This window comes from Miscanthus floridulus, chromosome 2, assembly GCF_019320115.1.
Source record: "Miscanthus floridulus cultivar M001 chromosome 2, ASM1932011v1, whole genome shotgun sequence".
Taxonomy (NCBI): domain Eukaryota; kingdom Viridiplantae; phylum Streptophyta; class Magnoliopsida; order Poales; family Poaceae; genus Miscanthus; species Miscanthus floridulus.
Window position 1 is genome coordinate 39,679,775 of NC_089581.1, and position 69,345 is coordinate 39,749,119.

The following is a 69,345-nucleotide window of genomic DNA, read 5'->3' on the forward strand; positions in this document are numbered from 1 at the left end:
ATACTCACCAAACCGAACAAAGGCCTTAGATAGGGTGTCCCAACAAGCCCGTAAATCATCGACTGATACGACACAAAGTGGAAATAAAAAATAAAGAAAAAAAACCGATGTGTAACACATACGACGTGGGACGAACAAATGGAGACTGAGAGTTTTATGAGAAACCATGCGAGACTAGCAGCAAACTCATAGCTAGCGACGAGATTTTTTTTGTTCATGTACTAATAGCAACTCGAAGAAAGCCCTCCAACAGCTACTTCAATTAGATCTTCAAATATTACCATCCTCTAGAGCGAAAATAGCTCTCTCTAGAGCACGCACAAGATATAGAGAAATTGTTGGAGGATGGAAAGATATAGAGAGCAATTTTATTCAAATGGCTCTCTAAATGAGGATTTAGAGAGTGAGTTTAAGAAAAAATCTTGGAGATGCTCTAAATTGCTACCATGTTCTAAATTATAAGACATTTTGTATTTTTCTAGATACATTTCTTTTACTATTTATCTAGATGTAGTATATATCTAAGTACATAGCAAAAGTTATGTATCAAGAAAAGCCAAAACCTCTTATAATTTGGAATGTAGAAAGTATTATTATCTAGCTATCTCTCGCAGCCTCTTGTTGGGAGACCCTTAGATGCATGGTGGTGTGCATGATCTACAGCGTTATGCATACGTACTCTAGCTTTACAACCACGCATTGTGTGTGTGGTCTCCATCCACGGACGACAACATATATATTGCATATATGTAAAGACACCAGCTACGATAAAAATTACATTTGAAGGTGATGATCACATGTCATGTTCTCTATCCGGTCAGCTGGATCTCCCACCCGTCTCCCTCGCGCCACCGCCACCTCCTGCTTCGCTTGCCGTACTTCTCACGAAAAAAGACGAAAAGTCGAGAAGAAAAAGCCCTATGCATTCAAGGAGAAAAGAAATCCCCAGAACTCGACGAGAATTGAATAAAAACCCAGTGATATGTCCAGAGAACGTCAGAGCTGAGCTTGATGATGCACGACGCTTGTCCCCACCTAACGCGCGCTCGCTCAGCTATCATCACACTGAATATGAATTTTGTTTTATTTATTACTATACTTATTATTAACACTTGAGGCCGGTGGTATATATACTTGTGAGGTGGCCATGTGGCATCTTGGATGAGCCTACGTACGGAAGCAAGGCTCGCTCAAGTGCTCCACCACCCATACATGCAATGAGAGTGTGAGAGAAAAAAAAGAGTGATCAGCATTCAACAAGAGATGCGTACGTTCTCCGCCCATGCATGGCGAACGTGGACAACACAGATTGTACGTTCGTCGGTGGTAGATGCGGGCCGGGCGCGGGAGCTCATCGTGCGCGGTTCTGTGGTTTAGAGAAGACGAAACTCTCCCGTGGGATGCATGGCAAGGACGGAGCGTCTCCACCTTGTGTCACATCCGCGAAGATGAATCATTAGGCCTTGTTTGATGCATGTGTATCCACCTCAATCCATGTGTGCTGGAGTGGAATGGAATGGAATTTAGTTTAATTCCACTTCAACACATATGGATTGAGACAAATACATCCACATCCAAACAAGGCCTTAAGGGGTGAGGCCGTCAGGGGGCACCCTTTACAGGTTCCAATAGGGTGAGGTTATAGATAGAGTCCTAAGTGTGCACGGGGCTACCTCCAGTGAGGGTTGAGGCTGTAAGGAGGCCTTTATAGGTGCCAATTGGGTGAGGTTACAGATAGAGTCCTAAGTGTGCACGGGGCTACCTCCATCGTTTCGTTTGATTGAATTGTACTGGTCACAAGAATTTTTTTCTTGCCATTCTGTGTTATGGGTGTGTATACGACTAAAACACTAACATGGGTCGGTGGACTGACTAAGATGGCCTCTGAGTGACAGGAAGACAGTATGGGAGGAAGAAAATTCACTCTCTTGAGATATGGCAAGTGTGCACGGGGCTATCCCATCGTTCCGCGTTTGATTAAACTATACCCGCCGCAATGCCGCAATTCCTTACCATTCTATTACCGGCGTATACGACTAAAACAATAAGATGGATGGATAGACTGATTAAGATGGCCTTCTAAGTGCGTGGCACAAGAAAATCTAGGAGGAAGAAAATCCCTTCTTTTGAGATGTGGCGATTGTGTACGGGGCTATCCTATCGTTCCTTTTGGTTGAATTGTACCATCCGCAAGATTTTCTTGACATTCTGTCAACAGCGTATACGACTAAAGCACTAACATGGGTGGACACACTGACTAAGATGGCCTATGAGTGGTAGAAAAAAATCTGGGACGAAGAAAATTCCTTATTTTGAGATGGGCAAGTGTGCACGGGGCTATCTGTCGTTTCGTTTGATTGAACTATACTAGCCGTATGTTTTTTTTCTTGCCGTTCTGTTAAGGGTGTATACGACACTGAAAGACTAAGATGGGTGGACGAACTAGACTATGATGGTCTCTGAGTGACAGAAAGAAAATATGGGATGAAGAAAATTCATTTTCTTGAGATGTGCCAAGTGTGCACGGGGTTGTCGTTCCATCGTTCCGTGTTTGATTGAACTAGATAGGCCGCAATGTCATAATTTCTTATCGTTCTGTTAATGGCGTATACGACTAAAACACTAAGATGGATGGACAGACTGACTAAGATGGCCTCTGAGTGACACAAGAAAATCTAGGAGGAAGATAAGTCCTTCTTTTGAGATGTGGCGATTGTGTACAGGGTTATCCTATCGTTCCTTTTGGTTGAATTGTACCACATATGTTACCCCCATTCTGTTAACAGTGTACACGACTAAAGCACTAAGATGGGTAGAGACACTAACTTAGATGGCCTGAGTGGCACAAGAAAATCCAAGAGGAAGAAAATTTCTTATTTTGAGATATGGGCAAGCGTGCACGAGACTACCCCATCGTTTGTTTGATTGAACTGTACAAGCTGCAAGATTTTCTTCCCATTATATTTGATGGCGTATAGGACTAATAAACACTAAGATCGGTGAACAGAATGATAAGATATAACCTTCAAAATAAAATCTACGAGGACGAAATTCCTTATTTTGAGATGGGCAAGCGTGCAGAAGACCTCTGATCGAGAAGCCATGGATGGAAATTTAAGAAGGAAAAAAAACATTTCGTTTAATATTAGGTAGAAATTATAGTGCAATGCACACTTCAAACACTCTCGTACGCGTGTAATTAATGGATGAGTACTGGCAGGATACTAACAAGTATCACCTCGCTACGAGGTTGCAGGATTTCTCAATTCATTCTATTAACATGAGAACGTAACTAAAGTAGAAAATACTAAACAGGCACACATGCACAAGCTTTCATAATCCTCCGTATCCGGAATGCATTTAGCCTGTTTGTCAAAAGCTACCTCGAATGCTAGCTATTTACCCTGTTCGTTTGGCTGATAAGTCATGGCTGAAAGTACTGTTGGTTGATTTGTTGTGACAGAAAAATATTGTTCGTTGACTAAAAAAATACGGCTTATAAGCCAAGCGAACGAGACGATTGTTCGGTGGATGCGGATACTGTAGGGCCAGGGCGCCTTCATCCGATCCTGTCAATTGCATGCACTGTGTCTCCATGCATGATCTACACGATCGATCGAGCTAGTACATGGCTCAGAGATCTGATGATAGGCTAGCTACTACGTACTCCTGTCCTCTTCTTCCTGTACAGTCTCCAACATTTGATGTTGTACACGGTGCTACACGCATGCATGCTTTCCCTAATCTCTATAGATGCCTGCCTATCTAGTAGCTTGATCTGGGCCTTGTTTAGATCACCTTCAAATTCCAAGCTTTTTCACTCTCTCTCCATCACATCAATTTTTAGCCGCTTGCATGGAGCATTAAATGTAGGTAAAAAAATAACTAATTGTACAGTTTAGTTGGAAATCACGAGATGAATCTTTTGAGCTTAGTTGGTCCACGATTGGACAATATTTACCAAATAAGACAAAAGTGCTACTATTCATCGGGTTGAAATTTTTTGCAATCTAAACATGGCCCTGAATTGAATGGGCCTCATACTTGTGGATATAACGGCCGCGCATCTAGATGCAGGGATCCAATCCTGATGCTCGCCAACCAGGACTCCGAGTACACCATCGCGGTTCTGGCAATATGGAGAAATCGAAGGGGGAAAGGAGGAACATGAGGATAATAATGCCATGGTTAGAATCGACTAACAAGACAACTCTTTCCCCACCTAATCGTGTTATAACTACGCACTTGACTTTTAACTTGCCGACAAAAAAATAACCTCTGCACTCAAGTATTTCTCTGACCGACATCTATTTATCTTATTCTACGGCCGCCGAACACTAGGTTATCTACCACCACCTCTACCTCACCCTCCCTAGCCACTTTGACTATTCGCCCTCGCCTACCCTCCTAAGCCGTTGTCGGACGTACTCCATTGCACGAAAGGTGGAGCCCTCATCACCTCACCTCATAGTCTGCCAGCGACCACCATTGCCTAGTTAATTAGCCAATTGCCACGGCCATTCCTTTAAGCTTGTGAGTCCCCTTCTTCTTCCCTAAACCCTACCAGAGCCATCGCCATGTATGAGATTTAATGCCATAACTCTGATTTGTATTTTACTTTTTATAGGTGCAGTTGGGAAATCTGCACAGATAGGATTGCATACTTGGTTACCCGATGCAATGGAGGGTCCTACTCCAGTATCTGCTTTGATTCATGCAGCTACTATATGGTCACGACTGGCGTTTTCATGATAGCAAGGTGCTCCCCAATTGCAATAGAGAGGAAATAGGAGGACAAACCCCATTGTTGGGCTACTCCACACAGCTCGTTATGCAATCTATCTTGCGCCAATACGAACCCTAACCTTAAAATGGGGCAACATTGATTTCTTCGTATCACGAGGAAGAGGGATACATGTAGAAACCGCGGCATGCAAGGAGGAAGAATAGTGGGCACGACGAACGAGGGTTTCTCTGTGTGACACAAGGTGGAAGAAGCAACCCGCAATGGGATGAATAGGACATTAAGATCGATGATTGGTGAGGCGATAAGGTTGGGGGCCTACATATAGTTGGGTTCAACCTATGCACATCGGATGGATGGATGTGTGATGACACGCACATGAGGGATCGGAGTTAACCCTCGCACACATAGAAAGTAGTGTTTTCCTATATATTTTTTTCACTTTGACTATTCGCCCTCTCCTACCCTCGTTAACCACTTTATGCAGCCCTTTATTTGCCACTATCAGTGGCCCCAGTGGTAAAAGCTAGTGGTCTAAACGTGGCTAAAAGTTCAAATAAACATGCCCTTAATTCGCTACTAGGGCAAGGCAATGGGAGTTTTCATTACTTGGTCCGCTTTCTCTCAAAAGGATAGATGATTCACGATGCACTGTATTGTTGCTAAGCATTTGCTGTTCTCGTTGCATGGTGCGGAACAACTAGTCCTACAAGATGGCATCGAAAAGCATGCATCGATGCATATATATTCCGATGTCTTAATGAATTGGGAAATCACATGAGACTGCATTCACAGCCACCGTGTCCGGTCGACCGGCCCCGGGAATTCGAACCAGATGCGTGCGCTTGGTTTGCCAGCGCCGCCTCCGTCGTCAAGCCTTAATTAGCTCTAGCGAGATAGTACAAGTGGCCTGCACGCGCGTGCGTGGGCCTCAAGCCCTCAACTTGATGCCCGGCCCCATCCGGAGCCAGGTGATGCCGAATTTTTTATTTTTTAGTTCTTTTTAAAAAAAATCATAAATATGTCTCTGGAGGAAAGATTTCAAAATCTGAACCCTTAGCTCGGCGTCATCGTTGCTGGCGCCGAGCTTACACTGCTCGGCGCCATAGATCCCGATGCTAAGCTTGGCGCCGTAGATCCTGGCGCCGTAGATCTTGGCGCCATGATCTACGGCGCCGAGGTGGTGTTTTAACCCCGGCCCCAACCTTCCTGCCCGAGCCTTCTTCCTCTTCTTTCTCCTCCCTCTCGGTTTTTTTGTCTCCCCACTTCGCCCTACCTCACGAATCGGCATATTGGACTTTAAAAACTTTGATTTGATCTATAGATCTTTGAGAGCAAGGTATCATCGCCCCCTCCTAGTTTTTTCGCATCGATTCGGTATATATTAGTCGGATTTTACAACCTAAGAATCGTCATTACTTAGGGTTTCATGCAATTTTTAATTTTTGTATTATACAACCGTAGGATGATGCCAAGGTAACCACAGCGCATGTTGTTATGTTATGGGTTCATTGTTGTGCATCAAATGGGAAACCCTAGGTTTAGGGTTTAATGTTAAATCCTTTCGGTTCTTAGAACGAAATTGGTTGTATTGTAGTTATGGTTCTCATTGACATTAATTTGTGATGTTTTGATTTTTATTTGTTAAATTACAACCGTTTTGTTAGATGCAAAAAAATGTATCGGGAGGAGTTTTGGCGAAAACGGGGTCGTCCTTGAGAATTATACCCCGACGCGTCTAGCAAAGATGCCCCCGTCCCTCCTAACCTCCCTGTCCCTAACTGTGACTGTGGTTTCCCGGCCGACGTGTTTCAATCGAGACATCCAGACACAGCGGCGTGTTGCTTCTACACATGCAGTCGTTTTAATGTAAGTAATTATTTTCACTATCTTTTTTTCTTCATTTGTGTAAGTAGGCTACTAATATTTTATTGGAATCTTGTTGTGTAGGACCATGAGTATAACGCCCCAGCCCAGGAAGACAGCTAAGATCCACTCTACACATTGAATGGACCACACCTGCTAGTTAACTCTCTTGCACTTTCGTCCTCGCTTCGCGCAAAAAGTTCAAACCGGAGTTAATTCTCTCCCGGAGCTCAGGCTTTTAAGTTGGTTCGTTTCTCCCTCAACTTCTAGTATGGGACTAAAGTCACGTAGCTACAGTGTTCCGCTGTTACGGTAACCGGCAACCAAAGCTACAGTACTCAGTCATTTGGCCCGGCCCATCAGACCGGCCCAATTAGCGGGGTCTCACATACACCCACCCTTGAGGACTCGATGTCCTCGTCGAGGGTCGAACCAACCTACCCAAATTGGACAAATGTCCAAGATCGACTCTCTTAGCCCACGTCCATATTCCCAGCTCCCCGGCCCAAGTGCCATGCTCTTGCAGAGCCATGCGCAACCTGTCCGAGCTCCCGAGCCATATGTTCGTGAAACCGTGAGAGTTGGCTTTGAATACCATTTATAATGCCCTAGCCCGGGAAGACAGCTAAGATCCATTCTACACGTTGAATGGACCACACCTGCTAATTAACTATCTTGCGCTTTCGTCCTCGCTTTGCGCAAAAAGTTCAAACCGGAGTTAATTCTCTCCCGGAGCTCAGGCTTTTAAGTTGGTTCATTTCTCCCTCAACTTCTAGTATGGGACTAAAGTCACGTAGCTACAGTGTTCCGCTGTTACGGTAACCGGCAACCAGAGCTACAGTACTCGGTCATTTGGCCCGGCCCATCAGACCAGCCCAATTAGCGGGGTCTCACATACACCCACCCTTGAGGACTCGACGTCCTCGTCGAGGGTCGAACCAACCTACCCAAATGGAACAAATGTTCAGGATCGACTCTCTTGGCCCACGTCCATATTCCCAGCTTCCCGGCCCAAGTGCCATGCTCTTGCAGAGCCATGCGCAACCTGTCCGAGCTCTCGAGCCATATATCCGTGAAACCGCAAGAGTTGGCTCTGAATACCATTTATAACGCCCCAGCTCGGGAAGACGGCTAAGATCCACTCTACACGTTGAATGGACCACACCTGCTAATTAACTCTCTTGTGCTTTTGTCCTCGCTTCGCGCAAAAAGTTCAAACCGGAGTTAATTCTCTCCCGAAGCTCAGGCTTTTAAGTTGGTTCGTCTCTCCCTCAACTTCTAGTATGGGACTAAAGTCACGTAGCTACAGTGTTCCGCTGTTACGGTAACCGGCAACCAGAGCTACAGTACTCGGTCATTTGGCCCGGCCCATCAGACCGGCCCAATTAGCGTGGTCTCACATACACCCACCTTTGAGGACTCGATGTCCTCGTCGAGGGTCGAACCAACCTACCCAAATGGAACAAATGTCCAGGATCGACTCTCTTGGCCCACGTCCATATTCCCAGCTCCCCGGCCCAAGTGCCATGCTCTTGCAGAGCCATGTGCAACCTGTCCGAGCTCCCGAGCCATATGTCCGTGAAACCGCGAGAGTTGGCTCTGAATACCATTTATAATGCCCCAGCCCAGGAAGACAGCTAAGATCCACTCTACACGTTGAATGGACCACACCTGCTAATTAACTCTCTTGCGCTTTCGTCCTCACTTCGCGCAAAAAGTTCAAACCGGAGTTAATTCTCTCTCGGAGCTCAGGCTTTTAAGTTGGTTCGTCTCTCCCTCAACTTCCAGTATGGGACTAAAGTCACGTAGCTATAGTGTTTCGCTGTTACGGTAACCGGCAACCAGAGCTACAGTACTCAGCCATTTGGCCCGGCCCATCAGACCGGCCCAATTAGCGGGGTCTCACATACACCCACCCTTGAGGACTCGACGTCCTCGTCGAGGGTCGAACCAACCTACCCAAATGGGACAAATGTCAAGCATCGACTCTCTTGGCCCACGTCCATATTCCCAGCTCCCTGGCCCAAGTGCCATGCTCTTGCAGAGCCATGCGCAACCTGTCCGAGCTCCCGAGCCATATGTCCGTGAAACCGCGAGAGTTGGCTTTGAATACCATTTATAATGCCCCAGCCCAGGAAGACAGCTAAGATCCACTCTACACGTTGAATGGACCACACCTACTAATTAACTCTCTTGCGCTTTTGTCCTCGCTTCGCGCAAAAAGTTCAAACCGGAGTTAATTCTCTCCCGGAGCTCAGGCTTTTAAGTTGGTTCGTTTCTCCCTCAACTTCCAGTATGGGACTAAAGTCACATAGCTACAGTGTTCCGCTGTTACGGTAACCGGCAACCAGAGCTACAGTACCTAGCCATTTGGCCCGGCCCAATTAGCGGGGTCTCACAATGAGAGGTGTTTTTTCTTTCAGTGGATCGACGGTGCAGACAAGTTTGACCCTAGGTACCTCCTTTTCGACGATTGGTGTAGAGGAAGACATCCACGTGAGCACTTCAAGCGGTGGGTTCCACCCCCGTAACCCCCGCTAATAACGGCTAAGGAGAAGCACCTAGCCGTAGTTAGACGACTCGAGGAACCTCCTCTGTGCGAATGTGGAGATTGAGATGTGATAAACCCTGAGAATACGTTGGAGTTTGTGTGTCCGAACAAACACGAAGTAAGTGGGAAGTGTATCTGTTTAAATGTTTACCTCTATAGGTGTGCGTGTACTAATGTATTCTCTTATAGCGTTATGGATTTGCGAAGTGTCGTTTCAAGGAGTGGCTCTACGGTCCGAAGAATCAATGGCCGGAGCCACTAAAGGTAAAGGAAAAGAAGAAAGAAAGGTTAATTTACAGTGCACTCTGTCCAAGATTGGTCTTGCCTCCACCTGTCTTCCTGCACGAGTAGATTGATCGTACGCCGTGTCTTCATCGTCCGAGGACTCGATGTTGGCGTAGTCATCTTCTATCCACTATACCCTTAGCCTGCAACGTGTCGCACGTTCGTACCAAGCTTGGTACCGCCTGAACTCACGGTTCGTGTGCGGCTCGTTGTTCTTGTCCACGTTGTCGTGCATCTCCTCCCATTGCTCAATGTAGTACTGGTGGTGCTTCTCCTAGTCAAAAATCTTTCTGTTCTTCTAACGATCCAACCTGCACATATATGTCATCGTTACTTGAATCCATATACATGTAACCATATTAATGGAAATGGACCATCACGAGACATTTGAAATAGCAAAACACTTACTTGTGTAAGTCAACGTCAGTCGAGAACGGAGCCATTGGCCAAAGCTGTCTCACTCCAAATTAGCGTGCAACTCTATGTGGCAGGTGGAACTCGACAGCATAAAAATAGATTAGAGGGCACCTCATCCTATAGAAGTCGTCGTCGAACCCACACATGTTGCTCAAATGAAAAGGAAGTGCCCCCTCTCCATCGTACGGCTCTCACGACACCTGCAACATATCCAAACAAGATGTTAGATGGTATACTAAACCATTTCAATCCAGCATGGGAAATAAAATTTACTTACACTAGACGCCGTGAGGGCCCGCGGACCGCGGACGGGTGGGGTAGGGCAGGGCTGCGGCACCGAGTGGCACGGCGGGCGTGGACGCCGGCGCGGGAGCGGGAGCGGGCACGGCCGGGGCAGCGCGGGCACGCGGGAGCGTCCGCGGCGGCGCGGGTGCGGGCGGGGCGGCATGGGCGCGCAGGCGGGGACGGTGCGAGCGGGGACGGTAGAGAGAAAGAGAGAAAGGAACCGTGGACCCATACGTAAGAGGGCTCGGCACTAGGATTGTTGGCGCCGAGCTAGCTGCCATGTCAGCGTCCATGTTGCCAACGTGGCCCTGAGAAAGAAGGGGTTGCAGGTATTTATACGTGGGTCATTTGTAGGGGTGGTTGGTGATTGAGCCGTCCCTACAAATCGCGCGTATTTATACGTGAGGCATTTGTAAGGCCGGCTAGTGAGTGAGCCGTTCATATAAATCGACTTATTTGTAGGGACGGCTCGTATCACCGGCCACCCTTACTGTGTCATTTATAGGGATGGCTGGTCTCGTATATCCCGAATACGTCCATTATAGGAGCGGCTCCATCATCAACCGCCTAAAAAAATTATCTCATTGCTACGAATATTTTTTTTTAAGTAGTGGGCGGTGTCGCGGTGGGGATGATGGGAAATCCGGCCGGGCTGTAGAGTAGGTAGGTGCCCGCCGTTCGTGCGCTTCCTCGGATCCTCCGGTGTCTGTTCACGTCGCGTCGCGTCGTCACCTTTCAGATATCAAAACGACGCCCCCGTCCACTCAGTGCATGGTACTCGCACTTGGATCGCGTCAGGGCGCGTTAACGAGCGACTAGGCGCGCACTGGGGATAATAAGCGAGTTTCTATTCCAGGAAGGCCATCGATATGATCGATTGGGTGGGCCGTTGGCACTCATCACTTCATCAGTGATCACCCTAGTATAGCTTCTTTTTTTTGGCAGTTGTATGAACAGCTGTCAGCTGGCCTTGGAGCATCCCCAACACATCCCATCAAACACTAGTACTCCGTAGTACTCCTACGTAGTAGTAGATTGTAGATATACTAGAGTAATTCACACGAACGACCAACACTCCAACAGGGTCCAAGTCCAACACAGGTGGAATTGCCTATGGTTTCTGGGAGAACTGAACACGAAAAAAAAAGGTACCCAGAAAGCAACAACAGCCAGGCCGAGAGACAGAGAGCATTCGGTTGGAGATGAGATGGCGGCCCAGTTCGCGTCGGATCTTGCGTTTCCTTTTGCCCTTTTCGGCAAATACTAAAATGAATAGGGTTGTTCCCCCGCTTTAAAATCTGATGCCTTTGGTTCATGTACTGATGTTGCTTACTTATTACCTCCACATATGTGTTCTCTCTCTCTCTCTCTCTCTCTCTCTCTCTCTCTCTCTATATATATATATATATATATATATATATATATATATATATATATATATATATATATATATATATATATATATATATATATATACATATACTATCATGTAGCTGGCTACAAAATAACTTATTCTGCAGCCACTTTGAGTTACGATAATTACTATGTTAATTTACGAGATTATAGTAACTCCTTACTAAGTGGTTTACTATAACGTTAATAGTAAATATCCTCATGTGTTATAGTAACCCAACTATCGTAAATATGTATTAACATTATTGTAAATTAGTATATAAAATTATCGTAAATGGAGGTGGCTACAAAATAATTTATTTTGTACCTGGCTACTGAATATATATATATATATATATATATATATATATATATATATATATATATATATATATATATATATATATATATATATATATATATATATATATATAGAGAGAGAGAGAGAGAGAGAGAGAGAGAGAGAGCTACTGCCCTATAGCTGACTACAAAATAACTTATTATGTAGCCACTTTGAGTTACGATAATTACTATATTAATTTACGAGATGATAGTAACTCCATACTAAGTGGTTTACTATAACGTTATGGTAAACATTTCCATGTGTTATAGTAACTCAACCATCGTAAATATGTATTGACATTATCGTAAATTAGTATATAAAATTATCGTAAATGGAGGTGGCTACGGAATAACTTATTTTTGTAGCTGGGTACTGAATATATATATATATATATATATATAATGCTTCTCCTGTGCATTGGTTGAGTTTTAACCAAATTTTCTGCTTCATTTGCACAAATGTACAGGGTCTACCAAATGACACATGCACACCGCATGGTACGTGGCAACTGGAGCAATGAACGAAAGCGCCTCGGAGATCGGTGGCAATTTTCTCTAGTGTGGAGTACCTAATTGTGACAGGGATATATTTCTTCTTGATTTGCACAAATGGAACCGGTGTGGCGATCTGCATATATAGCCCAGATTTAGAAGCGGAGAACTAAGTACAAGAATGACAAGTTGATTTGATCACAGAACAGGCAGTGGCTCTTCTCCATTTTTTAATTCTTATTATAGCTGCAAGTGTGCCGTTCTTTTCTGGTTAATGCGGTTGGCACGTAAGCGGTTTGCATGTTGGGGGAAAATAAATGTGTTCTATACCTTATCAGAAATTTCAGTTCAAATCCTATTCAGCAATCAGCTATGGCAGGCGTCTTCTGCTTAGTTCAACGCTCTGCTGCATTTCTCGACATCTCGGTGTCTATAATTTGAGATTTAATTATTCTCGATCATCCTGTCGAAAATAGAGAGCTCTGACTTTTGATCGTAGCAGTTTCTTCCTTGACATGTATAAATCCGGACGTGCATTCGTTCCTCGGCAATGCAACAGAGCTGATCATACTGTTACTGTCACTGTGACACTGTCAGGCCGTCATGGCGAGAACCTCGACGACGACGGCTCTGACCTCGGCCTCGGCGGCAGCCGGGCGTCGTCGCACTCGCACCGCCGCACGGACAGCACCGGCTACAGCGTGCGCTTCCCGCCGGAGAACAGCTTGCTCGATGACTTCTCCACGGCGGTGAAGGACATGTTGTTTGCCGGCGACGACCCGCTGCGGCAGTACAAGGAGCAGCCGAGCTAGTCCAGAAGGGCCTGTCTCGGCCTGCAGCACGTGTTCCCGGTGCTCGACTGGGGCAGGCGCTACACCCTCGACGACTTCAAGGGGGATCTCGTCGCCGGCCTCACCATAGCCAGCCTCTGCATACCTCAGGTGAATTCATGCATCCATTCCAAAATGAACATGGTGGTTTATTTAGCTAAATGAGTGTTAACGTTTTTGGACTAGGACATCGGATACTCGAAGCTTGCTAACCTGCCGCCAGAGATTGGCCTGTCGAGGTCCTCACCTGAACTGAAATGAAACATTTTTTCTCTCTTTTGTTTTGAATGACGGACAGCAGCAGCTTCGTGCCACCACTGATATACCCTCTGATGGGAAGCTCTAGAGACATAGCCATGGGTCCCGTGGCCGTCGTGTCACTCATGCTCGGCACTCTGATGCAGAACGAGATCGATCCCAAGAAGCACCCGCTGGAGTACAGGCGGCTAGCGTTCACCGCGACGTTCCTTGCAGGGATCACACAGGCCGCTCTCGGCTTCTTCAGGCTAGGATTCGTCATAGAGTTCTTGTCCCACGCCGCCATCGTTGGATTCATGTCCGGTGCTGCCATCACCATCGCTCTTCAGCAGCTCAAAGGCTTCCTTGGCATAAGGAACTTCACTGCCAGAACCGACATAGTCTCGGTCATGAAGTCAATCTTCAAGAGTGCTCACCATGGGGTAAGAGTTTGCATACTGTGCTGTACATTCGACATTTTGCTCTTATTGTTTCAACAGGTGATGGGAGGCTTTGAGACAACTTTTTTTTTTAAATATATGTTGTTGCTACTACAAACAAACAGTGGAACTGGCAGACGATATTGATCGGTGCATCGTTCTTGGGATTCCTTCTGGTCACCAAGTACACTGTAAGACAAACTGAGTTCCACTGCCACTCCCAAATGATCATGAGCCATTCATTTAGTTAGATCGGATGGTAAGAATCATCTTTATTAATGTCAGCGTAGAAAGTGACCAACACGTAAATATTTGTAGTTTTATTGTACGTTGTGATCGGAGGTGGCCTAGCACTCAATGACACAGGGTTTATACTGGTTCAGGCAACGTGCCCTACGTCCAGTTTGAGTCGGTCGGTGACTTTATTCTTGAGCCTAGGTGCTCGAAGTTTGCTGTGGGGTTATAAACGGAAGGGAGAAAGATGGGGGTACAAGAGGTCCAGTCGGACTCTGGTCTGGAGGGCCAAGAGTGACGGGAGCTCCGTTATGTGCTAAGTGTTCGAGCGTGCGCTCTGTGTAGCTTTAGAGTGTCTAAAGTTACAAAGGGTGAATCAATGTAAGTGAACTGATCCGATCTCTCTTTTTGGGAGAGAGCGCATCTCCTTTTATAGATGAAGAGGGTGGCCTTACAAGTGAGAGATGGAGAGTGTACGTATACTAAGTCTTGTTGCCCACACCGTCGTGTACAAGTTGATTGTAGGCGCCCATAACACTGTTAATGTCAGATGTACGTGGGAGGTTGCGTCGTTTTCTTCTGGTATGGCAGACGTCGGTGCCTGCCATACTGTTGATGCCCAGAGGCACATAGGGGGTTTTACTATGTTCGCATGGTGTGGTAAATGTCAGCGCCCACAACACTGTTGATGCCCAGAGACATGTGCGGGAGCCTTACCGTTTTTGTCTGGTATGGGAGTTGATGGCGCCCACAACACTGTAGGGCAAATGTCGGTGTCCACAACATTGCTTGGGTTCTGACATGCTAGGAAGGTTGCAAGGTACCCTTCTGACATGCCATGTTGGTACTGTCCCGCAAGTGTACAGGATACGGCCCTCGGTATTACGGTTGACTTGAGTGCCCTACCTTACTTTCTCTATCCGTTTCCTGGTCCTCATCAAGCAGGCGTCCCCGGTCGGTTGGTCCTAGTCGGCTCCGACTGTGTCAGTCGGGGAAGAGCTATAAGCAGATGTTCAGTGCATCCCCGGTCGGAGACATGGGTCGGAGTCAAGAACGGTGTTTGTCCAAGCCTTCCGGTCAGAGAGGCCGTCCGGAGGTGGGCTGGAGCCGGAAGCGAGCGTTGTTCCTCCTTAGTGAGGCCTTCCGGTCGGAGATGCGGGCCGAAGTCAGAGGCGGACGTCGTTCCTCCTTGGTCAGACCTTCCGGTCGGAGATCGGATCTCCCTTCTAGCCTGTTTGTTTTAGGTATTTTGGCCAGCCCAGGAGTTGTGCGTCGTTCGCAACATTGTCTACTGGGCCGAGCTTTTGTTGGGAAGCCGGTCCATGAGGGACCCCGGGTTTATGAACCCGACAGGAGCCCCAAGCCCCGGGCGATTCGGGTAGAATCTTCTAGGGGATTTTTGTCTTGACGGCCGGTGCGCGCGAGCGCACCCGCGGGTATAGCCCCTGGGCAATTCGGGTAGAATCGTCTGGGGTTTTTTCATGTTGCCAGCGGGGGAAGTTTCGTTTTGTCAGTGGGTGCGTGCGAGCGCACCCACGGGTGTAGCCCCCGAGGCCTCAGGTGATTCGGGTGGAATCGCCTGGGGGGTTTTGTTTAGCGGGCGTGTGTGTGCACTGTAGTGGCGTAGTCTCTTCCTTTTCGGTTTCTGACCCGTCATTTCTGGGAGCGTGGTCCCAGGCGTTTGGTCGCAGTCGAGGGATCAGGCGAGTTGGAGCCGTGGATCCAAACATCGGGCGCTACGAGGGATCGAGCAAGTCAGAGTCGCGGATCTAGGCGTCGAGCGCGCCGGGGGATCGGGAGAGTCAGAGTCGCGGATCCAGGCGTCGGGCACACCGGGAGATCGGGCGAGTCAGAGTCGTGGATCCAAGCACCGGGCGTGCTGAGGGATCGAATGAGACAGACTCGTGGATCTAGACGTCGGGGGTGTCGGGGGATCGAACGAGACAGACTCACGGATCCAGGCATCGGGGGCACCGGGGGATCAGGCGAGTCAGAGTCGCAGACCTAGGCACAACCGAGGCATTTGGGTGTCTTAAGCCCCTAAGCCCCGTTGGGCTTGGTAGGGGTCGGTTGAGTTTTGTGCGTTACCCCGTCCATGGTTTTTCGCAACCGGAGGGGCTGAGCTAACGTCGCTTGCCTCGATGGCTCGAGTGACGCACTTGGTGAGCTCGCTAACGGGTATATTCGAGTGAAGTCCGGGTCCATCGTTCATGATGGGGTCGGCATAGCCGTCATGTGGCACTTCACTACTCCTTAACCTACAACCCGGTAGATGCCTAGGTCATTCCGGAGACCAACCCGGGTGGCCCGCTGGCCTCCCCTCGATAGAGATTCTATGGGTTTGGCGGGAGGTTAGGATCGAACGAGAAGGTTGAGATGACCCTATCTGCTTCGGGGCAGACTAGGCGAGGGCCGCTCGGGGCTCATCTGCGTTTTCTCCCCTGGCTCTGTTTGATGCGAGGCAGCCTTGAGCCCTTCGTGGGCCGGCCTTCGAACCCCGGTCGGTTGTTGCTCATGTCGAATGAGGCAACTGCCACTTCATGACGCAACATGGAGCGTTGTGATGCATTTAACTGCATATGTGATGCTTTTGGATGTATGGAATGAATGAATGCATGCATGGATGAATGTTCATATAAAGAAATAGTGGGGGTTGGTAATGTTACCTTGATGACTCGAGTGACAGGGTTTTGAGGAGCTCCTATCGGATATGTTTGACCGAGATCTACGCTCGTCGTCTATGACGGAGTCGGCATGGCCCACATGGGGTGTCCCTCTGCTCCTTACCTATCTCTCAGCGTTTGCCTAAGCCATCCGATCGACTCAAGAAGCTCATTGGTCTCTCCTGACAGAGGGTCACCTACGCGTGGTGGCACTTTGTTTCTTGTGCCCGGTGTGCAGTAGTGGTGGGCCATACCCAGGCCACGTCCCGTCTGACCAGGCGCTGTTCCGTCGGGCAGGGTGCGTCCCATCGGTCAGGGCACGTCCCGTCGTTTCCCATCCGCATTGAATGGGGGAAGGGAGAGGGGTTTTTGCCCCCATCGTTTCGCCTTTCCCCAATCGTTGTGCCTTTCCCAACTGCTGTGCCTCTTTCTTTAAGTAGGGAAAGGGAGAGGGCTTCCGTTCTGTTCCTTCGCCTATTCCTCATCTACCACCTCTTCTACTTCTTCCTTCTCGCCGAGAGCGTCTGAGCACCGTGGTGGTTCCTAGGAGAGAAAAAGGGGAGAGCGAGGGAGAGGAGAAAAACTCACAGATCCATTCATGAACCTAGAGCAAAATGTCAAGCTGGAGGTCATCCATCATGAGGGAGTCTATGCTGGTTGCCTTCACCGAGAAGGGGTTTCTGCCGCCGAAGGAGGTGGCACACTGGAGGGCTCCTGGAAGGGAGAATTTCCCACAACCTTAGACCGACGAGGTTGTTTCCTTCCTTGCCTTCCATGAGCACGGGTTAGGATACCCCGCGCACTGGTTCCTACGTGGACTCCTCAATGAGTGGGGCCTAGAGCTGCAGCACCTCAATCCGACTAGGGTGCTGCACATCGCTGGATTCATCACCATGTGCAAGGCCTTCCTCGGGATGGAGCCGCATGTGGACCTCTTCTGGTGGTTGTTCTCTGGGCGCGCTTTGTCGGAGGGGAAGTTTCTCATGATCACGTCGGTGGGGGGCTTCGTGCTGCAGAAGAAACCGAGCGCGTCGGGCTCATACCTCGTGTACACCCCCTATGATTCCAATCGGGGGTGGCACGGGGAATGGTTCTACATCAGGAACTCGGCTGAGGCACCATTCCTGCTTTTCACCGGCAGGAGGCCGGAGAGGTAGGAGAGCTGGTCATGGGGCCCCGCTAGCCGATAGAAGAAGAAGGTGGAGATCATCGAGGTGGACCTCTAGAATCTTGGGCGGCGTGGCCTTAATAGGGTGCAGGCATTTCACACCCTTTTCCACTGTCGGGTCACTCTGCTGGTGAAGAGGGCATGGCTGATGTGGAAGTACAACGACTCGAAGGACCCCGACCGTGCATCACCGGAGGACCTACTGAACGATGAGGTCTAGAGTCGTGTTGACCAAGTGCTGTAGCTAAGGCCTAAGGAGACCCTCGATGGAAAGCCTAGAGCCCTCAATGCCACGACGGTGTCTAGACTGGTATGCTCCCCTCTCCTTACTCCATGTTCTTTTCCCCTCTTGCTCTCCCATGTCATGTCTTTGAGTCATCCGTTTCGTAGGGACTTGGAGTTTACAAGTCCCGGACACATCTTCTAAAGGGACCGGAGGGCACGGCTTGGCAAGCCGCCCTGAAGGAGGCGGCGGTTGAGAGGAAGAAGAAGAAAGCTAAGGAGGCTTGGCGAAAGCATGAGAAGGAGATGGAGATCGCCCGACACGTGCGGGCCGAGGAAAATAGGAGCGACGTCGAGTCAGAGCTAGAGTCAGAGGACCCCATAGAGATGGGTGATGACATGATCTTCTTCGAGGAGGAGGAAGACCAGGAGGTTGTTGCGACCTTAGTGGTGCGTCACGATCCTATGGCCATGTCTGCTGGCGGTGAGCAGGAGGCAGAGAGGAGCGGCGATGTTCCCATGCCGAGAAAGCGTGCTATGAGCGTGGACGCCATCGGCGAACGGGAGGCGAAGCGGACATAGTCGCCACGCCCTTCTGAGGCGTCGTTGGCCTTATCCCCACCTGCTCCGGGCGTGGCAGAGCAAACCAGGCGGTCAAAAGAGTGGGCTCACACCCACGCATCGTCAGGGCCAGCGCCAGCGTGCGACCCACAATGGGAGGATACAACGCTAGCTGCTCCGATCGGTGTGCCCCGAGGTGAAGGTCATGGTGACTCGCAGGCTGAGCAGGAGCCGGTTGGGTCGACTCCCCCTGGTTGAAGTGAGGGGGCATGGGTCATGGCCCGGGAGCGGTGCTCGCCCGGTTGGCCCGTTGACGTCGGATCGGGGCTTCAGAGCCCTACCGCTTCCGTCCTGGTATGCCCCTTTGTTTCTTTTTGATCTCGCTGTTGAGTTTTTTTGGAGTGTGACTAACCTGTACTTTTTTGAAAGTGGACGGATGTTGATGGGGCTGAGCATCGCCCCAACTCCCATGTGGGAGGATTGGAGGCCCATCTTGCAGTGCGTCGTGGCAAGCGGCGGGGAGAGCAGGGTGGTGGCAGCGGGTCCTTCCCTTTAGGGTGTGGAGCCCCTTGGGCCGGTCGCCAGTACGATGGCAGCAGCGATGTTGGTGTTGGCGGTGATCCCGGTGGTGATGGCGGAGGCCGCATCGGAGGTAACCCTTGCGCCCCCTCCTCCACCAGTTACGGTGGAAGAGGTGGGCGAGACCGGTCTCCCTACCTTACCGGGCAGAGGGTAGCACGGCTCACCCTCCTGGCTAGAGCTAGAGGTGCCTGGGGAAGATGCAGCCGAGCTGGAGCCGGAACACCTATGGATGGTCCATGAAACCGAGGTGGTGGAGATCCCCTTTGATGGCGAAGCAGGTGACGAGGTGGAGCTATCGGCGCCGTCGTAGGAGCTGGTGGTGGTTCGGTCATCGGCTGGCCCTCCAGCGGGATGGAGGAGACAGACCTGGTGTGGCCCTACCCTAAGGACCTGAGGAAGGTGTGGTTCATCCTCTGGGATAAGCAGGAGTGTCAGCTCTAGGACGTGCTTGGGGGAGAGGACTTGGGGTGGAGTCCGATCTCGCCCGAACAAGGGTGAAGCTAGAGGAGGCCCTAGAGCGGGTTAAGTCCGTCGAGCGGGTGGTCACAGTTGACCTGCCCTATGCCACAGTGGTGAGTTTTCTATGTTTGTCCTTGACTCCTGGTCTTTCATTGGCTGCCCTAGCACGCTTGCTTCTTGTTTTGTAGGGTCTGGAGGAGATGTTGAGCCACAAGACTTGTTTTCTCCGGATAGAGCACGCCTGGATGGAGGAGCTCGAGCACCAGCTGGAGTCCGCTCGCCATGAGTCCTAGGACCAGGCAGTGGAGGCGATCGAGGTGCGGGCGGCGGAAGTGCTTGCGGCGGAGTGAGTGACTACCGCCGAGAGGGGGCTTGAGGCGGCCAAGGCCCGCTAGGTGGAGACTGAGGTAGCGCTCCAAGGTACCCTAGAGACCATGGAGATAGAGTGGAATGCCCTAGAGTCGGAGCGGAAGGCCCGGTTAGAGGCCGACCAGGAAGTGTTCGCGCTTCGGGGTCGGGTGACGGGGACAGAGGAGGCGAACACCCGGCTGTGTGACCAGGTGACCAAGTGACTCCCACCTCAGTAAGTACCTTTTCTTCTTTCAACATGTTGGTTTCTTTCTTTAGCTTGCTTGTGAGCTTGTCATCCTTCTTCCAGAGCTGGGTGGAAAGGTGGAGTCATTGGAGCGGGACCTAGAGACGGCTAAGGTGACGATTGGCCGGAATACGGAGGCGCTGGCCAAGTCCCTTGAAGAGCGACGTGTTCTTGAGGGGGAACTTGACCATATACGCAATGTTGCCTTGCTCATCATCTCGGAGGTCTTCAGGTCGGCGCCAAGTACCAGCGCGCCTGCCATCTAGCTGGCGGAGGTTCCGGATGAGGTTCGGGCCCTCATCACCGATGGGTTGTTCTACGGGACGTCGGGGGTGTTGACTTCGGTGGCGACGTACCACCCGGACCTGGACTTCGCCGCCATCTGTAGCGGGTATGTCGGCGGCTGGAGCGCGGAGGACATCCACTCGCTTGGAGAGAGCTTGCTGCCACACACAAAGTTGGTGGCCAAGCAAGTCTCCGTGTAGTGGGAGATAGATGCTCACTATGCAGACATGGCCGAAGGCGCGCGTTAGGAGGACTCCGCCCAGCCTATGGATGGCGTGGAGCCTGGGTTGGAAGCGAACGTCGCCCCGCCTTCGACTGAGCTGAGCATTGCCCAGTCGGAGGACGAGCAGCCCCTGCCCTTGCCGGTCGAGCTGGTAGCCGATACCGCTGGGGAGCCACAGTAGAAGTTTTAGAGTAGAAATACTTTAGCAAATGTACAAGATAATGTTGTGGGGGAGCCCCCTACGTAAAGTGCTTTTGTGTATTCATGAATACTATAACTTTGTTTTTGTGGTGGAACTACTTCGTTCGAGGAAGCTTGTCCCGTCCGTTCCTTATTTTTACCTTAGCATAACTTTGTTTTTTATTCTTTTCTTTTTCGCACCTGCCCGTTCATACCATAGGCTGCAACCTTAAGAGCCTGGGCGTGGCCCACAAGGCTCAGTTGCTCGTAACCATAGGTAGAGGCGGGGTGCGATCGGTCGGAATATTTAAAGCAAAGCTACATAAGGTAATTAAAGGAACGAACTACCCTTTCGTTCGGGTAGAAGGTATTTTACCGTATGATAGGAAAAAAGAGAAAAGAGAGGTGGTATGGCACCTCCATGGAGCGCCCGAGTGACCCGGGCCGAAAGTGTTCAGGCCGGGGTGCTTTATAGGAGCCAATGTTAAGTAAAAAATGGTAAGACCGAATTTTAGGGGAAGAAACGACGTAGCTGTTCGATGTTCCAAATTTTGGTGAGAACGTCGCCATTGTCATCCTTCAGTCAATAGGTGCCTAGTTGGATTACCTTGGTCGCCGTATAGGGACCTTCAGTCTTTCGGATCCTTGCCTGCCATGCCCCCTTTATTAGCTGCTACCTCCTTTCCTTTTCCTTCCTTTGGCCTGTCGGCCTATCGCAGAAAGTGCTTGAGGAGCTCGTAGTCCTTATAGAGGTGCTTGATGGGGTTGGCATGGTTGGTGCACAGGCTCTCCATGAGCAAATTGAAGTGGTCTGGGAGGTCCTGCTAGGGCTGCTTGCCCATGTGATTAGCCACGGCGACCAACGTGGAGTTGGCCGATCGGTGACGATCTTGCTTGTCCTTTTTGCCCCTCCGTGTGGAGGGGCCCTCGTCTTGATCCTCGTGCTTGGTCTTGCCTTTGTCTTGACCTTCGTTGAAGACTGTTCCGACTGCCTCCTCACAGGAGGCGTGGTTTGTGGCGACGTCGAGCAGGTCGTGGGTGGTACGGGGCTTCAAGCAGCCAAGCTTGTGGATCAAGGACTCGTAGGTTGTCTCGAAGAGGAATGCGCTGATGATGTCCACATCGATGACATCAGGGAGGGAGTTGCATCTTTTGGAGAACCTACAGATGTAATCTCGTAGGGGCTCGCTGGGCTCCTGCTGGCAGCTCTTGAGGTCCCAGGAGTTCCCAGGGTGGACATACGTCCCCTAGAAGTTCCCGACGAAGACCCTCTTGAGGTCCGCCCAGTCGTGAATGCTGTCGTGTGGGAGGAATTTGAGCCATACCCGAACATATTCCCCCATGTAAATGGGGAGGTACTGAGTGATGAAGTGGTCATCATCCACTCCTCCGGCTCAGCAGGCGAGCCGAAAATCTTTGAGCCATATACCGGGGGTCGTCTCCCCGGTGTACTTAGCGATGTTGGTGGGCGGTTGGAAGCGTTGTGGGAACGACGCTCTCTAGATGCGTCGCCCAAAGGCCCGTGGTCCTAGGCCATTCGGGCTAGGACTCCGGTCGTCCGGTCAGCGACCGTGCCTAGGGTGCATTTCTCCACTCCCGTCGATGGTCTAGCCAGGGTCCGTCTTGCCTGCCCTTACTACCGCCTGATGGACGTCATCGTCATGTTGGGCCCGACGCCAGGTTCTAATGACGCTTCAAGCATCTAAGTACGGACTGAGCCATCCGCGTATCGACGGTCGGTGTGGAGTAGGCGCAAGGTCGAACCATGGCGCAGTTGTGGCCTCCTATGCCACGCTTGGTGGCTATAGCGATGAGCAGATGGAGCAATCTGTCTGGTGCATCCCCACTCTCCTAGTGGGGAGAGAGGGTGCGAGTCAAAGTCGCGATGTGGAGCTTTCCACCTGTTGAACGGCGGCGGCTTCCACCAGTGCCCGGAGGTTCCGATGGACTGCCCGCTCCTAGGGGTCGACGGGCTCAAGAACGCTGCGCAGAAGCATTGCCGCTGCAGCGATGTTCTGGCTAGCCCGAGCGAACTGTGGGGGGTCATTCCCTCGTTCATGATGTTGCGCTGGACCTGGCAGGCGCGGCCCTAGGCGCCGATCGCCGGGTCACGCACATGGGGCGCAACGTGCTGCACGGAGCGCGCCGGCGCAGGCGGTGGCTAGTTCTGTCATCGTTGTCATAGCTCCACAGCATGCTCTTGTGCGAGCGCGAGGGCCCCTGCACGAGGGTCTAGAAGGGTGTGAGTCTGCAAGGACTCCGCTACCACCGGTGGCTATCCCAGAGTGTCTGCCATAGCGCACTCCCAGGACAGACGGTGGCTAGGTGCCATGTCACCGATGCTGGAGCCGTCGCTCTCAACCTCGTCATCGAGGAGTTCATGGAAAGTGGTAGGAGCATAGCTCGCCATTCCCATGAATTTAGATGTGAGAGGGGGCGGCGCCAGTGCCCTTCGGAGCCCCTGAGCGTACGCGTCCATGGGGGACGTGAGGCCATAGGGGAACCGGTCGTACAGTGGTTGCGGTACGGACAATGCGGTCCCTCTAGATAATCGGCGGGAGATAGTAAATAGCGAGTAAATAACAGCATGTACATTACTCACAGCGGGGTTTGAGCAGAGAGTTTGCTCAGATTGAAGCGCAGGCGCCTCGTCATTGAAGTCGTCGTGTGTCCCAAAGCCGATGGAGGGCGCCCCTCCGACGAGCGTTGGAACAAGTGCCTCCTCGCGGAGGTGTAGTACACCGAGTCGTTCGGCGACGAAGTCCAGGCTTCCGAAGAGGAAGGCCTGGGACGTCTCAAAGATGGATGGAACCCACATCCCAATAGGTGGGAGTGCGGGAAACTCCAGTGAGCCAAAGCGAGTCGTATCGCTTGAGCCCGCCATGGCGAAGGTGGCGGAAAAGCGGCCATCCGATGACCAAAAGTGTGAACGTACATCGTCTTCCCTACGGACGGCGCCAACTATCGGTGCAGAAAGTGACCAACTCGTAAATATTTATAGTTTTGTTGTACATTGTGATCGGAGGTGGCCTAGCAGTCAATGACACAGGGTTTATACAGGTCCAGGCAACGTGCCCTACATCCAGTTTAAGTCGGTCGGTGACTTTATTCATGAGCCTAGGTGTTCAAAGTTTGCTGTGGGGTTCAAACGGAAGGGAGAAAGATGGGGGATATAGGAGGTCCAGTCAGACTCTGGTCTAGAGGGCCGAGAGTGACTGGAGCTCCGCTATGTGCTAAGTGTTCGAGCGTGCGCTCTATGTAGCTTTAGAGTGTCTAAAGTTACAAAGGGTGAATGAATGTAAGTGAATTGATCCGGTCTCTCTTTTTGGGAGCGAGCGCATCCTCTTTTATAGATGAAGAGGGCGGTCTTACAAGTGAGAGAGGGAGATTGTACGTATGCTAAGCCTTGTTGCCCATGCCGTCGTGTACAAGATGATTGTAGGCGCCCATAACACTGTTAATGTCAGATGTACGTGGGAGGTTGCGTCGTTTTCTTCTAGTATGGCAGACGTCGGTGCCTGCCATACTGTTGATGCCCAGAGGCACGTAGGGGTTTTTACTATGTTCGTCTGGTATGGTAAATGTCAACGCCCACAACACTGTTGATGCCCAGAGGCATGTGGGGGGAGCCTTACCGTGTTTGTCTGGTATGGAAGTTGATGGCGCCCACAACAGTGTAGGGCAAATGTCGGCACCCACAATACTGCTTGAGTTCTGACATGCTAGGAAGGTTGCAAGGTACCCTTATGACATGCCATGTTGGTACTGTCCCGTAGGTATACAGGGTACGACCCTCGGTATTATGGTTGACTTGAGTGCCCTGGTTTACTTTCTCTGTCTGTTTCCTGGTCCTCACCGAGCGGGCGTCCCCGGTCGGTTGGTCCCAGTCTGCTCCGACTGTGCCAGTCGGGGAAGAGCTATAAGCAGAGGTTCGATGCATCCCCAGTCGGAGACGCGGGTCGAAGTCGGGAGCGGTGTTTGGCCAGGCCTTCCGGTCGGAGAGTCCGTCCAGAGGCGGGCCGGAGCCAGAAGCAAGCGTTGTTCCTCCTTAGTGAGGCCTTCCGTTCGGAGAGGCGGACCGGAGTCGGAGGCGGGCGTCGTTCCTCCTCGGTCAGACCTTCTGGTCGGAGATCAGATCTCCCTTCTGGCCTGTTTGTTTTAGGTATTTGGGCCGGCCCAGGAGTTGTGCGTCGTTCGCAACGTTGTCTGCTGGGTCGAGCTTTTGTTGGGAAGCCGGTCCATGAGGGACTCCGGGTTTATGAACCCGACAATTAATTTCTAAGTGGAAATTTGTGAAATATATATTTATCTAATTTTTATTTTTGTAAAATGTGATAAATAAATAAAGTTCTAGATATAAAAATCTTTTTTCTAGATCTAATTGATGCATGCATATAATCTATTAGATATGGTAGATCTTTTTATTTTGCAAATTTATGGACATGATTTGATTAGCATAAACTGCTGATCTTTTTTTATACATGTTAATCTACGTGATTCGTTTCCCTAACAAGTTTTTTATCTTAATTAGTCTCAATTATTAGTCTCAATTATCTGAAAACCAACGTCATAGACCCGGTCCACGTGATTTGTTTCCCGAACAAGTTTTTTATCCACGTGACAGAGGCCATTTGATAATATTTATTTTTTATTTAATTAGGTTAATTAATTAGTTATTAATTCAAAAAATCTGAAAAATCAATGCTTAGATTTATTTGAGGTATTATCTTCTGGTAAGTAAAGGGAGTACCGTAGCATTGCCTATTACTGTTTACATTGTGATCGAGGTATACACCACGCTGTAGTTTCACTGAGACAACTGATTGTATATAGGGAAAGAAAAAGAAGAATCTCTTCTGGATGTCTGCGATTGCGCCGCTGGTTTCGGTGATTCTATCAACCTTCTTTGTGTACATCACTCGTGCGGACAGGCATGGCGTGGCAGTTGTAAGAGCCACTCTTGACTACTCACAAGTTGCAGAAAGACACCAAAAGTTTAGTTGAAGTTAGCAGTGAAGCTTAATTATCACTGGTTATGTTATATTGCAGGTCAAAAACATAGAGAAAGGTGTCAACCCGCCTTCAGCTAGCCTCATATACTTCAGTGGCTCGTTCTTGCTGAAAGGATTGAAAATTGGAGTGGTAACTGGATTGATAGCCCTAACGGTAAAACAAACTTCATTTCGTTTCAAATCAGCACGCGGTGGAGGACAGCTAATAAGCTAGCAATTTAACCTATGGGAACAATTACCAGGAGGCAGTTGCAATTGGAAGAACATTTGCTGCCATGAAGGACTACCCACTAGACGGGAACAAGGAAATGGTAGCTCTAGGAACCATGAACGTGGTAGGGTCGTTGACTTCCTGCTACATGACCACGGGTAACTGCACTATTTCAGCTTGAAACCAATCGTACAGCGCAGCACAAACAGTTGTATACATTCTTTCTTTCTGAACAAAATCTTTTGATCTTGTTAGGTGGTTTTGGGCGATCAGCGGTGAACTGCATGGCTGGCTGCAGAACAGCAGCGTCCAACATGGTTATGTCAGTTATAGTGCTCCTGACGCTACTGTTTATCACTCCACTGTTCAAGTACACTCCCAATGCCATCCTCTCTTCCATCATCATATCGGCGCTGCATGGCCTGATTGACTACGAGGCAGCGTACGCAGCCTGTTCGCTTGCTCGTAAACGATCGTAAATTTCCAGCCGGGAACAGTGTTTTTCTCTCACACCAAACCAGCCAGCAGTAAATAATCCACGATCGTTTACGGTCTGCCGAACAGGCTGCGTATCTGGAAGGTTGATAAGCTGGACTTCTTGGCGTGTTTGGGAGCCTTCTTGGGAGTCGTGTTTTCATCAGTGGAGCATGGCCTGCTAATTGCGGTATATATGGACTAACTAATTCCAACAATTTCTGTTATAGCTGCGACCTTCAATTGAATTCCTTGCACATTTTAAGCAAGGGCTAATGATAGTAGAACTTCTTTATTGTTGAATGGAATAGGTTGCAAATTCAGTTGCCAAGATACTTGTCCAAGCAACACGGCCCAAAACCGCCTTGCTTGGCAACCTTCCAAGAACGACGGTGTATAGGAACATTGAGCAATACCCAGAAGTTACCACGGTGCCCGGGGTGATCATTGTTCAAGTGGATTCAGCTATCTACTTCACGAATTCCAACTATGTTAAAGAAAGGTAATATTAACTGGTGTTAATAGTATTTTCATTGTATACCAACCTTTTGCAATATATGTGATGAACCCTTAATTTCAAGTATACTATTTCTTTTTTTGAAGAAGCACTGGCATAGGGGAGGAAGAGGAACAAACATAATATAATTAATATTAGCGTGAAATCTCAGATAAACTTGGGCATGTGTATGTATGAAACGTTGAAAATGTTTCTTTATTTGAAAGAAAAAATAATATAGGGCTGATGCAGCTATTAGAATCAAATCCAGGAAAGTCAGCACACGCTAACATATATGGTTACCTGTTGTGTAAGCAGTATGATATGGCTGCATGTTCAAGCAACTTGTTAGTTGGATATATGCTAGCTAATTACAATGTGTTAGGTACATCATTGCATCATGTTGAGTACCACTAGCACCGCGTTCTCCTATGTCAAATATTAGCGACAAGCAAACTATTCTTCACTAGTTTCGTGTCCGATTACCGATTTTCAGAATCTTGAGGTGGCTGAATGAGGAGGAAGAACGGCAACGAGAACAGAAGTTTCCCGAAATTGAGTTTCTGATTGTTGATCTATCTCGTAAGATCGAACAGTGGATATATCTATTCTCTATATATGCAAAATAAAAACAGAGTTTTTTTTTCAAATGAATTTCGATGAATTAGTTTGCACCAGCAGCACTGATACGTTGTTCCTCTTCAACAGCGGTGGGTGACATCGACACAAGCGGAATCCACGCCTTGGAGGAGCTGTTCAGAACAGTCGAGAAGCGAAAAATTCAGGTGAGACATGAAACCTGGTGCTACAATTCTTCAACTCCTCTCGCAGAACACTTGACCAAGAAGAAATTCCTTGTGCCTGCCATTTACAGCTGATCCTTGCCAATCCCGGTCCGGCGGTAATTCAGAAGCTCCGCTCAGCGAAATTCACAGAACTCATCGGCGACGACAAGATATCCCTGACGGTCAGAGACGCAGTGAAGAAATTCGCTCCAAAGGCAGCGGATTGTGCATGAAGGAGATGCAGCGAGTTATGCACATTTGGAAGCACACGCAAGCTTCAACTCCCATTTCACAATTAAGATTAATAATTTATAGAGCAGAGAAGCATGACTGTAAAGAAAACAGTTTGCTAAATTGTATGTACTTACAATGTGTGCTGTGCTCGAGTTGGAGCACATCAGGTCTCCATCGATCAGTGCGTGTTTACATGGCAAGCGCTTTGGTTTGACGGGTTGAAAGGCATCACCATCCGCCATTTTGAATTTTGAAAGGAAAAATAAAAAGTAAAAGAGTAATCGTCTCTTTGTCTGAAAAAAAAAATGCTTGTTTCGTAACCAACTAGGCCGAGTTCAGCACTCGTCCAAATGTGCTGCTGATCGGGCCCAACAAAGGTTGTGGGCCTCTACAGCTCAAAGCCCATTTAACAGAAATCCAGCAGAGGTGTGTGCCTTGTGTCTTCTACTCTTCTTCATTGTGACCTAGCGTTTGTGGATTTAACAGAAATCACAGCCCACGCATGTGTCATTAAGCATCGTTATGTCACAGGAAAGAAACCTAGCACAGTACTAGCACAATAGGATTGAATGATCTTATGATTAATTTTGGCATCTAGATTCGTTTCTTTGTGCTCATCAGGATATGGTCTAATCTAATCAAGGACAATTTTAGTTTACACACACACACACGTCGTCTTCACTTGGGTATATATACTCCTTTTGTGCACTCTACTAGTACTGCGTGACTAAACACTAAGGGGCCATTCGTTTCGCCGGGAATGACTGCATGGAAGGATTTCTGGCCGGAACTGTTAGCTAATTTATATAAGCCTTAACTTCCTGGAAGGAATCCTAGCCTCATTTTACTCTAACCGAACGAGGCCTAAAGAATATTTGATCCGCCATGGAAATTAACTAAAATAAAGCAATGGACAAGTAAGGTGAACACAACAGATTCTATGTTCTCCCTTCTCCGTGGCATTATGATGCCATGACGTGTTGCCAATTCCTAGCGCAGCACGAGGTAGGTGTGCCTTTTCCAACCTTTTTGCGCTTGTGGCGTCGGGCTCTTGTGCTTGTCTTAATCTCAGAAAATTGACCCTTGTGCTCTTGTAAAAAAGTAGCCTGAACAACAAGTTGAATCTTTTTCTCTGGCCTTGCGGTCGCGGATTGCTGGTGCTAACAACGAATTTTTCTGACCCACATAAAGGAAATATATGATCACCCTTTTTTACAATTTCTTTTACCTTAAATTAGGCCCGGTGAGATTTCATCATCAGGCAAATTTGTAATAGGAACAGATTTCTTCCCCAACGGTTACTAGTCAATATTGTTAATTAGTCCTAATGATTATATGATTATGTTGTTATTTAATTCTTTGCTGAGTCCAATGTTTCTTACAAAAGTATATTGTGCCGTGCCTTATAACTGTTTTTTAGGAAAAAGTACTAGACGGTTGCAATGTTCACAACAGCACTTTTGATCGGAGGACCGGTAGACACACGGGTGGTGGCTCAAATTATTACAGCTTACAAGCTCACCACTATGGCGGGCGGCTGCGTTATCTTAAAGCAGAATTTTTGCCAAGTCGAACAGCTAGTAATAGGCTAATAGCCACTAACTCAGTTAGGTCCTGTCATCGACTTGCCTTCAGCCGCTGTGCTCGCCACCACTCTATAGCTAGTCTCTGCCCTCGTCCACATATAAGTATGCTTGCTGTTGTTGGCTCCATCCATCCAGCAGCGTTGCGACCTGCGGATCGCCGGTGATCATGATGGCCGGCCTGAATCGAATCGATCTTGACGAGGAGAGCTAGGTTAGTGATGTGATTTGACAAGAGGATGAATAGGGGGCCGCTGGGGATGTGATTTGTTGGCATGATTCTGTCTTCGGCATCTCTCCGTCTTCACGTGGCCTGTTCGCTGGTCTTAAATTTGACTGAAAATACTGTTATGACTGGTTGGTTGTGAGAGAAAAATACTCTTCAACTTGTTTGATGAATAGTAACTTATGAGTGGGATCAGCTGGCTGGCTGAACGAGTCAGGCCAGCGAACTTGACCACAACACTCAACAGAGTTCCTTCGAGACTTTTTTACTTCTCGGCTGGGACCCTGAGAACGAAAACCTATTGCTCCTTTGCCTCTCTCTCTCTCTCATGCTGACATCCACGAGAAACGGTACTAGCATATTCGCGAGAAAATAATTCAGAAACCCAAAAAGAAACTGAAGTAGTCTGAGATTTACTAGATAGCATATATATGAGCCAGCCACACAAAGTACATGTCTCCGTCCCAAATAAAATGAAAATCTCACTTTCCAAAAAGTTCAATAATCTTAAATTTAATAGGTTTATAAAAAAATAATATCAATATTTGTATTTTTAAATAAATATATTATGAAAATATATTACATGATTCATATAATCATACATATTATTATGCATCAAAGATATCAGTACTTTTTGTATTTATATAGTTTGAGATTATTTGACTCTGAGATTTCCATTCTTTATAGTAGCATCGGCCCGGAGCACTTCTCTTTTTTCCTTACGGTGCATGGCAACGCAATGACATGGAAAAATAAAGTTTAATTGACGCTGATATATACATGCATCAGCATCACTGCTCACAGCTAGAGCGAACCGTAAGAACGCACATGTGGTTGTAAGCTATCAGCCTATCACTATACCTGTTTAATAACCCGGGTGACAAATTTTTCATGAAACAAAAAAAAAACATGCCACCACATATGCCATCCTTAGAGCATCTCCATAGCTACTACTAAAAAAAACTACCTGCTTGTCTGAGTAAGGGCGCTCTATATTTTCTATGTTCTCGTCTCCAACGACAGTACTATCTAAGTCAGAGTCTACTTTATTGAGCTTATGCAATGACATGCGGACCTATTTGTCGGTGTGTCTCTTTCTGCCGTTTCTTATTTGCTTGGCTGGGGAGGGATCCTAGCAGGAGGGAGCTCACCAGAGAAGAGGGGGCCGTGGAGAGCTAGGCTAGATTTGGTCATGGTCGAGTGCAGAGCGGCGGCGAATGGTAGGGGAGGCGACCTAGGGAAGGGAAGGGGAGCCCGGTGGGGGAGGGAAGCCAGATCTAGGTGCAGGCCGATGACAAACGGTGGCACAGTGGTGGATGTTAGGCCAGCGGACCACTACGGGGTGGTCGTCAGGGAGGTGTTCATGATCGGGGGCGCGGCGGCGACGGATGGGTGCTCCTTGTTTCCTGGCACCGACGACCTGGAAAAGCAGCGGAATTGGTCAATGATTCCACTGCCACTTCTTTTTTCTAGTCAGTTTTGGCTCGTGGTGTAGAATAATATTCTACACCTAGGATGTGTGTATAAAAGAAATTGTTGAAACCATAAGACTATACATGTAACACCCCAGGTGTTTGCCACCAGTTAAGCAATGGGTTGAGCTCAAACATGACATGTTAAGTGGTGATGACGGTGTCAAGATCAATTCTACAAGAGCGAGCTCCAACTTAAACTTGGGCAACACACCTTTGCTTGCTTATTGGCCCTTTTTAGATATATACCTAAGTAATGTTGAAGGTGCTTCTTTCATGTGCCTCACATCAATTTCCACCCACATGGATGATTGGAAAAGTTTCATAAAGTTTGGAATCAAGAAATCACATGAAATGACAAGTTATGTCCTCGCCTAAATTACTTTATTAGGTGAATAAGAACATGTAATGACAAACAAACATTGCAACCTTGCTCAAACAACTCTACTTACACTTGTGAATAAAAGTTATGAAGGGTTCGTGTTGAGCGGAGGACAAGAAAATACCTCCATCGGTCTAAAACTTGGATTTAAGCTTTACCGTGATGCTACTTTGACCTGTGTTGACCAATCACTTATAGTGCTTGCATGGAGTTGCACCTTAAATCAAAGTTGAAGTTTGAGTAGAGTAGAGCAAACTTTGTTTAATGGTCAAGAGCTAGATCAGCTTCGAAGCAAGTCAAACCGAGCCCTCAAGTTGGAATCCATGGTTGTTTTGGAGCTCAAAAATTTGGCTAAGTCCTTAATGGACTGAAACTGAGATTTCAGTTTTCGTTTACCTCTCTTCGGAGCCTTGTATCTCTCCAACCAGGCCGAATCAGACTTTGAAGCTTTAATAAAAGTTGGAGCTGGTATGTAGATCTACAACTTTTATTAATAGAGTTTTTGCTAACTCGTCGTGGTTACGGAGGCACAGAATATGAGTTTCAGTGGTATGTTTGAGGTAGAATTGAAAATTTGAATTTTATGAACAGTGTCGTCACCGTCGTTCGCCTGTGCTGCCCTCGCTGCCACCTGCCGTGCCCTCGCTGCCTCCTTGCCGTGCTTAAGTCCAGGACCAGCACCTTCCTCTCCGCTCACTCCCTCTCCATTCTCCCTCTCCCTCTCTTCTCTGCCTCTCCCTGCCAGCGCCATGGCCGAGCTGGGCAAGACGGCGCTGCTGCTGGCGTTTCTCTCCCTCTCCTCCTCCTTCCTCCAGCTGCTCTGCCCGCCGTTGCTAGCCACAGCAGGAACCAGCCAGCCACCACGGCCTTGACTCATCGCGCCTCGCCGTTCCTTGCACCGAGCCCGGTCGGCCACAGCAGCTAGCTAGGGGTTGCCGAGCCCGGCCAGCCGTGGCCTGGCCACGGCGTCATCAAGCCGACTGCCCGCACGCCTCATCGACCGGTGCACCTCAACCTTGGCCTGCTCCTCGTCGACGAACAGCCCGGCCACCTCCTGGTGACCCCCGACCGCGGCCGTCGTTTCCTGCGTCCAGCGTCCAGAGGAAGAAGAAGACGGGGTGAATCGTAAATATAAGCTCTTTCATGTGTTCACTTTGCATAAAAGCCAGACACATGTATTTACATATATGGGCTTTGTTGGTTCCTAATGCAAAAGTATTTTCTTTTTTTCGGATTAATCTTGTCTTTTGCAGATTTCTGTGCTTAACTTTGGAAAATCGTAATAATTAGTAGAAAAATCGTAAAATAACAAATGTGGACTTTTTGGAATCCTTGTGAAATTATCTATGCACTAGATCTATAATATGGTATGTTTTAGTTTAAATATTGTGCTGTAAAAATAGATCTATGCAGCTAGGTTCTTGATACTTGCCATGTCTTGTCTTTTTCATAACTGCAGTTTTTATGCTCAAATAAATGTGACAATTTTGTGGAGTGCTACTAAGGTGATTGTTGTTGTCTGGTAAAAATTTTAGGGGTTTAGGATTTATAGTTTAAGAGTTATAAAAATAACAAATGCCCTATTTTGATTTGCTCCTATTCTGAACAGTTCTGCATGTTTGAATTAATTGGCTCAGTTAAATTATGAATCATGATTTTATGACAATACATGAGTTTTAGTACTTTTCTTAAGCTTTTCAAAAAGATAAATATCATAAATTTTGGTTAAGTAGATCTTGAGTTATAATTGCTTGAATCTCAGTGGCTGTTTCTGCCCAAACCCAGACAGGGTTTCCTTGTTCTTACTGTAGATCCTTCTTACTAGTAGAATTAGCTTTAGGTCTTTACAACAAAATTGTTTAGAATTTTCTAATCTTTCTAAAAAGTCTAGAACCACATTTATTGGACATGTATAACTCCATTTATAGCTGTCTAAAGTGGCATGTCAGTTTCTGTCTATGTTTTGGACAGAGGTGCAATTATTGGATTAATTGACCCTTCTAACTATAGAATCATCTTAATTTCAGGCGCAGTACGGACCCGCGAAATGTGTACCTGAGTTGTACCAAAGGTGATCTAAGGTGACCGTTGATCTGGTCTGCCTGGGTTTGTGTTAGGAATAAATTCCCAGCTGGTTGAAATCGATTCGAATCGCCGTCTCTCCCGGATAGTGAGAAAACTTGGCTAGCTCCAACATCGTAGTAACTGTGTTACGGAATATAATGGGTCGAATGAATTTGGAATTTCAATACCTGCTATGGTTACTATTGTATGCTCTAAAAAGATATACCACATGTTTGGCACAGGATAGTTGCTAATCTAGAGATGATAGTTATAATTAACTTGATGACAGAATTATAATTGTATAATTGAGTTCATCGCTTTTGACGTAAAATGTTGTCAAGCTACCTCCACTTATAAAGCCTTGCATACTCCTTGGAGTCAATTTTATTTCTAGTTATGACGGGTAAGTCTAGCTGAGTACATTCGAGTACTCAGGGTTTATCCCACCATGTTGCAGGTAAGGTTTTGGCCTGCTAAAGATGGTGGTTAACCGCCGGTGGGCTCGGTGACTCTATATTTACTTCTCATCTACATGCTTTTGTCTGAGGATGCCACTTATGCTAGCAATGTATTTGGAACTCATATTAATGAAATCCTTTGAAAGCAATGTTGTTTTTACTAATCGGTTTTGAAACCCAAACTTGTACTATTATTTGTGGAACCATTTGTAATATTATTCCCGCTGCAACTCTGTGTATGTGATGTGTATTTGCTTAATCATGCGATCTTGGTTGTGATGTTGATTTACCGAGGTCCTGCGTGACACTCGGCGGACTACCGGGTTTATATAAGTGAGAGTATGCGCGTGTCAACGTGTTAAGCGGGGATAGCCGTACTTGATCTTGTAGAAATTGGGCGGTTCTGTCACAATACAGTAGTTGGATGAGGACGTCCGTCCATCCGTACGCGCGCCCTCTTTAAAAAAAACTCCACCTCGCACGCCATGCCACCACCGAAGCGCCTCTCACCGCCGCAACCCTCGCGATGCCCCCGCCCCGACTCCATCTCCACGTGGCTCCTCCCTTTCCCTCTCCGTTGCGCCCATGTCCAACCTGACCCTCTTCCCCTCCGCTATGTCACTGCCTCCAAACCCGCTCATTGTCGCTACGTCCTTCCTCCAGCACCACGTCTCCCATTTGGCTTCCCACCTGAACGCCTCGCGCGACGCCCTCGCCGCTGCGGCGGACCCCCAGGGCGCCTCCCTATCTCTCGTGCTCGCGTGCTCTCACCAGCACTCCCAGCTTCACTGTTTGCAATTCCACCAAGGCCGTCGCTAGCCACAGGCGCCGCTGGGCGCTGCTAGGTCGTGCCACCATCCTCAGCCACTGGCTAGCCAGAATTGGTTGTTCCCTCGCTTTGCACTGCGTCGTAAAAGGGTAAAAACGCATGTTGCAAGCCATGTTTTAAGTGTTTCAGATGTTTCATAGGTATGTTGCACTTATTTTATATGGATGTTGCAAAAGTAAATCGAGATGTTGCATAAGTTGCAACGGTTGTACACGTATGTTGCAAGCTTTTGTTCTCAATGTTTCATCTAGTTTTTCAAATGTATGTTGCAAGTGTGTTTATTTGGATGTTGCATATGAACATATGTTTGTAAGTGTTTTTATTTAGATGTTATGTTTCACAATGGTTTTGAGGTTTTTTTGCAAGTGTTTCAGATGCATATTTCAAATGTTTTATCTGACTTCAGACATATGTTACAAATGTTGCATCCCCTTCCTATTGCCTCGCTTCGGTGTCTCCTCCTCCTGGCGTCGGCTGGGCATCCGAACCAGAGGCGCAGGCACGCGCCGCCTCTCCTCCTCTTCTTGATGCTGGTGACGTCCGAGGCAACACGGGCCCCCACTAGGGGCACGAAACGGAGTGTGTATATGTAGATATTTCTATCATCCAGAGCTATTGCGAACGAGTTCCGAATGCTACATCTACCTGCTCATTTTTCTTTTTGTATATGATAAAGAGTAAAACTAGCTAAGGACGTGGCACGTGGAATCTCAGGGTGTGAGTGCGGAGGGGAAATTCGGTATACATCAGCAAAAGTTGCCTCACAATTCAGTATACAAATACAAATAGTTATTAAATCTAACAAAGCATGTATATAATAAAAGTACGTGAGAAGGGACTTGCTTGTCTAGTATGGGCGAAGGAACGAACCGAAATAATAAGAAAGAAATATTTGTCATATTAGCAGGAATTCTTTTAAAATTGAGAACCTACAGTTTTTTAAGAATTTGAATATACCCATGTTAATTATCATTTAGTGGAACTTTCCTCTAGTCTACAAACTACACTACCTTTAAATAAATTTTTGATGTAGTTAGATATACACCATATCTAAATATATAATAAATATATATATATATATATAATCCAAAACACCTTATAATTTAAGATAGAGGGACTGCGTCTTACACATTTGAAATAGGGCTGCAAGTTTTGGAGGGCATTTCCCAGTTTCCGAATCTCTAGCCGGCATGGCAGCAGCCGTAGCTATACTGTCTCTAGCTAGCTCACTTTTTTTGGGTGGGTGCGTGCGTGTAAGTTGTTGACATCAGCTCAAGCAGATATGATGGATGCCGGCCGAGTCTCGTGGGTGACCGGTGAGTGGTGACCCAGAAGATGGGTGTGTACTATCTTCCTCCGCAGAAGAACGCAACTATAACAATCGTGTCGATCAAATTAACTCAAATTTAATTAAGTATATAATAAATAGTACTAGTACTAGCATATATGTTTCTAAATAAATTTAATATGAAAATATATTTTATAACTAATCTAATTGTATTTATTTTGTCTCGTACTTTTTTATATAATTTAGTCAAAGTTTAGACGGTTTGACTTGTCAAAATATGAGAATTGCATTTATTTAGGACGAAGGGAGTATATACATAGCGGATGTTCTTCTAGAAGGACTAGCTTGTTGGCTAATTTGATAGTGCTAGCTGGAACAAGAAAGCAAGGACCAAACCTAGCTAGCTACTGCTGAAAACAAATAATGCGTTGTTGTTGTCATCACTCATCACCGGCCAGGACAGCTTAGTGGACACTAGTGTGTGTTGTGCGTTCTCAATGGCCCACTCAGTGCTGGAGTCACATCGATCTCACTCGCTAATATTTAAGCTGGCTGTGCGTGCTTACTGCGTAGGGTAGCACCGTACTACCTTTGTGCGTGGGGGCTGGCCGGGTCCATGCACGCCGACCATCGTCGCCTGTTGTTTGACTAACTTGAGGCCGTAAACGATCGTGGATTATTTACTGCTGGCTGGTTTAGTGTGAGAGAAAAACACTGTTCCTGGCTGAAAATTTACGATCGTTTACGAGCAAGCGAACAGGCTGTTGGTTTACAAGTCATGGTTGAAAGTACTCTTGGTTGGTTTGATGTGAGAGAAAAATATTGTTCGTTGGCTGATAAGCTATGGCTTATGAGCCAGATACGAGCAAGCGAACAAACAAGTCCACTCACAGTCATCTCTCACTAGATATACAGTCCTGTTCAACTCAAGATTTCAGAGCTAGTGTACTAACTTTATCCTTTTTTGTTGAAAAATTCAGGTAGACACAGCAGGGGAGTCACAAAAGCACAACATAATGCACTTCCCATTTGTTATCACCCTGCGGGCCTATTCAATTCGGTTAATCCTTTCCTTTCTCCATGGGGATTTGGGGTCTGACGAGGAGATGAACTAATAATTATCACCTCAATACTAATAATATTTTTAAAATACAAAAGTAACAAATGCACATAACAAGAGATTATCTTTATCATTTACTAGTTTCTTCGTTCCAAATTACAAGTCGTTTTTTGAAGAAAAAATAAACTATTCTGATTTATATATCTAGAAAGTTAAAACGACGCACCACAAACATGGCACGCTAGGGGGTTAGTGTTATATAGTTGGCTCGGCCCTCCCTGACACAAGAAGATCATGGGCTATTACTCGTTAATCGTGCTACCTAGCCAGCATCAGCGACCGAGTCGCACTGGCTTACATGGCGCCTCGCCTGCTCTCCTTGTACAGAGCCACTGAGTTAGAGAAGAGCTGTCACATTGCCTCAGCATGTGAGGGGTTCAGTTGGTCGACGAAGATACTGCCATAGGCGTTCTCGGCTGCTATGGAAGGCTTTGTCTGTCCGTCGAGCATTCGCAGGCGCTTCATGACCCGCACTTCGCCGTGCAATTGCCATGTCCTCAGGTTTGGTGCAGAGCTGTTCGCGCTAATCAAGGGATGGTGCCAGCACCGGAACGATGGTTTTCTGAAATGGAAGAAGATATCGGTGGCTAGTTTGTTCGGCGAGTTAGAAGATGAAGGTAGGCTGTGTTGCTGTTCGGAAGCCAAGTTGTCGTGGCTCATTGTCTAGCTTGACGGTCTGCCAAGTCTAGGGAGCCATTATTTGTACAGGCTGGCATATGTAATTCTCTCTTTTCCTTATTAATACATATGCGTTCCGGATCTTAAAAAAATATATTGTTCAGCCGAGAACGCTTCTGTGCGCGTGACGTATACCGGCGGTGCCTGTCACGTTCGTTGCTGTATAACAAGACTTGAGAGTTTGTATGTGCCTCCGACCGTTCCAAAAAGAGTTCTTCCATAGCTCTTGTCCCCGTGGCCTAGAGCATTTGGAAAGAAAAAATGGGGCAGTACGAGAATCATGTGTTCTGGCTCCAGGAGAGTCCGGACAGCACGTACCAACAGCTAGCAATAGCATCGATTAGATCGATGGCATCTGTGCTGTATATGTATTAAAGCTAAAGGGACTCGCCCTGCCTCTCCTTGGAACAATGTGTCGTGCACGTGAGCTGTATGTTCTAACGCCTTTCTCTGTGCTTAGTAGTATTATTACCCGTACAATTCATTGTGTTTATGGTGACTTGTGAGCCGTGCCAGCTTAATTGGTCTCCCTACAGCCGTCCATCGAGAAAGAGATAAAACTTTAGCAAACACATTACTAGTATATAGCCATCTGGAATCGTCTTGGCTCGTGTGTGTGTGGGTCGGTGGGCCGGTCACCCTAGGAAGCAGTGATCATCGATTAATCATCATGTCCACGCGACACGCGTATGTGTCCAAGTGGCCAACTAATGCGGACCGAGCCTAACTCGAGTGGCAAGTGCGCAGGTGCTGGTGCTTGCCGGCTGGAGTTCGATCCCCGGGAGTAGAATTTCCGGTCTCGCACCCACAGGGTTTTTCCCCATTAAATAAATTTATAGGTACCCTGTAGCCTCATGCGCCCCCATTAAATAAATTTATAGGTACCTGTATCTACAGTCTTGTCGGTGTTTCGTACAAGCACCGGCAAGTAAATTTATAGTAATGCGCGTTAGGCTCGGATGGTGCGCTAAAGGACACATGATTTATACTGGTTCGGGCGGAACGTCCCTACGTCCAGTTTGTTGCTGCTTGTGTTATTAGCACCGTGAACGGTCTGTAGTAAGGGATACAAACTGCCGAGAGAGGGACTGATCCCAAGTCTCTGATCGAATGATTGAAAGGTGGTCGAGAGCTTCGTGGCTGCTCGTGTGTATGAGTGCGTTCTATTGTTCGGTCCTATTTTTTCCCCCCTCTCCTTTGATGGAGGATGCGCATCCCCTTTTATAGATGAAGGAGCTGGCTTTACAAGGGTGAGGACTCCAGGATGCGCATTCTACTTAGTCTTGTGGCTTACGTCTATCCGATCAGGTCCTCCATTCTGATGAGTGCGAAGGAAGATAAGTGCTTACAATATTGTTGATGTCTCTGTAGGATGTCAGGTTAGTCACAGAACGCTGCCCTGCGCAGGGTATGGGCAGTAGTACGGTGGTTTTGACTTATGAGCCTCTCCCAGCCTCGCTCCGTGCGCCTTCTGGTTCCCATGATTCCTTGTTGGGAGAGTTCGGGGTCGGGGTCCGGTGTGGCACCGTGGCCAAGGCCTTCTGACTGGGGGGACCTGAGGGGTCGGGAAGCGGGCGCCGCTCCCTCGGGTCCACAGCGTGGTGACGGAATACCCGTCGTCCGTGGAGATAGCAAATCCGTCTTTGGAGCGTAGTGGTTGTCGTATATCTTCGTTGGGTTCCGTGTCCCAGAGCTGAAGGCGGCGCCTACATCTCTACAGGGTGAGGCGTACACACCTGTAATACCTTTTGGGCTCTGCGGCGCCCGGAAGGGTCTAAAGCATCAGTCCTGTCGTTCCCTGGCAGTCTTTTTCCTGCCAGGGCGCAGGGTATGGTCGTTGGAGCCATGGTTGACCCGAATGTCTTGTCTCGTCCTGTACCCATCATTTATGTGGGATAGATATCGATCGGGGCGAGGCTCGTTCTGGGCCGTCGGGTGAGGCGGAGATCAATCCCTATCTCTCGGGCGAGACTAACCCTATCCCTCTGGGATCGGGCGAGGCGGAATCCATCCCTTAGCCCTTGGGCGAGACCGAGCCCGCCCTATAAGCGTCGGGCGAGACGGAGTTATCCCACAAAGGCGTCGGGTGAGGCTGACCCTGCCCCTCCGGGATCGGGCGAGACGGAACTCATCCCCTAGCCCTCGGGCGAGACCGAGCCCGCCCTCAAGGCGTCGGGCGAGACGGAGTTTATCCCTCGGCCCTCGGGCGAGACCGAGCCCGTCCCAAAGGTGTCGGGCGGGACGGAACCAAACTCCTGTTACCCGAACAAGGGATGACATGACGCCTTTATGCGTCCGGAAGTTTTTCACGTTTGGTGGTTATCGGTTCCGCCTTCTGGGGTACCCCGGTATTAGGTCCCCGACAGTAGCCCCCGAGACTCTAGGTGATTCGGGTAGAACCGCCTGGAGGGTGTTTTTGATTTTGCCGAAGCTAATTTGCCGAAGGGTGCGCGCGAGCGCACCCGATGGGTGTAGCCCCCGAGCCCCCGGGTGACTCGAGTTGAGTCGCCCGGGGGGTTGTGTCGGCCCCTTCGTGGGTAAGGCTGAAGGACTTAGTTTTTCATCAACCGGGTGTTTTTCCGAGTGGGTCGTGTCGTCCCGTTCGCTGGGGATTGAATCGGAGCTGTCATAACTGGTGCTTCTGCCCTTGATGGCGGATCATTCGTGGTTTCCTTTTTAGCTGGGCCGGTCGGTGAGTGTCTGGGCCCTAGGTGGTCCAAAGAGAAAAGAACAGGCCTTTGTGGCTGGCGCTTCCCCGGTGGGTAGAGAGTCCGAATTCACTTGGGGAAGGCGAACCGTCCGCCGAGATTTTCGGGGTGAGAGGATAGGGACTGCAGGCGCGTGTCCCGTGACGTGACGCGGTGGCGCGCGTGGCAGGCCCGGAGATCGAGGCGGACGGTTGCCCTTCTCGCATCCGTCGCCCCCTATAAAACCACGGGGTTCGCCCCTAGGATCCCGTATTTCGCTCCCCTTCCTTTGCGTTCTGAAACATCCGCCGCCAATCTTTCCAGCCTCTTGCGCCCGCATCGCTTCCGTCGACCGGCCTGCGTTCGTGCTCCAGCCGCCGTTAAGCTCGCGCCTGCCCTTCCCCCCTACTGCTTCAATGGAGTTGTGGGGCAGATCAAGCATCACCTCCCGGCGTCTGGAGGGCCTCGTCCGCCGTGGCCTTCTCCGCCCACTGTCCGCCGTCCAGGAGTGGTTGCTTCCTGGCGACGAGGGTGAGCCGGTACCGCCTGAAGGGTATGTCGTCTCTTTTGCCCTCTTCCATGAGCGGGGATTCGGGGTACCCGCGCATAGATTCCTTCGGGGGCTATTAGATTACTATGAGGTAGAGCTGCAGCATCTCACTCCCAATGGGATTCAACATATGGCGGCGTTCGTTGCCCTGTGCGAGGGTTTCCTGGGGATCGATCCCCATTTTGATCTGTGGCGGTATTTCTTTAGCATTAGTCTGTCGAAGAGGAAGATTGGGGGGAAAGAAGTGAATGCGCCGATGGGGTGTGCCAGCATTCACCTGCGCCATACCCGGTCGCAGGGTTACCCGTACATGCGTCTGGCCACATCCAACAAGGGATGGCATTCGCAGTGGTTTTATGTTAGGGATGATGTGAGTGCCCCCCTACCGAAGTACACCGGACGTCTTATTGTGGATGCTCCGGCGTCGTGGGGCTGGGGCGTCCAGGCTAAAGACAAGAAGCACATCTCCGACCTTCTCTCTGCCCTCCATGCCCTGAAGGGTCGGGGTGTAAAGGGGTCGGGGATCATCGGTGCCTACCACGCGAGGAGGGTGGCGCCACTAATGGCGCGTGCGCTTTCCCTGCATCGGATGATGCCAGGGATATCGTTCGAGGGGACGGTGCTCGTTGACGAGGCGCTCCCTTATTCGGAAGTGGCGCAGCGTGTCAAGGAGGCGACGGAGCCGATGAAGGATTCTGCCGGCATGGTCCTTGACATCGTGTATCCGGTGCCCGGGCATCCTCCAATGCGGCCGGAGCCTGGGTTCTTCGAATTCGTAAGCCCTCTTCTCCTGCACTCTTTTCTTTCTCCTGAATCTCTCTTTTTGAATACTTGCTTTTGTGATGTTGGGGCTAGCCGAGGGGGCTAGTCTTCAAGGATAGTCCGGCTCCACTGCCGAAGGATAGGGCTGTGGCGGTGGCGAATCGACTCGCGGCCGAGCGGGACAAGAAAGCAAAGGAGGAGATGAAGAAGGCGAAACAACTGAAGCAGGAGGCACGGGATCGGGGAGAGGACGTGAGCAGTGAGGATGACGATGATGATGATGACGACGATGACGACGACGAGGTAGCCGTCGACGTGGATTGGGGCGTCCTGGCGGACGAGGACACGCTGACGAGTGGCCACCCATCCGTGCAGGGGCCCTTCCCTTTCCACGCGGAGGGAAGTGGATCGATGAGGTCAGTGGAGGCCGGTGAGTCCGCTGCTTCACACGGCGTGCCGGCCGAGGACCGGTGGATGGGGGAGGGTGAACCTGTCGCTGCCATCCCTGAGGCGACGATGGAGGGGAGCAGCTCCGGTGCTGCACCCCGTGAGACGATGGAGGGGGACGGCTCCGGTGCCGCGCCCGACGAGACGATGGAGAGGAGCGACTCCGGGGCCGCGCCCGACGAGACGAACCCCCCTGCCCCAGAGCAGGGGATAGGCATGAAACGGTCCCGCCCAGATGAGTCAGGGCAGGGATCTGGGGATCCGTCCCCAAAACGCTTCCGCCGGCCGAGGACGTCAACGTAAGTTGTTGATTCCTCTGTTTTCATCCTTTTTTCATTTTTATTTTGACTTAACGGTTACTACCTTTGTGCAGGTTCTTGCGGACGGGTCACCCCCTGGGGCTGGCGCCCAAGAAGAGTCTCGCCCTTCAAGCGGGACAGACGGCGTCGCCTGGAGTCACCCCTGTTTCGGGTGGGAGTGGTGCCGACGTCGGGGCCGCGTTGGCCGACCCGACGGCGCCCATGGTGGCTCCCACGCCCGCGGAGGTTACTGAGCGAGCGGCCTCCTCCATGGCGGTCGTGGAAAAGCCGGCCGAGGGCCGCATACCGCCGGTGGAGGTGGTCGTGACCGCGCTAAGCCAGGATCAGCCGGGCGCGGTCGTGGTGGCGCCCGAGGGCGTAGTGCAATCCGCGCCACCAGGGGCCCAAGTGGATCCACCCGTGACGCTCGAAGCGGCCCAGACGGAGGAGGGTCCAGCCGGAGGGTCCTCGAGTGCGGCGGTGGTGCCGCACAGGGTCAGGAGGGAGCCGCCACCGGCCCCTTTGTCGGGAGGAAGCTGCTCCCCTGCGCGGGGGGAGCCGCCGCTCCAGTGGATGGCCGCTCAGGACCCGACGTCGGCTCTTTTCTCGCTCGATGATCATTCCGAGAGCATGGAGCGGGAGGGTCTTGACATCGGGATCTCGACCATGCTGAACGCCCTGGATCAGGCCAGAGGAGCCCTCCGTGAGATCGTTATCCCTACCACTCAGGTATTTTCTAGGCTTTCTTCTTTCTTCGTATGTTTTTGTGTTTTCGCATTTCTGATACCAGTCTTCTTTCTCTTCAGGTTCTTGTTGCTCGTAGCCGGAATAAATCCCAATTCCTCCGCGAGCAGAAGGCGGAGTGGGATCGCCTCTCTGAGGAGGTCCGGCTGCGAGCAGACATGGCCGCCCAGCTTGCTTCCGCCCAGGAGCGGGAGGCCCAGGCGCGTCAGGACGCGGAGGAGGCCCACGGGATGTTCGAGGATTTGTCGGCGAGGTCCAAGCTGGACGGGGAGGAGATTGTCAGGCTCCAAAAGGAGCGAGACGAGCTGCTGCAGAGGAATGCCGCGGCCAATGAGAAGGCCGACGAAGTCCTGAAGGAGCTGGAGATGGAGCGGGACCTTCGGCGGAAGGCCGAGAGTAGGGCCACAGCCCTCCAGCAGAAGGTGGACGAGGACGTCGAGGTGGTCCGCTCTCTCCGGGCGGAGCTTGATGATGCGGTGAAAGGAAAGTTGAGTGCTGAGAACGCCACCACCAAGCTGGAGAAAGAGGCTGCCTATACGCGCAGAGCCCTTCAAGCTGAGAGCGATGAGCACGATCTTCTACAAGCTGCGGTCGGGGTGGTCCTTAACGCCCTGAATGTGACAGAGCCGGTGGAGACCAGCCCGCTTGCGGCTCGCGTCGGGGGTATCACGGCTCGGGTGGGCCAGCTTGAGGAGAGTGCCTTTCACGCCGGGATTACCCAGGCCTTCACCGTCGCCCACGCCCACTATGAGAAGGAAATAAACCTGAAAGTGATGAGCGATGGCTTTCCGTCCACCTACGAGGATGAAGAGCTAGAGGAAATGGAGCAGATGGTCGCTCCCCTTGCGAAGAACCTGGCAGACAGTCTGAAAGAAATGGTTCTCCCTTCGCGGGAGTAATTAATCGAACAATTTTGAGAACAGCTTATATGTAATATGTGAACAAGTGTCGGTACTTTTCGAGTCTGGACGCCTTTCGTGCTTTTGCGTCTTAATTTCATTTTGTTTGATTCTTGCGATTTCATTTTTTACGGTCTTACCAATATGTTCCCCTGAATTATGCCGCTGATTATAATGCGAGGAGATTGTTCCGAAAGAAGGAAAAGAGGTGGCCGTACCTTGACTGAATTATGCCGCTGATTATAATGCGAGGAGATTGTTCCGAAAGAAGGAAAAGAGGTGGCCGTACCTTGACAGCCCCCGAGTAAGGTCCGATCCCCGCACCTGCTGGGGTCGGGTGTTACTGGAGACCGGGATCGTGGTTCTGGTGATAATGGATGCCATCGCAATAATCCCCGCCCTGTCTTCCAACAGAGATCCCAACTGGGAACTCTATGGGCTTGGTAAGGTGAGGTCTTTGTCCCTGCATTATTTGGCCCGAGACCCCGAGCCTTGTCAGGGTCTGATAGGGGTCGGCCGTTATTTGCGTGTTACCCCATCCTCGGTTTTCGCAATCAGAGGGGCTGAGTAAACGACACTTGCCTCGACGGCTTGAGTACCGTGCTCAACGAGCTCGCTAAACGGGTACGTTCGTGCGGAATCCGGGTCCATCATTTGCTGATGGGGTCGGCAGAGCCCTCTGGTGGCACTCCACAACTTCTTAACCCGCCTCCCGGCAGATGCCTGAGTCGTTCGATAAGCTCAGGGGGCCCGATGGCCTCTCCTCAATGGAGATTCTGTGGGTTTGGCTCGAGGTTAGAATCGAACGAAAGAAGGTCGAGACGTCCCGGTTCGCTTCTGAGCGGGGTCGGGCAGGGCCGCTGGGGCTCGTCTCGGTTATCTCTCCCTGGCTCTGTTCGGCGTGAGGCGGCCTCGAGCCCTTCGTGGGCCGACCTTCGAACCTCAGCCTGTGGTTGCCTATATCAGATAAGGCGACAGTCGTTTCGTGGTGCGACATGAATCATTGGGATGCAATTTTTTGCATATGAAATGTTTTAAATGCAAGATTTAATTGAAAATAAAGGTGGTGACGTTACCTTGGTGGTATGAGTGGCGGAAAAGCTCCTACCAGATGACGTTTGTGACGAAGTTGGAAAAACCTGCGTAAGAATTGCCATTCTTTGTTTCGTGTCTCGGTGACGATCCGAGCTGTTCAATTAACTTGGGCGACCTGACAGCTGTAGGCGGACCCCTCCGATCCCTTCCTTGAGAAAGGCGGACGTCGAAACTAGAGACGCGAGAGGCGTTTGAGCATGATTTTTCTAGTGAATAGAAACATTGTAGCTATCGGGGCATGGGGTTTGCTAGTTCGTCCAGTTTTACTCAAAGCCTTGTGCCTGTATGTCGCGCCCTTAGTTTCAAGCGTACGGAGGGGTCGGGTGGAGAGGATGTCTAGATTGGTAGTCATCCTCGACAGCCCCCGACTTTCTTTGGTCGTTCGTTCGTCGTGTCTTCTAGGCCGAACGGTCGACCCAGGAGATCTGAAAGGTCCCGTCGCCGGGTCATCCGTGGTCCTGCATGGGGAGGCGAAAAAGTTGTCTGCCTATGTGGGTGCCTTAATCGCCGCATCCGGAGCGGGTCAGTGGCGGGCCATACCCAGGTAGTGTTCAGTTTGACCAAAGAGGGACGCCTCGTAGACCGGGGTTCGTCCCGTCACCTCTGGCGCGTCCCCTCAGATATCAATCAGCATTGATTGCGTATTAAAAAAGGGGAAGGCAGAGGGTTTTTCGTCCGACCTTTCGCCTTTCCTTAGTTACAGCACTTCCTCTTTAAATAGGGAGGGGGAGAGGAGTTCTCATCCCACCTCCCCTTCTGCCTCCGAGCCGCTATCTCTCCTTCTTCTTCCTTTCCTCCAAACGCGTCCGTGCGTCGTGGTGGTTCCTGAGTGAGGAAGAATAATGCCAGTGGGAGATAGAGAACTTACAAACTTGCTCGTGAGTCTGGTGCGTGATGTCGAGCCGGAGGTTATCCAATGTAGATGAGATGGTGCGCGCGGCCCTTGCTGAGGAGTCGCTGCTGCTGAAGGAAAAAAGGCGTCGGTGGGCGTCGTACGTCGTTGACTGCGTCGTCGTTTGCCGCGCTCCTCCCTTGGCGGGAGGCGTTTCCTGCCCATATGCCGTTGTCAGGGTTATGGCTGGAGATGATGGCGTAGTCCCCAGACGCCATGGCGGTGACGTTGCTGCCGGGGTTGTGGCTGACGACGATGGCGTAGTCGCCGGACGCTCCGGCGGAGGCGTCGCAGATGGTGGCGCCTTCGAGGATCCAGCTAAGATGTCGCCGATGGAGAGCGTGGCACGGCGTCCACAGTAGACGAGTTGGCCCGTGTACACGCCCCGGTCGTCACCGATGGAGAGCGCGGCACGGCGGCCGCAGTGGACGAACTGGCCCGTGTACACGCCCCCGATGTCGCCGATGGAGAGCGTGGCGCGGCGACCGTAGTAGCACCTGTGGTAGAGCTGAGCCGAGACTGTAATGAAATAACGTTGTGGGGAAGCCCCCGAGTAAACAGTCTTCAGAGTATATTGTTCCTTTTTTTGTAATGACATCGCTTTGTAAGTGGTGAATTCGTGCAAAAAATGAACAAAATTACATCCTTTGCTTATGGCAAGTCATTTTAGCGCTTTCCAACTCTTCTCATGGTCTAAGTCATAGGAAGCTAGGAACGTGGGCGAACTAATTCTGATTGAACTGGTGAGCAAAGAGGTTGCAGCCGCTGGGGCGTGGGTGTCTCGCAGTCCTACCTGTTGTATTCAGAATTGGTTCCCAAGATCTTAGCCCTCGAGACTTATTTACGAGGCGAGTGGAAAACTTATAGAATGTTTGTAAGTATAACACAGGGATTTTTTGCAAGCGCGATACTTGTATTACACATAACATATATTACGATCACATGCCAGCCCCCGAGTGAGGTCTGACCCCTCGCGATTTGTAGGGGTCGGAAATCACTAAGGATCGGGGTTCTGCTAAGACAAAAACTGATAAAGAAAAGCGTAAGCTTATTTTAAGGATAGAAACGACGTAGCTGCTTAATGTTCCAGGCGTTGGTGAAGACTTCGCCTTTGATGGTTTTCAACCGGTAGGCGCCTGGACGAAGTATTTCCGCGATGATGTAGGGCCCTTCCCAGGGCGGGGAGAGTTTGTGGCGATCCTTGTTGCTCTGCACGAGGCGGAGGACGAGGTCTCCGACGTTGAAGGCTCGACCCCGCACCCGTCGGCTGTGGTACCGCCGTAACGCTTGCTGGTACTTGGCTGAACGGAGGAGGGCGATGTCGCGGGCCTCATCCAGCTGGTCCATGGCGTCTTGATGAGATGCCTCGGCTCCCTGTTCGTCATATGCTCTGATTCTTGGTGCTCCATAGTCGAGGTCCGTCGGGAGAACGGCCTCGGAACCGTAGATCATGAAGAAGGGTGTGTAGCCGGTGGCCCGGCTAGGAGTCGTCCTTAGGCTCCAGAGCACAGCTGGGAGCTCAGCGAGCCATCGCGCGCCGAACTTGTTCAACCGGTTGAAAATTCTGGGTTTGAGGCCTTGAAGAAGCATGCCGTTTGCGCGCTCGACCTGTCCGTTCGTCCGGGGGTGTGCGACGGCTGCCCAATCGATTCGGATGTGTTGTTCATCACAGAAACGAATGAATTTCCTACCGGTGAACTGCGTGCCGTTGTCTGTGATGATGGAGTTCGGTACTCCAAAGCGATGGATGATGTCGAGAAAGAACAACACAGCTTGCTCGGATTTGATTGTGGATATTGGCCGAGCTTCAATCCATTTTGTGAACTTGTCTATGGTGACAAGCAGGTGGGTAAAGCCTCCGGGCGCTTTTTTAAGTGGCCCGACCAGGTCAAGCCCCCAGACCGCGAAGGGCCACGTGATGGGGATCATCTAGAGAGCCTGGGCCGGGAGGTGTGTTTGCCGAGCGTAGTATTGGCACCCTTCGCAGGTGCGTACAATTTGCTCGGCATCGGCTACTGCGGTGGGCCAATAGAAACCCTGTCGGAATGCCTTTCCAACCAAGGTTCTCGGTGCGGCATGGTGACCGCATGCTCCACCGTGGATGTCACTCAGTAGGAGTTTTCCCTGTTCGCCAGGGATGCAAAGTTGAAGAATTCCGATGTGACTTCGCTTGTAGAGTTCGCCCTCTACAAGAACGAAGGATCTGGCGCGTCGCGCAAGCCGTCGGGCTTCTGTCTTGTCGGTTGGTAGTACGTCGTGGAGGAGATAGTCGATGTAAAGCGTTCTCCAGTCATTGGGAGGATTGGACTCCATTGTTGGGTCTTCTTCAAGCTCCATGACCTCGGGGTCGGGAGGAACAGTTGGTGGATCGGCCTTGGGGTCGGACTAGAAGGGCCATCGTTGGCTTGTTCCGACCCCGCATAGCGTACCGAGGGTTTGTGTTGATCACTGGCAAAGACGCCTGCTGGAACCGGGTCTCGGCTGGATGCTGCTTTTGCGAGTGTGTCGGCCGCTTCGTTGAGGCGCCTGGGGATATGATTGAGTTCGAGGCCGTCGAATTTGTCCTCCAGACGTCGGACCTCTTGACAGTATGCCTCCATCTTGGTATCGTGGCAGCCCGACTCTTTCATGACCTGGTTGACGACCAGCTGTGAGTCGCCCCTGACGTCAAGGCGTCGGATGCCCAACTCGATGGCGATTCGTAGGCCGTTGATGAGCGCTTCGTATTCTGCAGTATTGTTTGATGAGGGAAAATGAAGCCGAACCATGTACCTCATGTGGACCCCGAGGGGGGATACAAAGACTAGTCCTGCTCCGGCGCCCTTCTTCATCAGCGATCCGTCGAAGTACATTATCCAGTACTCTTGATCGACGGCTGCTGGTGGCATCTGGACCTCGGTCCACTCCGCGATGAAGTCAGCTAATGCCTGAGATTTGATCGCCGTTCGGGGGACATAAGAAATGCCCTGATCCATCAGCTCGAGTGCCCATTTTGCGGTTCTTCCCGTAGCGTCATGGCTACGAACGACCTCGCCGAGGGGGAACGACGTTACTACTGTCACGGGGTGTGACTCGAAGTAGTGGCGTAGCTTCCTTTTGGTGATGAGGACGGTGTAGAGGAGTTTCTGGATCTGGGAGTAGCGGGTTTTGGAGTCGGATAACACCTCGCTGATGAAATATACAGGGCGCTGCACTTTGAAGGCGTGCCCCTCTTCCTCCCGCTCTACTATTAAGGCCGAGCTAACCACTTGGGTGGTGGCCGATATATATAGTAGGAGAGATTCTCCATCGCATGGAGGAACTAGGATCGGTGGCTTAGTTAAAAATTGTTTAACCATGTCGAGTGCTTTCTGAGCCTCCGTTGTCCACTCGAAACGGTCCGTTTTCTTCAGGAGTCGATAAAGGGGGAGTCCTCGTTCGCCGAGGCGTGAAATGAATCGGCTGAGGGCGGCAAGGCACCCGGTGATCCGCTGAACCCCCTTTATGTTTTGGATCGGGCCCATCCTCGTGATGGCTGATATCTTCTCTGGGTTGGCCTCGATGCCCCGCTCGGAGACGATGAAGCCGAGCAGCATGCCCCTCGGGACCCCGAAAACACATTTTTCGGGATTGAGCTTGATGCCGTTCGCTCGGAGTTTCGCAAAGGTGCGTTCAAGATCGGCGACAAGGTGGTCAGTCCGCTTGGACTTGACTACAATGTCGTCGACATAGGCCTCAACGGTTCGCCCGATGAGATCTCCGAAGCAACTAAGCATACAGCGCTGGTACGTTGCCCCAGCGTTCTTCAGACCAAACGGCATTGAAACGTAGCAAAATGATCCAAAGGGCGTGATAAAAGATGTCGCGAGCTGGTCAGACTCTTTCATCGCGATTTGATGATAACCTGAGTATGCGTCAAGGAAACAGAGGGTTTCGCACCTCGAGGTGGAATCGACTATTTGGTCTATTCGTGGCAAAGGAAATGGATCCTTTGGACATGATTTGTTGAGGCCAGTATAATCAACACACATCCTCCATTTCCCGCTCTTTTTCCGGACAAGAACAGGATTTGCTAACCACTCTGGGTGGTACACTTCCTTAATGAATCCTGCGGCCAGTAGTTTGGCTATCTCCTCGCCGATGGCCCTGCGTTTCTCCTCGTCGAAGCGGCGCAAGCGTTGTTTCACCGGCTTGGATCCCGGGAGGATTTGGAGAGTATGCTCGGCGACCTCCCTCGGGATGCCCGGCATATCCGAGGGTTTCCACGCAAAGATGTCCTTGTTAGCGCGGAGGAAGTCGACGAGCGCGCTTTCCTATGCGAAGGAGAGCGCGGTCCCGATTCGGACTTTTTTACCCTCGGAGCTACTAGGATCCAGGAGGACGTCCCTGGAACCCTCTGCTGATTCGAACGATCCAGACGACTTCTTTGCGTCGGGTGTCCCTTCAATGACCTCCTCCCTCAGGGTGGCGAGCTCTTCGGACGCGATGACCGCGGATGCGTGTCTGTAGCATTCGACCTCGCATTCGTAAGCGCGCTGGAAGGAGGTGCCGATGGTGATGATCCCACGGGGGCCCGGCATCTTCAGCTTCAGGTATGTGTAATTGGGTACGGCCATGAACTTCGCGTAACATGGTCGTCCCAGAATGGCGTGGAAAGTCCCCGGGAACCCCACTACATCGAAGGTGAGGGTCTCGGTCCGGTAATTGGATCGATCCCCAAAAGTGACGGGCAGGTCAATTTGCCCCAGTGGCACGGCTTGCCTTCCAGGCACGACGCCATGAAAAGGTGCTCGAACGGGACGGAGGTGCGTTCGGTCGACGCCCATCTCGTCGAGCGTCTTGGCGTACATGATGTTGAGGCCGCTGCCCCCATCCATCAGTACCTTGGTGAGCCGCTTTGGACCGACGATCGGGTCGACGACAAGCGGATACCTTCCCGGGTGTGGGATGGCATCCGGATGGTCGGTCCGATCGAAAGTTATGGCGGATTCCGACCACCGGAGATAAGCTGGCATAGCCGGTCCAGCGGTATAGACCTCTCGACGTGCGACCTTCTGGCGGCGCCTGGAGTCGTAGGCCGTTGATCCTCCGAAGATCATGAGGGCACCGGTTGGAGTTGGGAAGGCGTCGTCCTTCTCCTCCGTGTCGTTAGTGGTGGGAACGGGCTCCTTCCCCTGCTCCTCCTTGTTAAGGCCCCCAGCCAAGTATTTGCGCATAAGGCCGCATTCCTTGTATAGGTGCTTGGCCGGGAAGGCGTGGTTTGGGCATGGCCCCTCGAGCATTTTCTCGAAGTGGTTCGGAGTGCCCTCCGCGGGCTTCCGGCCACTTTTGCGGTCGGCAGCGGCCGCGAGTGAGTTGTCGCGCCGTTGCTTCTTATTTTTCCCTTTGGCGGGACGGTTGGAGGCGCCTTCGCTGGCGTCCTCATCCCGCCTTGTTTTTCCGTCGGAGCGATCAAAGATGGCTCCGACCGCCTCCTCTCCAGAGGCGTGACTGGTGGCGATGTCCAGAAGTTCCTTGGTAGTCCGCGGGCCCCTGCGTCCTAGCTTGTGGACCAGGGATTCGCAGGTTGTTCCGGACAGAAAGGTTCCTATCACGTCAGCGTCGGCGACGTTTGGGAGCTCGTTGCACTGTCGGGAGAAGCGCCGGATGTACCCGCGGAGGGTTTCATCGGCCTTCTGACGGCAGTTCTTGAGGTCCCATGGGTTTCCAGGGCGTTTGTACGTGCCCTGGAAATTACCCACGAAGATCTCAGTCAGATCCGCCCAACTCTGAATAGCATTGGACGGTAGGTGCTCCAGCCATGCTCGTGCCGAGTCGGCCAAGAACAGCGGGAGATTGCGAATAATAAAATTATCATCACTCGCACCACCGGCCTGACATGCAAGCCGATAGTCTTCGAGCCAAAGCCCGGGATTTGTTTCGCCAGAATATTTAGGAATGTTAGTAGGCGGTCGATACCTTAGGGGGAACGCAGCGTTGAGGATGTGCCGGCCAAAGGCCTGAGGGCCTGGCAGGACGGGGCTCGGGCTTCGGTCCTCGTTGCTGTCGTAGCGCCCGCCCCGTCGGGGATGATAGCCGCGGCGCGCTGCTTCTCCATCGTCGCCGTGGGCACGTCTCCGGGCGTTGATGATGCTACGTACGTCGCGGCCATGGCCGAGGCGTTGACGTACAGGGATGACGGAGGGCTGCCCGCCGGCTGGCGGTGTTTGGTGTACGGATGCGTCTTTGGTGGGACGCACTGAGGGCGCGCGCTGGCTAGTGTCGGGTTCGCGTCGTCGAGACAACGAACTTTCCGCCAGCTGCGCTGCTGCACGCTCGAGCAACGTGCGAATCTCCCGATGAGCGCGTCGATCCTCGGACGTCGCGGCCTCCGGGAGGCCATGCAGCAAGGCGGTTGCTGCGGCGATGTTCTGGCTGGCTCGAGCAAAGTAAGGAAAGGCCCCATCGTCAGTGAGGATCCTTTGATGTACGGTGCGGGCCGTGGCGCGCGTGCGCCCCCCGTCTTTGCGGCGTTCAATCTCGCGATTGATGTCCGCGTATTCCCGTGCGAGCCCTTGCCCGGCCTCATCGATCTCTTGCTGACGAGCCCTTAGCTGCTCCATCCTCGGGCGAGATGGGGCTGTCCCTTCTTCCCCGGATCTGCTGTCAGGATTGTTTGTAGGGGTGGCCTCTTCCTTGGAGACGCTTTCGACGTGACCCTCGGGGGTCTGCGTCACGTAGCATTCCCAGGAAGGGTGGTGGCTCCCCCTACTGGAATCTGAGCTGGAGAGCGATACAGGTTCCTCGTTGAGAAGCTCGTAGAGGGTCTCCGTATCCCGCTCAATCGCCCCCACGAACTCGATGTCCGTGGGTGGTTGAACCACTCGTAGCGCCAGAAGGAGGCCAGCGGTTGCCGCAACGTTGCGGAGACCGAATGGAAACGCTGTCGGGGCGCTCCATACGGACCCTTCTGGACACATGGTGGCGTTGTGAGAGGCCTCTTTGGGCGACGGGACCCCCCGGGAGTTGCCCGGTGGGCCCCTAAGCCTGAGACAGCTGAGGTTGATCGAAGGGGGAGAGGGAGCGGCTGAATGAGTCAGCGCCAGCTCTCCTCCTAGTGTGATGATGAAATCCAGGTCGCCGAAACGCACGTGTGCGCCCGGGACCCAGGTGATTGCGTGGGTGGCCATCCGAGACCTGATTTGGAACGCGCAAAGCCCCTACCTGGCGCGCCAACTGTCGGTGTTTCGTACAAGCACCGGCAAGTAAATTTATAGTAATGCGCGTTAGGCTCGGATGGTGCGCTAAAGGACACAGGATTTATACTGGTTCGGGCGGAACGTCCCTACGTCCAGTTTGTTGCTGCTTGTGTTATTAGCACCGTGAACGGTCTGTAGTAAGGGATACAAACTGCCGAGAGAGGGACTGATCCCAAGTCTCTGATCGAATGATTGAAAGGTGGTCGAGAGCTTCGTGGCTGCTCGTGTGTATGAGTGCGTTCTATTGTTCGGTCCTATTTTTTTCCCCCTCCCCTTTGATGGAGGATGCGCATCCCCTTTTATAGATGAAGGGGCTGGCTTTACAAGGGTGAGGACTCCAGGATGCGCATTCTACTTAGTCTTGTGGCTTACGTCTATCCGATCAGGTCCTCCATTCTGATGAGTGCGAAGGAAGATAAGTGCTTACAATATTATTGATGTCTCTGTAGGATGTCAGGTTAGTCACAGAACGCTGCCCTGCGCAGGGTATGGGCAGTAGTACGGTGGTTTTGACTTATGAGCCTCTCCCAGCCTCGCTCCGTGCGCCTTCTGGTTCCCATGATTCCTTGTTGGGAGAGTTCGGGGTCGGGGTCCGGTGTGGCACCGTGGCCAAGGCCTTCTGACTGGGGGGACCTGAGGGGTCGGGAAGCGGGCGCCGCTCCCTCGGGTCCACAGCGTGGTAACGGAATACCCGTCGTCCGTGGAGATAGCAAATCCGTCTTTGGAGCGTAGTGGTTGTCGTATATCTTCGTTGGGTTCCGTGTCCCAGAGCTGAAGGCGGCGCCTACATCTCTACAGGGTGAGGCGTACACACCTGTAATACCTTTTGGGCTCTGCGGCGCCCGGAAGGGTCTAAAGCATCAGTCCTGTCGTTCCCTGGCAGTCTTTTTCCTGCCATGGCGCAGGGTATGGTCGTTGGAGCCATGGTTGACCCGAATGTCTTGTCTCGTCCTGTACCCATCATTTATGTGGGATAGATATCGATCGGGGCGAGGCTCGTTCTGGGCCGTCAGGTGAGGCGGAGATCAATCCCTATCTCTCGGGCGAGACTAACCCTATCCCTCTGGGATCGGGCGAGGCGGAATCCATCCCTTAGCCCTTGGGCGAGACCGAGCCCGCCCTATAAGCGTCGGGCGAGACGGAGTTATCCCACAAAGGCGTCGGGTGAGGCTGACCCTGCCCCTCCGGGATCGGGCGAGACGGAACTCATCCCCTAGCCCTCGGGCGAGACCGAGCCCGCCCTCAAGGCGTCGGGCGAGACGGAGTTTATCCCTCGGCCCTCGGGCGAGACCGAGCCCGTCCCAAAGGTGTCGAGCGGGACGGAACCAAACTCCTGTTACCCGAACAAGGGATGACATGACGCCTTTATGCGTCCGGAAGTTTTTCACGTTTGGTGGTTATCGGTTCCGCCTTCTGGGGTACCCCGGTATTAGGTCCCCGACAAGTCTCATGCGTGGATGTGTCACAATAGTCAGTGTGACTTGCCCGTCACATGTGAAGCCTAGTGGACTTGGGTGTGCGTGAGTTTATGTATGTATGGTAATATGAGTTGGTGTGTACAAGTCGAGGCATTAAAAAAAAGTGGCCAACTAATAAACCTTCCATTTTGTCCTCCTCGAGCTCGATCCATGTGACACATAAATAAATGTCGTCCTGCCTGTCCTTCCTGGTACTCTAAACAATTATATATATATATATATATATATATATATATATATATATATATATATATATATATATATATATATATATATATATATATATATATATATATATATATATATATATATATATATATATAAAACTACTATCCTGTAGCTGGCTACAGAATAGCTTATTCTGTAGCCACCTTGAGTTATGATAATTACTATGTTAATTTACGAGATTATAGTAACTCCTTACTAAGTGGTTTAATATAACGTTATGTTAAATATCCCCATATGTTATAGTAACCCAACTATCGTAAATATGTATTAACATTATAGTAAATTAGTATATAAAATTATAGTAAATGGAGGTGGCTACAAAAATAACTTATTTTGTAGCCGGCTACTGAATAGCCTCTCCATATATATATATATATATATATATATATATATATATATATATATATATATATATATATATATATATATATATATATATATATATATATATATATATATATATATATATATGCGCTTAGCATAGTATTATCTGACTTGCATGTCAATCGCCAGCTAAGAAATTGGAGGGATCTCTTCTTGTTGCCGAAGCCGAGACAAATGGAACGTACCTTTAAACCTGGCTTAATCTGGTTTTTTTTTCATCTGGAATAGTATTTTTATATCATAAATTCCTCCAGCATTTCTCCAAACCATCTAAATTCCTTCAGAATTCCTCCAAGCTCCAAGCGAACAGGCACATCGGAATCGCAGCTTTTATAAATCCAAAGGGCATCTGTTCCAAAGGAACAACCGCACAGGCTGTCCACCTCGTCGCAGCTGGAGCCTGGAGACGGACAGATGGAATTTGTTTGTGGTTTGCGAGCTGCTATCTGCTGTGATGCTTATGCATCGGCAATTCGTTCGGCATCGATCAATCATATATTCCTGCGTGATATTCATAATATTTTCTACCCGGACCCGGAGATTGCTTAGTGCTGAATTAACTTATGCTAATAAGCAGGGAAAAGGGAAATGTTTTAGCCACAAACGACAGCTGCTGAAACTGCTTTGAGACTTTCAGCTTTCAGGGTGGAAAACGATGGGGTTCAGCAGCTCTCGGATTGAGTTGAACCCCCGGGGGTTATGTGCAAATCCCGTTTCCCCCAAGACTTTCTGCGTCCGTTAAAAAACCGTCGTGGCCTTGGGTCTCCTGCCGTCCTTCGGCGTGGGAAATGTCAACGGAACAGAGGCGGCCGGCAGACACCATCTCGGCCGCGGCCGCGGGCGCAGGCGCAACCGCAACGAACGAGGAGCACGCCCTTCCCCCGGTGCCAGTGCCCACCATCGTGCAATCGTGTTCCCGTCAAACGACGCGGCAAAAACAACGCGGCGCACACGGCCGCGGGCATCCGACACGGCCCACAGCCCACGGCCACGCACACTTCTTTTCAGCGCTTACCGCCAGGCAACTTGCAACGCCACGCGCCCCCACGTCGCTCGGCCCCCAACCCACAAAGTACTAGCTTTTACTACACATACATACACCGTATATAGCTACAGTATAAGAAATAACATATATACTTTCTTATAAAAAATACTATATACTCTTGTTTTTATAATATACTTTGATATCATAAACATTGTCAATATTAGACTAAGCCATATTTAAAATGTACCTTGACTTTAGCATAAAGTTAGAGTAATCCATGTGGCGAGAAATGGGGAAACTAAACCACACGAGACGAAATTGACAGCGTAGAAAAGGGCGGCAGTGGGCTCCACCGCGGAATTTAACGTCAAGGGTCGAATGGAATAATAATAATATACCAGGGGCAAAAAGAAAAAAAAACAGGCCCAAACGGAGACGACGAAGAACAGTCTGCAACGCCAACGGCAACGCCCTCCCCCGACCTAACGTTCACCTTTCCTATTTATTTCGGAGCTCCGCTTCTCTCTCCTCCCGTGCATCCGCCGCGGGCCTCCCCTCCTCCTCCTCCTCCTTTCCCCCGAGAGAACCCGCCTCAAAGCTCAAATCCAATCCCACTCCCACTCCCACTCCCACCTCGCGGTCCGTCTGGCCTCGCCGCCGCCTGGCTTCTCTCAGTCTCAGTCCGACGCCCTCCACCGCCGAAACCGCGTTCCCTTGTCCGCTTCCTGACGTCTCAGACTCAGTCATCGATACTTACTTATCCCCCCCGAAACCCCAGGTTACGGCCGATCTCTCTCTGCGACCCTCGCCTCGCGCCGGCGAGCCGCTGATGGTGGCGAGGATGATGCGGTGGCCGCGGCCGCCGGCGGCGCGCAAGTTCCGCGCGCGGCTGGTGGTGCGGCGTGCGGAGGGGCTGCCGCCTCCGCCTCCGCCTCCGCCTGCGACAGCGGCGGAGCCGGGCTCGCCGGAGCGCGAGGCGGCGGCGGGCGCCGCGCCGCCGAGGGCCGCTGTCGTCGCGGCGGAGGTGAGGTGGAAGGGGCCCAGGGCCTCCGCGCTCGGCTCGCTGCGGCGTGCCGCGGTCAGGCGCAACCGCACGCGGGAGGACGCCGGGGCGGCGTGGGAGGAGGAGTTCGAGAGCGTCGTCACCCTCGCGGCCGCGTCGCAGCGGGAGGGCGCCGCGTTCCACCCGTGGGAGCTCGCCTTCTGCGTCTTCAGCGTGAGCGTCTCCTCCTCCTTGGATTCTCTTCTACTATCTGCTCCTATTGTTCATACTCTTCATAACAATGTAGCGAACTATACAGTGTGTATCACTAGATGATTTCTGTGTTCCCCTGTTGGTTATTTGCATCATCTCCCACTTGTTTGACGCTGTCCTGTAGAAAATTTTGTGTCCAGAATCAGGTTGGTTTACTTCTGCTCCACTTATGGTGTGTTTGGAAATGGGAAAGTGATCCGTAGTTTTTTTATTTTAGTTGGACTTCGACCTACAATCCTAATGATTTGGGTTCCTATTCCGAGGTCCAAACAAGCACTACTTTTTTAAGTAATAAATTATGATCAGGGTATCCTGTTTGCCCATTTTGATTCTACTTTCCAGTTTTTGTTCTTATTTGCCCTTTTTGCTGCTGACACTCATGTGTCTGTAGCCCCACCTATCGATCTATTCTGTTAAGTGATTAACGTTTTCTAATTGCTTAACCTTTCATGTGTCTGTGTGTAACGTAACAAGTGCTATGTGTTTTACTTCTCTTGTAAACTATAGTAGGAGAAATAATCCACTCACATTTCATTTCAATCAAAAGGAAAAAACATACGAGTTGTTTCTGATGTCATATGGTCCATGATTAGTCGTAGGGAAGAAATCTCTGTATCCATATTCCTGTTAGTATGGAGCAAGTTTATCTTCCTGACAGTAACATGTTACCTTGTGATGACAAGCATTGAATAACAACGTACTATATGGACAAGATAGTTTCCTTGTCAAGGCAATCAGAACATTTTGTTTTATATGTTAGCTTTGGAGATATCATCCCTTGGCAACTTTGTGTATATTTCTTTTGAGCTGATTTCATCTTTGCAAGCAAGTCTGATCTTCCTTCTCCTTATTTCTTTGGTACAGGATATCAACAAAGGCCCAAAGAATAAACCATCAATTCTGGGAACTGCTTCTCTCAATCTAGCAGATTACGCATTGACGGCTGGAGAGACGATTGAGATAATTCTTCCATTGTCTGTACCTGGTGGTGCACCTGAACCAGCCCCATCCCTTCATGTGAGTATACGATGTGAACTAGAAGTTCCGGTTAACAGTTGTCCTTCAAATTTTGGGGGAAAAAAACTTCTACTTTAAATCACTATACCATGTGACCTTTGATCTTATTTTTGTGCAGCTCACTTTGAGTATGGTGGAACTAAGAGCTTTTCAAGAAACATCTGATGCATCACAGCGACCTGCTGCAACCTTGCCATTGTCCCCATCATCTGGTGATTCTCTTCCTGGAGGAAAAGATGAGGTTTCAGTTATTAAAGCAGGGCTGAGGAAGGTGAAAATTCTCACAGATCTGGTGTCAACGCGAAGGTCTAAGAAGACTTGCCAAGATGAGGAAGGCGGCGAAGATAAGTTCTGCGTTAACAGTGATGGTGCTGAATATCCATGTGATACTGAGTCCCTTGATGACGATCTGGATGACAGAGTACAGGAAGATGAATTTGGAGATTCAACTATCAGGAAGTCCTTCAGTTATGGCTCTCTGCAGTCTGTCAACTACGTTGGTGGCCTAGTTTATGCCCATGCAAAGATTGATGGGGAGCATGAGGACTGGATATATTATAGTAACCGAAAATCTGATGTCGGTTTCCATGTAGAGAAAGTGTTGCCATCAACCACAGAGACAGGGTTGCTAACTGCTAAGCGCAGTATACTTCCTTGGAGAAAGAGGAAACTGAGTTTACGGTCACTGAAGGCTAAAGGCGAACCTCTGTTGAAAAAGGCATATGGGGAAGAGGGAGGTGATGATATTGACTATGATCGACGCTTGCTAACATCTTCTGATGAATCTGTTTCAGAGGTAAATCTTCCCTCCTATTTTTAGCATTATAAAACAAGTTAACAGCATATTTCACGAATTCACTTCAGCTTCTTTTAAGCAACGCATCTTTGGATTTCAGGGATCAAGAGGAGAAGATGGATCAGCAAACGGTATGGTGTCAGAATTTGGTGATGACAATTTTGTCATTGGAAATTGGGAGTTGAAGGAGATAATTAGCCGCGATGGCCATATGAAGCTTTCATCCCAGGTGTTCTTTGCATCAATAGACCAGAGAAGTGAGCGAGCAGCTGGGGAGAGCGCATGTACAGCACTTGTGGCTGTTATCGCAGACTGGTTCCAAGCAAATCAGAATATGATGCCTATCCAGTCACAGTTTGACAGCCTTATCCGTGAAGGATCACTAGAGTGGAGAAACCTTTGCGACAACGAGACATATAGAGAGCGTTTTCCTGACAAGCACTTTGATCTTGAAACTGTCCTTCATGCCAAGATTCGCCCGCTGACAGTTTCCCCCAGCAAATCTTTTATTGGATTCTTCCAGCCCGAAGGCGATGATGACATGAGTGGTTTTGACTTTCTTAATGGTGCCATGTCATTTGACAACATCTGGGATGAGATTGCCCAGGCAGCAGAGTTCTCATCTAGTGGTAGCCCTAACTTATACATAGTAAGTTGGAATGACCACTTTTTTCTACTCAAGGTTGAGCATGATGCATATTACATTATCGATACCCTTGGAGAAAGGCTCCATGAAGGGTGCAGCCAGGCGTACATTTTGAAGTTTGACAACAACACTACAATTCACAAGGTACATGGTGAAAAGAAGCCTTCTAGCCCCGACTCAAGTGGACCATTGAAGGACTCTTCAGGTTCTGAGAGCTCTTCAACTGACCAGGACAGTGGGAATGATACTGAAGAGGACGTGCTTGTGTCGACGGGCAAAGAATCATGTAAAGAATACATCAAGAGTTTCTTGGCAGCCATACCAATCCGGGAACTACAGGTGGACATCAAGAAAGGACTGATGGCATCAACCCCATTGCACCACCGCCTCCAAATCGAGTTCCAGTACACCCAGTCGTCCCCAAAAGAGACTGCATCAGCCACTCAGCTTCTTACCATGGCTGCCCCTTTTGAGTTCTCATGGCCTGAGCCACCACCAACAATGGAAGTTGCACTAACACCTGCCGTCTCTGTTGTATAGCTTGTCACCATGGTGGCCGAGAACCCAAGACATGACGACAGTCTGCCCTGATGTTCAACATCGAGAACCCCTTTTTCCTTGGTTCCCTGCATGAAGGGGAACCTAGATGAAGATTTTGGTTCTTCTGTTTGTACTAATTAGTTTAATATGTACTGGCTACTATGGGTTATTCCTCCAGGGCATAGGAGCATTCTACCTGCTTTTTGTATAGAGGTTGTATGATCCTATCTTCCCAAACCAGCTGGGTTGTAATCTTTTCGAACCTTGTATGACTAATCGAGGAGGAATTCCCCTTTGTTAGAATGAAGTAGAGGCCTGTTTATCTGTAGATGTAACATGATAGTATGTTCCCAACAAGCATGAAGCTACGAGATCTGAATCTTCGAGTTGGACGCAGCATATGCCCGCGCATTTTGAGTGCTTTGTGTTTTTTTTTTTTTTTGAACATGTTTTGTGTGCTATGTTTCTCAGAGCCTTTCTGTGCTGTATATGGAAATAACTGGATCTGCTGTGAACCAAAATTATGACTCTTTCGCTGTTAACTAAAGTTCCTTGATGATGCATTTGTCAAACGCAGTAGCACATGAAGAAATGCTGTTCAGTAGTCGGATCAAATCCGCGTAATAAGCATTTTTCAGAGAATGCACCCACGAGTTGCTGACGATATCCATTCTTTTGGGGGATTGACATGTGAGACCACGAGCTGGGTTTGTGATGCCTCACGATGGTTCTGTGCACAGCTTCCAACTCCTGATCAGTACTTCTCCTTTCCAGCTTCAGCTGCTGAACCTAAACGTTGGTGTAACTAAATGCATAGTTAATTCTTTATAGCGAGTAGCGAAAGCGTGAAAACCATTGGGAGTTCATTTTATACGGAAAACGAAATGGTGATAAAAGAATGCTCTGTACTTTCGTAACATACAGGTCGTTCATAGCTGTTCATACATCATCTTTGGTCAGAATATGATTGTTCATCTAGGATGTGAACATCATTGCAAGCGTCCAATGAATGCCCATGATGCATGCATTGGATTGGAAATATGATCTTTGACTATACCCACTACCACTTTGTCCAAACATTCCAATTGTAATCTTGTTGATTGAGATGAGCTGGCCATCATTTTTACAACAATTCCATCATGTAAGATGTGTATGGAAAATCATCAGATTTATAGATGGACAGGTGGTCTTTAGTTTTCCTACCTAAAAGGAGACTACAGGAGAACGGCTTGGTACTTGGTATCAAACGACACGCAAAATCTTGTGATGTACTTGATATGGGTGTGCACGATATGATTTCCTTTTCTAAGGGGCAATGGAAGATCATTGGATTATGGACATAATTCAGACACAAGTTTCACAACTCCCTGCATCGGAGCATCATTCTGCATTGGATTGAACGTCAAAAGCAAATTACTTTAGAATAGGCATTGATAAGGTGTAAAACTACAATAACCTGGAGGAAACAGATAAAATTGCAACATGCTAAGCCATATCTCACCAGATATACAATGTCAAATGAGCTAGAGTAATCCTTCAAAGATTTCTCGATGTTGGCATTCCTGGAAAATCAGTTCAGCATTACTTGATGCACAAATCTGTATGGAAACAATTTTTTTGTGTGGTCGATAATAGACAGAAATTAGGAAAAATACAAAGAGAAACAACATTTCACTATCATTAAAAATTTCCTGCAATTTTACTACTTGTTATGTATGTCAAGAAAACACTAATCAGCTTAGTTGACTTGGGAAGAATTAAAAATGGTAGTCCCGAGATGGTAATATCACTGCTACTTTGAATGAAGCAAGGCAATCAAAAAGTTACTAACAGGAATCCAACAGCAATCCTGTTTTCATAGTTTAGACCATCAGACATCCCCAAGTCTCCAATGTGATCGCCAAGTAGCAGCACATTGGTCCTTTTCTTCACCAATGAATAGTCATCAATAAATCCATTTGGATCCCCCCGATTGCCATGTACTGGAGCAGCCATGTCCAAGGCATGCTCATTTTTGTTTAGAACGTGAATTGTTTTCCCTGCATTAGGCTTTTGTTAGTTTCTATCAGAAGACAAGCAATACTGCAATAGCATATATTTTACCCAATGATTGTAACCAAGCAATCAATTACTCATAGACCCCATGGTAAAAGATAGTCAAGGAAAAAAGGGATCCACCAATCCACAAGGACAGGTATATGTACCAATTAAAAGTAAATCTTAAAAAAGAAGTCCGTGTGACAACAAGTAACAGCAACTCAGCAAGGCTAAGGATTTCCTTGAGTAAGCACCTAACGCAACAAGAAATGACACTGTTTTTTTTTAAAATATATATATATCCATACATAAAATTCATGATGAATAAACATCACTGCAAATAGAAGATTATGAGATTAAAAATTCACCTTTAAATGCTACAAGACGGCCTTCTTCATTAAACACCATCCTGTTGGAGACAATCTTGATGTTCTTGAATGATTTGTGTAGTTTCTGCCGGAAGACCTAATGGAGCAGCGGGATGTGTCACAGTGTCAGTCAGCAATTAAATTCATCACAACATATGTTGAATCATTCCTTTTCATAGCTTACCTCTTCAATTATGTCTGCGAGTCCTGCAGAAAATACCAGCACTGGAATATCTCTCTCCTGAAATTATAATTGAAAGTCTTAATCTTAATTAAAAATTCACCTAAATACTTATCCCTGAAAATGCCGTTGCCTTGCCCCAGGTAATCCCATTTTGACCTAGCAATATCACATTGTCGCCTACACTACACCTAGGACATGAAGGATGAAAAAAGAACTAAGCATCACAGAAAGGAAATGGTCTCTTCACTAGAAGTTTTTCTGCCCTAAGGAGATAAGCATAATATGTTACTATGAACTATGCATCCAGATGCATAACAGTCAAAGTAGGGAAATCATTTGATAACATAAATTTAAGACAAAACAAGAAGCAAACAGTAGAAAAGGAACACGAATACTTTTTATGGAACAAGTTGAAACATTGAGGGTTGAAATCCCAACTAGCCTACTTCATATGCACAGCGAAACTCACTTCAACAAGACAACAAGAAGAATTCTGCAGAAGGGCAGGTAACAACATAGCAAACTTCAGTCAATACTACATGCTTGCTGATAGATGTGCTAACAAATTCTACAAAAAGAAATACCGAAAACTAGATAAAAAAAACTTCGCAAATGAGAGCACCACAAATTTGCAGCCTTTCAGTTCGACAAACTGGTAAGAGTGAAAGAACTGGAGATCATAATCACTCTAAAAGGAAAAGGACAACACAGAAATAAAAAAATGATTAGGGTGGCATCAAAAGAAAATAAGGAAGGGACAAACAAAGAAGGTTTTGCATCCTTCAAACTTTTTGTGAAGCAGCTTAACAGTTAGTTCTTTTACTTATAGCAACATAGGTAAAGTTATTATTGATCTTAGTCCATACCAAACAGTCAAACCCAATAAGGGTATCTAGGCATGTCCCAAAAAAGTTTACTAAATATAGCGACAGCAACAATAGAGAAGGCTTTGATAAACGAAAATCAAACCTCCAAGTACTCAAAGAGCTCCACCACACCCTCTCTGAAAACAATTGCGGCATCAGAGACAGATTTTGTGATAGCTTCTAATGTAAGACCACCTTCAATAAGGAGACCATGAGTCTTCTCCCACCTGTAGCACACAACAACTTCAACTGTAAGCGACTCAGCTCCTGCTGTTGAAAATATATAATCAGGTTCATGACTTCATGTGGCATTAAAAATTTAAACCAAATGGCAGACAATTGATGGTAGGAACCAGAAGCTCGTCAGAGAACTATAGTTTCAAGAAAACTTTTCAGTTTTAAGTTCTGCTGTAAATGTTTTCACTTTTCAGGTACCATGGCACACAAGAAAGCCCACACATCAGTATGTTCAGCTGCTGCGACAAACAGAATCCCAAACTATCAGAAATGAAAATATACATAGTAGGCTTAATGGTCATACTAGAACTACGTGGGTTACAACACAGTTAGACATTAAATAAAGAATGACCAGTCAAAATTCACCAGTACCATTCTTCCATGAGCTTGGCCTTCTCCGGGAGTGGAATGTCGGGGCAAATCTCGATGGGGTGGTAGTGCTGGTACAGCGCCTCCCTCTTGGCGTCATACTCCTCGTTCCCTTGCCTGAGCAGCCCATGACCACCTGGCACCCACACACAGAGACACAGATAAACCTCTCAACACATACAAAATCTTAATTACTAGAACCTCCGAAAACTTGTGCAACAGAAGCGAAAACGTACTCTGCCCGCGGGCGCCGTCATACCAGTACCGCGTGAGCGTGCCATCGAAGTCGGCGATGACCTGAGCAAATGGCAATCCTAGTTAGGATTCCACGTACCAAGGAAGCTAAAAGCCACACGGTACTAAGAACGAAAGGGGTGCCTACCTGGAGCTTGGCGGGTCCGGCGGCACGGATGTCTGCGACCTTGCGGGCAAGAGTAGTGGGGTCGGCGACGACAGAGTCGGGGGAGGTGGTGGAGTCGGAGGACATGGCAGCGGGAAGGAGGCGCGGGAGGCGGTGGCGGAAAGTACAAGGAGGTGGCGGCAAGGCGGTAGGGTTCCGGCGGCGAGAGGCGCGCGAGAGGTGGAGGAGGCGGCGGAGGAGAGGGCACGGGGACGGTGAGAGCAGGGGCGGGTTCGTCATGGGCCGCATTTCTGAATGGTGGGCCGGAATTCGGTCGGTGGACCAAGCCATTTAGGCCCTGGCAAGATTGTCGTTTAGCCGATTCGTTTTACGGGTTTGGACTACAGCCCAAATAATTTTTTCCAAGGTTTCTAAGGGCACCTCCAATAATAATTATTTTTTTGAACTTTCGAATAATAATTTATGAGTTAGCTCTAAGCATATTATTTTATTTTTTAATATTTTTTATTTCAAATTATAAGATATTTTGGCTATATATCTAGACATAGTGTATACTCTTTCCGTCCTAATATATAAGGTATAACCACTTTTTATTTAAGTGATCAAGTCCTACAATACAAAATGTGTTCTCTCTCTATCTTCTTGAGGCATGTGTATCCATGAAGTAGTACTAGCATTATGAGAGAGAATTAAATATGTTCTTTGGTGTGGACCAAAGGTAGTTTACGCCTTGTATATATACTAGGACGGGGGAGTATCTAAGTGCATAGGAAAATCTATGTATCTAGAAAAGCTAAAATATCATATAATTTAGAATGAAGAGAGTAGAAGAGAAAGAAAAACTATATATTGATCAAGTGCTAGTATCGTACACATACTCCAAGATCGTGTAGGTTTGTAATGTAGGGGTTATTCATATCATGAGAGATGTGCTTGTAACACTAGAGGAATAAAAAGAAAAAGGAAAAATGGAAAAGGGAGACTAATGGGAACGGGGATCCCGATCTTCTGTCAGGTGGTGGTAACTATCGTTGTGGCAGAGAATGACACACCGATCCGGTTTCAGATCGAAAGATCGAACCCTGCAATCTTAGCACCACAACTCCTCTGGTTATCAACCGAGTCATGGACCAAGTTGACCTCGCCAAGAAAATCTCTGCCTACGCAACGAAGAACACAAGCAAGAACAAGAAAGAACGCAACCAAATTGCAGATGAATGATTAATCTCACGAAGTTGGGGTCTCACAAACCGATGAACGGCGAAACTATTCTTGACAGATTAATCTAAGCAAAACCCCCAAAACCTAATGACGGCGGCGGCGTATGATTATAAAGGTCTTAGGGTTGTCGCCTACCCTGGACGCCCCCCCTAATGGGCCCAAACATAATACACGGTCCAACGGACCAAAAGACGGTGTCGCAGCACCCTGGCAGATTTTAGACGCTGACTTGTTTCGACGATTCCCGTTTATTCCGAAGAGCTTTTGACGTGAGACCACTAGGATTGGCTTTCTTATCAAATTATCTTTCCATCCATATGTGGATCGTCAAAAACGGAGTCCGAATGCGTCCTGGGTAACCAGTTTAAGGCAAACTGGTCCTGGAGGCCAAGGCAGACTCGAAATCATGTTGGACCGGGCGTCCGGTTCCTGTTGGACGTCCTTACTGGTCATCTTTGCCTCCACCATGTCCTCTAAGTCCTTCATGACCCTCTCCAATATTTCTAAGCAAGATAACATCATTAGGTAGTAGTATATTCTCAAAAGTATAAAAAGAATCGCTTAAGAACGACTCACCTCTAAATTAAGTTGATGCATTCGAGCCTGGGTCATTGGACCTTGCATAACGGTTGGAGGATCAGCGGGTACATCTATGTGGCAGAACCGCATAATCTAATGCCTCACAGGAGTGCTTGTCTTCCATTATACACTAAGCACTCAAGGGAGAACACTAAATTACTCGGTTCCGTCGGGCACACCCTAGGGGAGAACCCAAAAATCCATATTTTTGCCATCAGGATCACAAATGAGAGGATAAAGCTTACATTATTCTTAATCATTTCTTACATCACTTTTAATACAACATTAGAGTATTTATTATTACAACAGCAGAATGAAATCATATTATCAGAGTTATGAATAATTTAATTGAACAGCGGAATATAAACAGGTGATCAGAATTACTGCAGAAAATAAATAGCTATTCATAGCATGATAAAGCATTGATAAATAAACTATGACAACAAATTATAGAACTTCTGTTTATAAAAACATTTGGTGAGGGTTATAAATAACAACTACGATCACAGCGTAAAGGAATCCTCGCTGAGCCCACCAGGAGGAATCCACACACAAGAGTCAGCTTTAGCATCCACCTGTCACCTGCAACAGGGGGAATAAAACCCTGAGTACTCAATTGTACTCAGCAAGACTTACCCAATAGGAGAAAAGAAAAGACTCCAAGAATATGCAAGGCTATCTGGCTTGTGGGTTCATTGCATTTGCAGGAAGCATTACTAAGCATGCATCCTTATATTCGATTTTTATTAACAGTCACATTGGTTCATTAACTAACCATTCTATGTAAGCACATGTGCTACTTTCAAGCAGGTGGTAAGCAATCAGATTTCCTTTTTCCATCTTCCATCTTTCATCTTTTAGTTCTTACTACGATGCTAAACAGTCGTACCGGATTTCCCGGCGATTCACGAATCAATGCCCCCAGCTAGGTACCCTAAAAACACACGTCCCACTTGTACCCAAGGCACAAGCAGGACCAACCCATCACTCTCCTGTCCCGGGTGTTCAGGTCCTCGTCCAAACTGGGACTCTAAGCCCCCGCCCCTAAGTCCCAGACTCAGTGTAGTGCAAGGACCTCCTCCACCAAAATAAAACCCTGACAGTTGGTCCGAAAAGAGCCGGATCCGCGACAAGAGAGCAACAAGTCTTCCAAGCGCCCATACCCAAGTATGTGCTCAGGATAATAAGTCTGTGACTTGCCTAGAGCCTTATGCAACGATCGGTCCTTAACCGACCAGACAGGGAAAACAGTGTAACCAAGCCATGCCCCGCATCCACGGCGACACAACCTCTTACACCCACCAATACCCAAACCATATCCCTGCCCGGTCACTATTTTTCCTTTTCACCATTTATATTTTCCAAGTGATAATAATTCGGTAATATATTCCTATCTCTCGCGAGTGACAAACAATCACTCGACTTCTACCGGAGTTCTGTAGCATAGCAATCTACATGATCCTATCATACTAGTAAGACTCATAGGATAAAGATATAAATGCAAGTGGGTTTCATTCAACTCCTTAAAACTTAATGCACAAATATAATTTAAACTGCAGAAAAGTAGGGGTTATGCACCGGGGCTTGCCTTCAGCGGGCACGGTGTCAGCAAAGTCAGTGATGGGTGGCTCTGGAACGTCCTCCTGCACGAGGATCTCCTCCTCGTACTCATCGATGACTTCATCATACTCTTGCTCGCCCATAGTCACGAACTCTACCAACTTGTTATCTACATGCATGAAATGATGATGCAACGCTTAGTAATACGGCAACAACAACTCTTAAAATAAGAATACATCTACCAAGCTACTAAGCTAACTCTAATGACTAATACACA

At 49.1% G+C, this 69,345-nt stretch overlaps 2 protein-coding genes and 1 pseudogene across 3 annotated transcripts; 2 read left to right on the top strand and 1 right to left on the bottom strand.

Moving 5' to 3' along the window:
• The first annotated feature begins 10,309 nt into the window (after nt 1–10,309).
• Nucleotides 10,310–28,264, top strand: LOC136536387 (sulfate transporter 1.2-like; annotated as a pseudogene).
• A 29,297-nt stretch (nt 28,265–57,561) lies between these two features.
• Nucleotides 57,562–61,665, top strand: LOC136522280 (uncharacterized). Its single transcript, XM_066516115.1, has 4 exons — nt 57,562–58,248; nt 59,152–59,304; nt 59,423–60,100; nt 60,201–61,665. The coding sequence occupies exons 1-4, from the start codon at nt 57,862–57,864 to the stop codon at nt 61,284–61,286; spliced, it is 2,304 nt and encodes a 767-aa protein (XP_066372212.1). The 5' UTR covers nt 57,562–57,861; the 3' UTR covers nt 61,287–61,665.
• A 627-nt stretch (nt 61,666–62,292) lies between these two features.
• LOC136538555 (uncharacterized) lies at nt 62,293–65,996 on the bottom strand. Of its 2 annotated transcripts, XR_010779372.1 has the most exons (10): nt 65,730–65,996; nt 65,584–65,644; nt 65,351–65,483; nt 64,845–64,968; nt 63,876–63,932; nt 63,692–63,788; nt 63,118–63,325; nt 62,788–62,848; nt 62,490–62,671; nt 62,293–62,396 (listed from the first exon to the last, which is right to left on the bottom strand). XR_010779372.1 is itself a non-coding variant. In XM_066530507.1 (9 exons), the coding sequence occupies exons 1-9, from the start codon at nt 65,994–65,996 to the stop codon at nt 62,618–62,620; spliced, it is 1,062 nt and encodes a 353-aa protein (XP_066386604.1). In that variant the 3' UTR covers nt 62,293–62,617. The 2 variants fall into 2 exon arrangements, 1 of the variants encoding a protein (XP_066386604.1); XM_066530507.1 differs by having other exon boundaries at nt 62,293–62,671.
• Between the last annotated feature and the right edge of the window lie 3,349 nt (nt 65,997–69,345).

Bases quoted from the DNA above. Each gene is read 5' to 3' on its own strand.
- LOC136538555 (XM_066530507.1), bottom strand. From the start codon at position 65,996: ATGCGGCCCATGACGAACCCGCCCCTGCTCTCACCGTCCCCGTGCCCT. The intron at 64,969-65,350 runs GTACTGGTGAAT...TGTGTGCTACAG, and splicing joins GCCAAGCTCATGGAAGAATG to GTGGGAGAAGACTCATGGTC. The intron at 63,789-63,875 runs GTAAGCTATGAA...CTGCTCCATTAG, and splicing joins TCGCAGACATAATTGAAGAG to GTCTTCCGGCAGAAACTACA.
- LOC136522280 (XM_066516115.1), top strand. From the start codon at position 57,862: ATGGTGGCGAGGATGATGCGGTGGCCGCGGCCGCCGGCGGCGCGCAAG. The intron at 59,305-59,422 runs GTGAGTATACGA...ATTTTTGTGCAG, and splicing joins AACCAGCCCCATCCCTTCAT to CTCACTTTGAGTATGGTGGA. The intron at 60,101-60,200 runs GTAAATCTTCCC...TTTGGATTTCAG, and splicing joins CTGATGAATCTGTTTCAGAG to GGATCAAGAGGAGAAGATGG.